Source organism: Pelmatolapia mariae, linkage group LG3_W, assembly GCF_036321145.2.
Source record: "Pelmatolapia mariae isolate MD_Pm_ZW linkage group LG3_W, Pm_UMD_F_2, whole genome shotgun sequence".
NCBI classification, from domain to species: Eukaryota; Metazoa; Chordata; class Actinopteri; order Cichliformes; family Cichlidae; genus Pelmatolapia; species Pelmatolapia mariae.
In genome coordinates, this window is record NC_086229.1 from 65579709 (window position 1) to 65651797 (window position 72089).

A 72089-nucleotide genomic window follows, 5' to 3' on the forward strand; every position below is an offset into this window, starting at 1 on the left:
TCCCTCATTTTTAATCATAAACAAATTGTATTTACCTTAAATTATTACACCTTTCAATTCTTGACAATCTTCACAATGAGTGCTATTGCCATACATATTTACTAAATTCTTCCAACCTTAAGCCTTTTACCTTTTCTATACCACTGAATAAAATGCAATGGTCAAACTTCTTTTGACCTTACATAGAATATAACAGTGAATCTTGAAAACCTTTGCATCGCTAAGCTAAATGTTGTGGCACCTGACTCCCGCCACCTTGACATTCTATACCTTTCAAATTAAAAGCATTGTCTGTGTCCAAGCTGCATCAGAATAATAACCACTCATGAACCAATTTACCAAATAATAATTATCACAGCTTGTGTTCATGATAATGAAGGATCCCCACTCAAAAATTGGGACTCAGTCATGTGTTTTGGGAGGAATAATGTGAGCGACATAACTGCGCAAAACTTTAAAACTAGCTCTGATTAGTTCCAGACATGTTTGTGTTTGTTACACAAGATAAAAAAATACACTTTTGTTGCTCTAATACACATTCTAATAAAGGACCAAATGTCTAACTTCTATCATGCATTGTGTGTAAGAAAAAAAAAAACAGCAGCTTCCTGTTATTGATTCCAGATAACTTTTGTCTTCGGTTGTGACATTTCACAACACAGTCTGAACTGGTTTGTCTAACCAGTTTGGTTTGTCTGTGTAACAACGGGTTTCATTTCTGCTGTTGCAAAACTTGGCTGAACTGAAAGAAGCTGACAGCTACTTTCTTTTTCACAGTTGTATGTGATGACTCAGAGATTAACACATGGTGAATTAAAAAAAGGAAAACTCTTGATAATGTTTCTGCTGTTTATAAAAGTTCTTATTTATCCTCTATATAGTAAAAAAGTTTGTTTTGGTTTTTTTTTTTTTTGTTTGTTTGTTTGTTTGTTTGTTTGTTTGTTTGTTTGTTTTTTTGGGGGGGGGGTTGTTTATTGTGCGGAGAGTAATGCATCTGCACTCAACTCTGCCATGAGAACACAAGAGAAACAAAACACCATGAGGCCTGAGGAACAGCTGCTCTTTTTCTTTGTACAGAGTCCATCTAACACCGGCTCATGATGGTTAGATCAGGGGTAGGCAATTCCAGGCCCCAAGGGCCGGTGTCCTGCAGGTTGTAGATCTCACCTTGGGTCAACACACCTCAATCACATGATTAGTTCATTACCAGGCATCTGGAGAACTTCAGGACATGTTGAGGAGCTAATTTAGCCATTTAAATCAGCTGTGTTGGTTCAAAGACACATCTAAAACCTGCAGGGACACCGGCCCTTGGGGCCTGGAATTGCCCACCCCTGATCTAATCATCATGATTTAAACTCAGTGCATCAAACCTCTCCTCTCTGTCAGAGAGAAAACTGTAAAGTTGTTTGAACTGTGTGTTTTCAGACTTTAAACCAGCTGCTGGTCTCAAACTGGTACTTTCTGCCTCTTCCTCTTGTTCTCACTGAATTAGGCCTGTATGACTCATGCTGTATTTTTAAGTTGAGTTTACAGTTGTTTATTCTTCCTTTTCCTGTTGAACTGGTAGCAATTCATTGGAAAACCTTACTGTTACATAAAATTTATTCATGTTTGTTGGCTTTTCTCCGACCATCTGTACTCACTGCTAAACCAGTTTGACTAGGATACTGATACACACACACACACACACACACATACACACACACACACACACACACACACATACACAATTATGATCATTAAATTCCTGATGTAACTGTCAGATAATTCTGAGGTAACGACTTCACTTCTGAGATTCTCTTGAGACTCACTTCTCCACAAACTCAAAGCTGACTTTAAAGATTCCTCCAGATTTTTTCAGAGAAAACACCATCAGATGCATCTGTTGTTGTTTTTAGAGCATGTAGGTAAAGAAGAGATCTTTCATATCCTGTTATTTGCTTTGAGTAGCCACACATCCCACACGGTCATGAGCCTTCACTTTACTGAGAAAGCACTTTGCAACCACGACTTGTTTCTCTTCCAGTAAAAATTTCCACAGACTTTGGCAAAGTTTTGTTTTTAGACGGGGACAGCTGGAGTGGGCGGTGTAAAACTGATTCATTTAACTTTTTCCTGACTTAAATGTGCGTTTTAAGGTTGTAGATATCTCCTGATATGATTGTGGATCTCTCCTGATCCTATGAAGTTATGCTGAGAAAACGTGAGAAGACCAGAACAAAGTAAGGTAATTTCAAACACTTTCAGTATATTTTTGATTTTAAGAAGAAGAAGATATATTTTAGTTTAATATTATATAATAAGTTATTCATGTCGGTAATCAAAATAACGATCGGTCATGCTACTCTTATTTAAGTCTTGCTGCGCTAGAGCCCAGACACAGAGCTCCCTTGGTGGAGTGTTTTTTGTTTGAATATATCTTTAGATGTATTAATACTCATAGGTTTTTATGTTTTGTGTGTACAATTAATTAGTGTTTTTTTTTTTATTTATTTGTGCTTAAACATGTTATACAGGGGTTTTATTTTTATTCATTAGACCAAGTTAATAGAAATTCCCAGAGTGCAGTGGGAAGTTGTCTCTACACATCTACCTGTGTCAGTGGAACAAGTTCACTTCCTGTTATGGTCACACCTTAGTTTGCATCAGTGAGATTTGTTTGTGAAATATTTGAGCTTACAGTTGGTGATAACAGGAATGTTTCTTGTTGCAGTGTCACAGATCTAGGTGTGTCTTTTTTAAAAACAGCTGTTACTAGGAAATACTGATCAGTTGAGTCAGTTTGTACAGAGGACACTTGTTACAGATCATCTTTCCAGTTTATTTGAAACTATTTGCTTCTGTAAATCCTACTTTTTTCATCATGATGATCAGAAGAGTGTTTGAGGGTTTCAGAGATCCTACAGAACAACAGTAAGTGTTTAAAATGACGTATTTCCATCTTTTAGTTAATCTGACAGGTTGGTGTGTTTTATCATTTGAAGAACCAAAAGCTCTCAGACTTTATCTGACACAATATCAAGAAAATCAACTTAATTACAATTGTGATTTTCACCTGAGGTGCTCCTGGAGGCACATGACCTGTCTGCCTGTCTTACTTCCTGGACTATTTGCTGATGATTGTCTTTTATGTTTCAAATGTGGTTGGTTATTCTATATTATCCTATATAGTATACAGTCCACAGAAATCTGTGTTCAGAAGTTTCAGATGTGTTGAAAGACTTTGTAAATAAATATACAATAGATACACATAAGAAATATACACATTAAGTATAGGCTACACATACCTATATTATTTTGGCCCTGGCTCAAACCACAGGTGGATTAAAAATTTTAAAAGAGCAGCCACTGACACTTCAACAGTTTCATTTCATTTTTATTTTATTCACTACCAGTAAAAAGACAGGAAGTTAACATTTAATGGATCCTGTTGGTCACAATCTACTCCATAATCCCTTCGCTTCTGTTGGCTTGGTCATATCACATTAGTCCTGCTGTCTTTTATTCTTTTTTTCTGTCACGTTTCTTACCTAAGAGGAGGAAAAATAAACAGCAAAAAAGAGGAAAACCTTTTGAGCTCTTCGTGTGTTTAGTTTTGAAAACAGAAAAATAAAGCTAAAAAGCTGGAATGAAAAGTTAGTTTATTGTAAATTATCATGAAAACTGTAAATGATGCACAACCTGACCAGTTGCCTTCACACATTGAGACTTTAACTGTTAGTTCTCGTGATTTAAACACACAGCTGCAGCTTTTCAGCTCCCAGCTGAACACACACCAACAACACTGACAGGCCCAGTTCACTTTTTTTTTTTTAAAACTGGTAAGGTGTGATAGCAGATGCCTCTAAGGTGTGTCCGCTTTCCCCACAGGTGCACCACAGAAACAAAGCCTAAAGACAAATCAAAGTATGTAATCTGTAAACTGTTCATATCTGTTAGACAGTCTAAGCTAACATCAGTGATGATAGCTTTACTAAAACAGTTTGACATTATTTTATGATCTGGCAGATGAAACAAAAACAGTTTTTTTTAAAAGGATGTTGAAGTTCAAGTTAACTTTATCAAACTATAAGAATCAGCAGGACATCTCACATTATTTATACTGAATCTTTCTACTGAAAAACAAACACTGCAGAACCCGTTTAACCAGGAACACACCAAACACACACACTAGTTTCAAACATAATGCTTACCCTAACTCTAAACATCAAAAATGAATGCCTAACCCCTAGCCTACATCTAACAATAACCTAACTATAACCCTGACACTAAAAGCAGAAGTGGAGCCTCAAAAATGCCTTCAAAATTCAAGAAGACAAACAGTCTGTTTGTCCCCACAAATCAATTTTCTGCCTTGACAATGACGTACACACACACACACACACACACACACACACACACACACACACACACACTTCTACTATCAAAGAGCTGCTGAGGATTCAATGGTTAATTAGGTCATTAAGTTAATAATCTCCATCTTTTTGGTCATTTTGAATTGAAGACCAATATTCACATGTTGTCATCACAGAACAAAGTATTATGATTTAAGAGTGTTTCATGTTACATTTGCAATAATATACTGTAATGAGGATGGAATTATTCAGCAATTAATTCACAATAAGAACCTTAGGTAGCACTACTCCAATAACGCACAAGGGGGAGCTCTTTTATTCAGGATTCAAAGACACACGAACATTGTCTTTCCAAAAGGGTCAATAACCCTGCACATTACTTCACTGGTGTAACAACACAGCAACATTGGCAAGTACACCTATAAGAGCTACATAACTATAACATGTATAGTAAACACATTTTCCTTAAAATCAACATGAACCACAGTTTTCTAGAGGCATGATGGACGACTAAATTTAGCCAAGTCAAAATTAGACTCGGTAGTGTGTGTGGCCTCTCAAGTGATCCGAGGCTCTCATCTCTGTAACTAATGGTAGTCAGGCTACCTATAGCGAGCACATGGAGCACTGTGCCCCCCCCCCCCCGCTTGAACCTGCTTCCATCTGTGAAGAGCACAGGCTGCCAGTGGCAAAGTTGCGAATCTTGGTGTTCTCTGGCAAATGGCAAATATCTTGCACAGTATTGGGCTGTAAGCACAACCCCCACCTGTAGACGCCGGGCCCTCATGCGATCCTCATGAAGTCTGTTTCTGACCGTTTGAGCAGGCACATGCACATTTGTGGCCTGCTGGATGTCATTTTGCAGGCTCTGGCAGTGCTCCTCATGTTCCTCCTTGCACAAAGGCAGAGGTAGCGGTCCTGCTGCTGGGTTGTTGCCCTCCTATGGCCTCCTCCACGTCTCCTGATATACTTGCCCGTCTCCTGGTAGTGCCTCCATTCTCTGGACACTATGCTGCTGACAGACACAGCAAACCTTCTTGCCACAGCTTGCATTGATGTGCCATCCTGGATGAGTTGCACTAGATGAGCCACTTGTGTGGGTTGTAGACTCCATCTCATGCTCCCACAAGAGTGAAATCACTACCAGCATTGAAAAGTGACTAAAACATCAGCCAGAAAACATAGGTACTGAGAAGTGGTCTGTGGTCACCACCTGCAGAGCTGCTCCTTTATTGAGGATGTCTTGCTAACTGCCCATAATTTCCACCTGTTGTCTATTTGCACAACAGCATGTGAAATTGATTGTCAGTCAGTGTTGCTTCCTAACTGGACAGTTTTGTTTGACAGAAGTGTGATTGACTTGGAGTTACATTGTGTTGTGTAAGCATTCCCTTTATTTTTTGAGCAGTGTAGTTTCTGTCAACCACAAGACAGAGGAGAATATCACAGGGATAAAACCTGCAGACCTGACAACACTCTGTTTTCCACCTGGAGACAGGGCTTACATTGCAATCTGCCTTTGGTGGCTTTTTGGCAGCAACTGTGACATACAGTAGTGCCCTCACTGTTTTGACACACAAAACAAACACCTACAGCTAACACCAACTACAAAAGACAACACAATACACTAACTATACACTCCAAACATGCTTAATGTCACACATCTCTCTCGTCTCAAATTCACACAAATGTCACACATTGTACAGCTGTTTGTTTCTTTACAGAGCAATCAAGTATCAAAATAAGATCCATACAAATTATTTTTCACATTCCAAAAGATTTGTTCCTGTTTACCACATAACGGAGGAGCCCATCAGAGGACAGCAGGAAGTATATCACTCCTCCAGTTTTCCAACTGGAGACATTTACATTACTGTATGTCTTTGGTGGCTTTTAGGCAAACGACACTACACATTAACTTTATACTCCAAATGTCACAAATTTCTCTCAAAACTCGCTATAAATCCTTCTCTGATCACGGTCACTCCCAAAACGTTCCCCTCTTCCTAAGCAATTACCTCTTCCTAAGGCCAAGTGTTGCCATATAATTTTTTGATTCATTCACAAGGTGCATTTTCCTATTGGAGATGTTGTGGGGGGTTTTCTTCCTTTGAAAAAAACCCCAGACTTTTGTCCTTTGTAAATTCTGTTAGTCAAGGACTAACAGCTGGTAATATGATACCAGGCCAAAGAAAAAGTGCTACTGTCCCCTTAGAGTTGCCCGTGGTGAGGATGTGGTGCTCTCAGAGGCTGCTGTCAGCAGGGGCAAGCTGGTTGCCTTTGACCATGAAGCATTCTCAGCCAGTTCTGACAATATCCCACTACTGGATAGGGGTGTGAGGCTCCATCAGGTAGGTAGAACTTCCCTTGGATGACCTGTTACTAGAGGTAGGTTTTTCTTAGGTTAATCCAATTCTGTCAGCTCTTATTCTTCTTTTAGCATAGTCACCATCTTCTTGTCCCACATCTGACTTATGCTTTCAAAAGAACCTAACAAATAAACACGACTCAAGAGGGAATCTAATCCGTGAGTTGAAGACAGAAATACAGGACACTCAAAACAGCATAACTAAGGCTACCATTGAACCCTACTACTACCAGAAACTCAAAATGGTGGGTCAAACTAACCCAGAACCATGACAATTAGTCAAAACAACAGAGCAGCATTGGCAGGGAAAAACTAAAAGTGCTACATACCCAAAACAAATACAGTAAACAGAATTTTCTTAAACTCCAGATGAAACACAATTTTCCAGAGACATGATGACAGATTACATTTAGCCATTACCAACACACTATTATATAAAATTTCGAAAATCCAATAACCATGAAAACACAAACTAAGGAAAAATCAAAGTATATCAAGTCTGTTTTGTGGATTTCACTTAAGCAAGTGCACTTGGTTACTGGGCCCAGGCTTGAGACTGGCTGAATAAAACTGAAAATGCATGTTTAATTAAAAGCTGCATTGTTAAAAAAACATATTGAAGAAGTCCAGAAAAGGTCCAAACTGAGGAAGGGAAAATAGAATCTAAAATATTACCAATCAACCAGGGAAATATGAGGACAACGGACAGACATTACAACAATCAGCACAAGCAGACTGGGTTTAAATAGGCACATGAGGTAACTGGGAAGAGAACACAACTGGGGAAAGCAATGTGCATGTGCACAGAATCAAACCAATGAGATAAGGGGAAAGTGAAAGTAAATACAATGCAAAAGGGACAAGTAGTAAAATAAAGCAGAAAGCTGCAAAGAAAAAAAAACCCAACAACCACCAAACCTTAAAAAAAATAACAGAAAATGAAAAACTTGTAGAACCATAAATTCTTGAGTTTTTCCCATTTGGCCTCACCATAGGGTCAAGCTGTGGAGCAGTCTAGGTAACCAAACAATCCGATTCTATTTTGATTTGATTCGATCATCGATTATTTCCCCATTATTTGACTTGTAGAGCCACGGTTTGTCTTTTGCAGAAGCTGCTCCTGGATGCTGTCGTTTGAGGTGCTGGTGCATAGCTGTCGTGCTATTTCCACCTTACAAAGCCGGCAAACGACTGAATCACTTCCTTTCCTGTTAAAATATCCCCATACTGTAGAACTGCGTGTTCGGGTGGAGTCATTTAAGACGACTGCGGCTGTCTCACTCATGTTGCCGCTACTCGCTGCCGCCATAGCTGTTTTGAAAGTGACGACGCATCGACGCACATTTTTTTACGTCGACGTATTTTATGTGTTGACGTAATCGATTACATCGTCTTCGTCTCAGGCCTACTCTGAGGGCTGGCCAGTTGGTCAGCAACGGAAACAGAGGTTGGCTACAGACCAGCATTGGTGGTGGTGGTGACAGATTAGTTCAGGAGGCTTAGTCGGAGGTCAGCAATGGTGACAGTGGATGGTATCAGTGGAGTTGACAGAACACCTCAGTTGGCTTGGCACTGATGTCACAGATCTAAGCCATCCATCAATTTTTCTTCTGTTTCCGTGGGGCCGGGTCATGGGAGCAGCAGCCTAAACAAAGAACCCTAGAGCTCCTCGGCCAGCTCCTCTTTTTCCACGGGAAAACCAGGGTTTCCTGGACCTGCAGAGGGATGTAATCTCTCCATCGTGTCCTCGGTCTGCCCCAGGGCTCCTCACAATGAGACATGGCTGGAACACCTCGCCCAGATGGCATCCTTGTCAGATGCCCGAACCAGTAACTCTGTATAAAACAGCTGACAAGGAAATACATACTAGTTTTTTTTTGTTTTGTTTTTTTGGTGCAGTTGTTCCATGTACAGGTCTCTTTTTCTTATTTACATGTTTTGGTTTGTTTCTGGGTTTTTGCTTTTGTTTGTTGTTGTTTTTTTCCCCCAATCTTGATGCTCAGAAGAGTATTTGAGAGCTTCAGAGATCATTCAGACGTACATTAAGTTCGTACAAAGGTATCCAGGTGTGATTTTATTCAGAAAAGCTGTGCTTTTATGGAGGCTACAGCTAAATGTTACCAACTCCACAGTACAATACAGGTCCTTCTCAAAAAATTAGTATATTGTGATAAAGTTCATTATTTCCTGTAATGTACTGATAAACATTAGACTTTCATATATTTTAGATTCATTACACACAACTGAAGTAGTTCAAACCTTTCATTGTTTTAATATTAATGATTTTGGCATACATAACTCATGAAAACCCCAAATTCCTGTCTCAAAGAATTAGCATATTTCATCCGACCAATAAAAGAAAAGTGTTTTTAATACAAAAAAAGTCAACCTTCAAATAATTATGTTCAGTTATGCACTCAATACTTGGTCGGGAATCCTTTTGCAGAAATGACTGCTTCAATGCGGCGTGGCATGGAGGCAATCAGCCTGTGGCACTGCTGAGGTGTTATGGAGGCCCAGGATGCTTCGATAGCGGCCTTAAGCTCATCCAGAGTGTTGGGTCTTGCGTCTCTCAACTTTCTCTTCACAATATCCCACAGATTCTCTGTGGGGTTCAGGTCAGGAGAGTTGGCAGGCCAGTTGAGCACAGTAATACCATGGTCAGTAAAGCATTTATCAGTGGTTTTGGCACTGTGAGCAGGTGCCAGGTCGTGCTGAAAAATGAAATCTTCATCTCCATAAAGCTTTTCAGCAGATGGAAGCATGAAGTGCTCCAAAATCTCCTGATAGCTAGCTGCATTGACCCTGCCCTTGATAAAACACAGTGGACCAACACCGGCAGCTGACATGGCACCCCAGACCATCACTGACTGTGGGTACTTGACACTGGCCTTCAGGCATTTTGGCATTTCCCTCTCCCCAGTCTTCCTCCAGACTCTGGCACCTTGATTTCCGAATGACATGCAAAAGTTGCTTTCATCCGAAAAAAGTACTTTGGACCACTGAGCAACAGTCCAGTGCTGCTTCTCTGTAGCCCAGGTCAGGCGCTTCTGCCGCTGTTTCTGGTTCAAAAGTGGCTTGACCTGGGGAATGCGGCACCTGTAGCCCATTTCCTGCACACGCCTGTACACGGTGGTTCTGGATGTTTCTACTCCAGACTCAGTCCACCTCTTCCGCAGGTCCCCCAAGGTCTGGAATCGGTTCTTCTCCACAATCTTCCTCAGGGTCTGGTCACCTCTTCTCATTGTGCAGCGTTTTCTGCCACACTTTTTCCTTCCCACAGACTTCCCACGGAGGTGCCTTGATACAGGACTCTGGGAACAGCCTATTCGTTCAGAAATTTCTTTCTGTGTCTTACCCTCTTGCTTGAGGGTGTCAATGACGCCTTCTGGACAGCAGTCAGGTCGGCAGTCTTACCCATTATTGCGGTTTTGAGTAAAGAAGCAGGCTGGGAGTTTTTAAAAGCCTCAGGAATCTTTTGCAGGTGTTTACAGTTAATTCGTTGATTCAGATGGTTAGGTTAATAGCTCGTTTAGAGAACCTTTTCATGATATGCTAATTTTTTTGAGATAGGAATTTTGGGTTTTCACGAGTTATGTATGCCGAAACCATCAATATTAAAACAATGAAAGGCTTGAATTACTTCAGTTGTGTGTAATGAATCTAAAATATATGAAAGTCTAATGTTTATCAGTACATTACAGGAAATAAGGAACTTTATCACAATATACTAATTTTTTGAGAAGGACCTGCATACATTTTATCCTTGTTAAGAAAATATTAGAAAATTGTCGGTAGAGAAGAAATGATTGAAAAAAAATAGTTTTGGTTGGGTTGGGGATAAAAGAGCCAGAACATTTAAAGAATCTTTTTTTTTATAATAGAATAGAGAATAGAGTGACTATTTGCAGATTTATAGAGACAGAACTGAAAAAAACTACTATAGCAGTAGTGATTACTGAATTAAATATCAAGATTTCAAACAGAACATCAAATTTTATATAAGCAGTGGAATTATGTGCTTTAGAATGGGTGGAAGATAGTGGAATTATAAAATTAATAATATGTAGTGATTCATTTTCAGCATTGTTAAGCACTGAAAAGGGAAGCACAAAAAAACCGAGAGGCGGCAGTATTGGATGTAAGCTGCCGTTAAAAATAAAAGAAGAAAAAGAAGGCACAGTTGCGGTTTTGAGCGGCTGAAAGACAAACATTTCAACTTTGCTTAAATCTAAAATTTGACGCTCATGTAGTTACATTTGACAGTCAAATATTGGTATTCATTGACAATGCCAATAGTTAGATATATATATAGACCAAACTAAGTATCGGACAGGCAGTAGTAATAACCCGGAAATGTCTTCGCCACTCTGTTCTTTGCTGTTTCTCGGCATCTTCACATTTGTCTTCGGAGGTGAGGCTGAAAAACTAAAGGATGTTTCCTTCTTAGATAAACAGGGAAAACAAATTGTATCACTGTGGTTTACATTGTACCAATACTTCCCAAATAATTAGTTTCATGTCAATTCCATTTGTTTGTGTCCGTGAATGCATCACGAGGCTGGGTGGAGTCTGTACTTGTTTATCGTAGAGTTAGCGTGTTTGCTGTCTGTACCACTGCGGGGACTGTCCGCATCCCTAAAGTGAGATCTGTTGTTGAAATAGTGGCAGTGCACACATCATGTGCTTTAATCGGTCTGTGGCGTCTGTTGCTCGTGTTGTTGGTGGTCTGTCTGCCAGCCGGGGAGCAGAGCGAAGTGCTAACATACCAAAAGCTCGCGAGTGTTAAAAATAAAGACAAGTGTCATTACAGGCACTATCTGTGCCTTTCGTGCTTTATTTTTTGATATTTTAAGTTTTTAGGTTCTCTTGTCCTCGGTGGGCTCCGGTATCACTTCCTGCTCTTTTTTGGCCCACTTGCCAACCAATCAACAATCAGAAATGGCTTACGTCATCAGCTTCCAGCCTTGGAGAGCTACACCTGAGTACATCTGGGCTAGGTGACCCTCCTCAACCGAAGAGTTTGCACAGATTTATTTGTTCTGTCAAAAAGACTGCAGGAGTTTGGCTGACACATTACTTCACTGCTTGAAGTGCAGAAGGAAATGTAAAGAGATCAAGGAGGAGCTGATACTTAAAGTCCTCACTTAAATGTTTTTGAGGACCGAGCAAGCTCTCCAGACTCTTTTTAATCATGAGGATGTCTCTTTCGTTCTCTGAGCTGAATGCAGTCAAGTTGCCTTTAGGAAAGCCACAGGATGGAGCAGTTGTCTCCTCCATTCTGTAATGGAGGAGACAATTAGTGAGACCTCAGGGAGGATAAGGAGTTGCAGAGAATGGTGCTGGGTAGGAGTGCTGCACATGTGATTGTACAAGATAATGAGCATCTGGATTTGACAGTGGAGTAGACTGCCAATACCTGACAAGTGTACCATACTGGTGCTCTGGTGGGGAGGCACTAGCTGTAGTGTTTCAGCAGGGAGGTTTGAGAGATGCTCTGAGTGTCACAGGAGAGGGATTTAAAGGCACAACTGCAGATAAAGGTAATGTAGTTGATGCAGAAGTGTCCACCTGCATTTGAGGAACAACGACTTGTTGTGCAAAGCATGGCAGATCCCTTGTGGCCATTCTTGTCAGCATAGCTGAAGCAAACAGTTAAGTTTTCCCCCTCTTAGATTTCACAGACTGAGCTGCAGAGCTCCAGCTCTGTGCCTCTGACATCTCCTCCTCATCCTCTCAGGGATAACAGCTGCCATTCTGTTCACTGGTGCACACAGGCAAATACTCTGTTTTGTTTTTTTGTTGTTGTTGTTCTCTTTAAATCAACTAAATCTTCAAAGTAACAAAGTCATTAGTAGTAATTATAATCTATTGAATACGTGAAATAGAAAGAAAGAAATGACAAAAGAGCTCCTGCAACAGGCTGCCACTCAACAAAGCAACATGTTAACCAAGAAGAACACGAAAAAGCCAAAACACACCACTATCTCTGTTCGCTGGTTTCCCCTTTGCTAATTCAGTGTCACAGATGACTTTATGACTCTTAAGTCCTCCACAGCTACTGTAATAGGTTCTGTAATAAAAACTGTATTTGTGAGCTCTAGCTTTTCTATTTGATTGGCTGCTGTAGAAGTGAACAGTTGATATTGGACTTTCAACTTCTCTGCTCTGTATTGTTTCAGACGAGAAAAACATCACAGCTGGATCTGGACAGAACGTCTTTCTGACATGTCGAGCTCCAAACAACAACATCAAAGGTGTGAAGTGGAGCAGAGCTGGTCTGGAGCCAGAATATGTGCTTTTTTACAGAAATGGGCAGTTTGATCCAGATGACCAGCATCCATCTTTTAAGAACCGGGTGGATCTGCAGGACAGACAGATGAAGGATGGAGACGTGTCTTTGAGTCTGAAGAATGTGACGAGTAATGACACTGGAACATACGAGTGTCGTGTCTTCTCAAAAGGGAGGAACGATAAACCCATCAGCATCATTCACCTTCATGTTGTTCCTCCAGGTGAGTGAGTAGAGTTGAGTGTGTGTGTGATCAGAGGTGAAGCTGCTTCCTGGTTGTTGATGTTTGTTTCTAAAGATGTTGTTGATGAGACTTTGTAGAAAGCAGCTGGTCTGAGTGATGTGATCAGAGTGCAGTAGATAATGTCTGACAGCAGTTTGAAGAGGAAATGGATTCTGTTCTGTTCTTCATCATCACCTACCTGACAGCTGACACCTCACACCTGTTTCTCACCTGCAGGTCAGACAGGAGGAGACACAGAGGATGGAGGGAAGAAGGGTGGATCTGTTGGACTGATCGTTGGTTTGTCAGTTTCTGCTGTGATTCTTGTTGCTGCTGTTCTTGGTTTTTTGATCTATAGAAGCAAGTGGCAAGAACAGAGTCAAGATTCATATAAGGCTCCTGTTGAACAGCAGCATGATTGAAATGTCTCAGAGAGGGAAAAGAAAACTAGAAAAGCAGGAGAAAATCTGACTGAAAAAACTAAAACAATACAACCAGAGTAGAAAAACCAGAACAGCTGCATGTTTCCAAAGAGATTTCACAGGATGAATGATGGTCTGATAAATCAGCTGTAGATGCTCACTGTGCCTCAAAGAAGAAAAAATAAACATAAAACAAAGAAGAACAGAAGTTCAATATATATTTATGAGATTTAAATACACACACACACACACACACGTATTGTTACATAACATTTATGCCTTATTATGTATTGGACATTTGTAAATAACAATATTTATTATTAGTATTATTATTCAGTTTTTATGATTGTCATGTCTTAAACATTTCTTCCACACACAGGTCTTCAACATTTGATTGTATGTTTTGTCTGAGATGCCTTTTTACATCTTGTTCGTATGTGGAACAGTTGGTCCTGTGTTCAATCAAAGAAAAGTGAGCAAATTTGAAATATAAGTAGAATGAGAAAATATTTGTTTTCATAGCACAAGGTAAACAGTTTGAGTGAACGCTCTCAATCAAGGCTTCTCTTCCACTGATGTCAACAAATAACCTTATGCTTTGTTTCCCCAAAGTATTCATGAATTGGGGACCTGTCTGTTTCAGAAACAGTTTGTTTTATTTTCAGGTTCAGCTGTTTGTGAGAATAAAGTTGTTCTGTTAAGTTTGAACCACACTGACTGATCTTCATGACTGAAAGGACAAACGTGATAAAGAACAGATGGATTATTGCAAATTATAGATCATCTATTCCAAAGTGTTCAAGAGTTACTTGATAGCTTCTATTGAACAACTGAATGTTCTAATAGCAAAATTAAACTGAACCCAGACATAACCTCTGTATAAAAGTCATGTTCCTCCCTCTGATCTGTGAAAGTTTTTTTTGTTTGTTTTCTGGTTGTTACTTTAATTTCAATGTTTCTAAGGCTGATCACATTTTGTTTTGTGTATTTAATGTGATTTTGTTGCTAATAAAATTTTAGGGTACTGTCAAAGGAACTTTGTCTTGACTATGTGTTTTATGTGAGGCCGTGTTGGTTTTAGATACAGAATGCACTATATTTAGATGAAAAAGTGGAGTGCTAATTCAACAGCTTTCAGGCCTTTTTACACCAGATGCACAAACTATTTTTCAGACTTGCCTTTTCTTAATGCAGCTATTCACACGGCCATGTAATTTTTACTTGATGAATTTGCAGCATTTACTTTTTTGAAACAAGCTTGATTTCTCTGATGTTTAATAAGAGACATTCCATATCTTATAAGTTGATCTGCATGAACCGATTTGATCAATCAGATGTATGCATGTGGCAACAAGTGCATATGTACTAAAAAGACAATGGTCTGGAATTAGACATACAGCTAAACCCTGCTCCGGCTTGCTATTTCTCTGCCCCCTCCTCAAAAAACGTGCGCATATTTAGATTAAACATCAGGTTCAGATCTGTAAAATGTAGAATTTGGTGTCATTTTTACACAAGCTCTGTTACCAAGCTGCACATTAGTTGTATGGGTGGATGATGCAGACATATTCCATCTCACTTCAAAGTTTATACAGCCTCACTTCCTCTATTCATATCCTTTTTTACACTTGATGATCCGCCTCCTTGATTATGGTTCCTTGTGCAGCTTCCTCCAACCCCCCAGTGCCTTTCAGAAACTCCCAATTAAGAGGCTGTGTCCCGTACCGCATGCTCCGGAGTGTCTTTTGAGACCTATTATGTCACAGCGATGCGACGAAGGGTGTCCCAATTCAAAGGCAGCTCCTCCAAATACGGCCGAAAATCCATCCTTCATTTCCCCGAATTTGAAGGATGGCTTAGGTGTATCCTTTGTGGCTTAATGTTAGCAGAGACGGGTCTTCCAGCAGAATCTGCATGAATAAGGAAGATACTTATTAGTTAGACGGAGGAATAATCACATGTGGGGCATTGGCTTTTACTGGAACATTCACACCAAAAGGTGTCCTTGTTTATTGAACTCTCGTGTATACTCCACAGCATAACAGAAAGCATCCTTTCAAAATAAAATCACAACAGATGACAATGAGGGCATACCTAATAACTAGCCCAACACCCCTACTTGCATTCACATTGTCAGCTTTACATGCATTCCAAAAGAAAGTTTTACTTTACTATTTGTTTACACTCCAAACATATATTTCTCAAACTTCAACAACTTCCCCTTTGTTGCTGGCTTTGTCATAACATCGGTCACCATCAGACCTGTCGAACAATATTCCAATATCAAATTTCCAGCATTAACTGTTGATCTTACAAAATGATACTTGATATCGATATGCTTACACCTCTGTCTGTTAACAGGATTCTTTGCCAATGCGATGGTCCCTTGATTGTTCTCAAAAATGTTTGGTGGTCCCTTTCGATGCTCATACATGCTTTGCAACAGTTGTGTCAAGTACAAACATTCTTGTGTTGTTGCTGCCAAAGCTATGTACTCTGCTTCACAAGTTGACAAGGCAACAGTTGGCTGCTTCTTTGTTCGCCATGACGCCAAAGTACCTTCTTCATTCAGGCTCATGCAGTAACCTGTAGTACTCCTCCTGTCAGTCACATCTGCAGCCCCGTCTGAGTCACTGTGACCTTGTACTCTCAAATCTTTGTCACTTTTCCTGTAGCACAATGTCTTGTCTTTTGATTGTTTCAAATACCTTAGAACATGTTCCACAGTTGGTTCCTTGAAGTGCTGTGACAGCTTACTTACAACAAAACTCAAATCTGGTCGTGTGCAAGAGGTCAAGTAAATAAGGCTACCTACTGCCTCTCTGTACATTCTGACATTGTTCATTGTCTCAGCATCATCATTGTAGTTCAACTTTTGTTCACAAGGAGTTGAACTTGGTTTACAGTCTTGCATTTGAAATCTTTCCAGTATGTTTTCTACATATCTCTCTTGTGACATTTTTACACAGTCTTTGGTTTGCTCAAAATCAATACCAAGAAAATGTTTGAGTTTCCCCATATCTTTCATTTTAAACCTTGCAGTTAGCATTCCCTTCACAGTTTTCAAAACACTTTCATCACTGGCTGCAATAATAAGATCATCAGCCCATATGATCATGATCACTTTGTCTTTTCTTGTTTTCCTTGTGTAAACACAATGATCTACAGGACTCTGCATGAAAGCGTTCTCTATCAAATAGTCATGTAATGTCCTGTTCCAGTTTCGGCCCGACTGTTTGAGTCCATAAAGTGACTTTTCCAGCTTATAGACCAGTTTCTCATCTGTTTTTCCTTTTACTTCATAGTCTTCTGGCTGCTCAACATAAACTTCAAAATCTATTGGTGCATGCAAGTATGCAGTTTTTACATCCATCTGATGCAAAATCAGGTTTTCTTGTATCGCACACTGCATCAATACTCTTATGCTAGTCATGTTAGCAGTCGGAGAAAATATTTAGTCATAGTCTATTCCAAAACACTGGTTGTAACCTTTAGCTACATATCATACTTTATATTTTTCTGATCCATCACCACTGTTTTTCTTCACATATACCCATCTACCCCCCACTGCTTTCTTCCCCTCAGGTAAGCTTGTTAGGGTAAAGGTGTTGTTCTGTTTTAAGGATTGCATTTCCTCATCCATAGCTGCTTTCCACTCTTTAGAGTTGGGTGACATTACAGCTTCACTGAATGTCACAGGTGAGTTACTTATCAGTCTGTAACAGTAGTCTATGTTAGTCAGCACTTGATCATCAATGTCTTCTCCTGACTCATATTCATTTAGATAATCTGGTTTCTTTCTTGTTCTAGAAGGATACCTTCTGGAGTTTTCAGTCTCATCACTAAGTGGCATCTGACTGTTCACTTCTGGTTGGTTGTCAGTACCTGGTTCCTGTGAACTGGTACTGGGGCTTTCCCTGTTCATGTTTGGTCTCTCCCTCATTTGTATGTCCTTATCCTCAGATGTTTGTGTTTGCTTTTCCTCACTGTGTTTGGTTACAAACTTAACCAGCCTAAACTTTTGCACTTTAGCGCTGTCTGGGAAATAAACCTTGTATGCTGGACTGTTTTTGTCGTAGCCAACAAAAATCCCTTTTGTACACCTAGAATCCAGCTTCCCCTTGTCTTGCTTGTAAGCATAACACTGACACCCAAACTCTCGCATTCTGGATAGTTTGGGCATCCGCCCAGTCAGCAAAAAGTAAGGTGTCTGTCCTGTCCGGTTGTTAAAGTACCTGTTTCTCACAATAGCCGCTGTTTAAATTGCATACAGTGGGGCAAAAAAGTATTTAGTCAGCCACTGATTGTGCAAGTTCCCCCACTTAAAATGATGACAGAGGTCAGTAATTCGCACCAGAGGTACACGTCAACTGTGAGAGACAGAATGTGAAAAAAAAATCCATGAATTCACATGGTAGGATTTGTAAAGAATTTATCCATAAATCAGGGTGGCAAATAAGTATTTGGTCACCTCAAACATGGACAATCCCTGGCTCCCACAGACCTGTAACGTCTTCTGTAAGACGCTTTTCTGTCCCCCACTCGTTACCTGTATGAATGGCACCTGTTTGAACCCATCATCTGTATAAAAGACACCTGTCCACAGCCTCAAACAGTCAGACTCCAAACTCCGCCATGGCCAAGACCAAAGAGCTCTCGAAGGACACCAGGAAAAGTATTGTAGACCTGCACCAGGCTGGGAAGAGTGAATCTACAATAGGCAAGCAGCTTGGTGTGAAAAAATCAACTGTGGGAGCAATCATCAGGAAATGGAAGACTTACAAGACCACTGATAATCTCCCACGATCTGGGGCTCCACGCAAGATCTCATCCCGTGGGGTCAAAATGATCATGAGAACGGTGAGCAAAGATCCCAGAACCACACGGGGAGACCTGGTGAATGACCTGCAGAGAGCTGGGAGCAAAGTAACAAAGGTCACCATCAGTAACACACTAAAACGGCAGGGAATCAGATCCCGCAGTGCCAGACGTGTTCCGCTGCTGAAGCCAGTGCATGTCCAGGCCCGTCTGAAGTTTGCCAGAGAGCACATGGATGATACAGCAGAGGATTGGGAGAATGTCATGTGGTCAGATGAAACCAAAGTAGAACTTTTTGGTATAAACTCAACTCGTCGTGTTTGGAGGACGAAGAATACTGAGTTGCATCCCAAGAACACCATACCTACTGTGAAGCATGGGGGTGGAAACATCATGCTATGGGGCTGTTTTTCTGCCAAGGGGACAGGACGACTGATCCGTGTTAAGGACAGAATGAATGGGGCCATGTATCGTGAGATTTTGAGCCAAAACCTCCTTCCATCAGTGAGAACTTTGAAGATGAAACGCGGCTGGGTCTTCCAACATGACAATGATCCAAAACACACCGCCCGGGCAACAAAGGAGTGGCTCCGTAAGAAGCATTTGAAAGTCCTGGAGTGGCCTAGCCAGTCTCCAGACCTCAACCCCATAGAAAATCTGTGGCGGGAGTTGAAAGTCCGTGTTGAGTTGTATTTTTGTTATTGACCAAATACTTATTTGCCACCCTGATTTACGAATAAATTCTTTACAAATCCTACCATGTGTATTCATGGATTTTTTTTTCACATTCTGTCTCTCACAGTTGACGTGTACCTCTGGTGCGAATTACTGGCCTCTGTCATCATTTTAGGTGGGGGCACTTTCACAATCGGTGGCTGACTAAATACTTTTTTGCCCCACTGTATATCCATAATTTCTTTGGTATGGCACTCTCAATAAGCATGCACCTTCCTATATCCAAAAGTGTTCTCCAGCCACGTTCTGCTGGACCATTCTGGTGAGGGGAATATGGGGCTGAAGTTTCATGTCTTATTCCATGTTTGTTTAACAATGCCTGGTAACTCTTTGCCATGAACTCTGTGCCGTTTTCTGACCTGATACACTTTACCTTCCCGTGTGGGGCTGTATCAGCCAAAAAGATTTCAGTTGCTTGCATTGTTTCACTTTTGTTTTTGAGAAAATATACAAATATTGCACAACAATTGATAAACAATTGCATATCTGTGTCCATCTCGTGATTCTGGATCTATCAGCCCTGCTAGATCCGTAAGTACCAGCTCGAGAGGTTTCTCGGCTCTTCTGTCAGGGTTTCTATTCCTAGTCTGGACAAATTTTCCCTGGATACACACCTCACAGTTCAAACTTTGGTTGTCTGTTTTCCCCTTGATTTTCATACCTTCAACCACATTTTGTAACTTCAGAATGTCACTGTCAGGGGAAAATTTCCCAAATAGAAAGCTGCCAAAGTAAAACAGAGACACAGTGAGACAATATAAAAAATCATATGTACATGGGTGAACGTCTCGAGAGAGAGTCACCCAGTACTCTTCTTTATTGCAGGTTATATAGGCATGTAGGTTACACAGCAGACTTAGGCAGTCTCCGCCTGTTTTCAGAATATAGATAGCTCTCAAGAAATGCTGAGCGTGTGCTGATCTTGGTTTCTGTAAAATCAGTTTATGCTGGTTTCAGTTGGGCGAGGATAAAGCAGAAGTACAATGATTATAACAGAACTGAGTGAGTGTGTGTGTAATCTATTGCTGACAGCTGGGAAAGATGGGTGCATGACACACTGCTCTCAGGTACGCACTGTTCAGATAAGGTTAAAATGGATAAACACATTCAAACACGCAAGCAAACATATATATGTATATATGTGTCATGATAGTATTAATAAAATCTCTTCACATATTCCCTCCTGTTGTTAATTTGTTTACACATTTTAACTGTTCAGCATACAGTCTCTTGACTTAGCATTTTTAACTGTTGCATCATTGTTAACAGGGGTTTTTATTTTCTTTTTATTTACAGGCTGTTCTCTTCACTTGAATCAGCTTCATCATCATCAGTGTCTGTGTCAGTGTCAGCGTGTTCCAATAACGTCATAGTTTCTCTTGGGCTGACAGGGTCCGGTGTAATGGCAGTTGCTATCAGCCTGTTGATCAGGGCTCTTACGGTCCAGTCGTTTGCCAGTATAGGTGAAGACAGTGTCCCAGCCTTGGTCCCAGTCCATGCTTGACGGGTACCAGTCATATTCGTTCCACTTGTCACCTTGATAGCCTCCAATGTGGAGTGAGTTTAGTGGGATCCATACTGCAGAGGAAAACCTGGTTTTGTTGTAGCATAGGTATAGATCTTCGGTCTTCTTCAGGGTTGCAGTTTGGTTACATGGGTTGTCATATTTCCTGGCCCCTGCCACTCCGTAGCAGTATCCTCTACAGAAACTGCGCTTTTTTCGGGACTGCTGGCAGTGGGGATCACAGGGATTATCGGTGCTGGCCATGTTCATGGATACGATGGCTGTTGTCAGGAACACTGAGAACACAAACATGAAGCACAGGGTTGTGACTGTTGTCAGCTGGCATCCTGTTGTCCAATATTGACGTCGTCTATGTCCATCTCTCCTTTCTCCCTCAGTGGAATCTTGGGTTCTTTGTCTAGCATCTCCATTCCTGTGAGTGTTCTCCTCTTCTCGACCACCGGACACACCCGTAGCCTCTAATGAGTGGACCTCAGCCAGAGGAGTGGGATCACGAGTGTTGCCACTGATCACCCTACCCCCCACCGAGCGAACACTAGAGGTTGGGGAGGACCAGAGTCTAAACTTATCACTCACTTTAAGGAGATGTTGGTGGGTCTTGGATTGGTTCAACCTTCTTTGTGTGGCTTTGATAAATCCACGAGGGTCGTTCAGCAATCTTGCATGCTGTGGGTGTTGTGAGCAGGACCTGGAAGAGACTGGGAGAGAATCACGCGGCAGTTGGTTGCTCAAAACTATTTCTTTGTTTTCCAGTAGTTTTGTCATCCACTCTGCCTCTGTTGGGGGCAGGGTGCCTTGGTTTAGCTGACCACACTTTTCAACAGTGATGTGTGACTGTGAGAGCAGGATGCCTACATAAGACAGTTGTCTTGCATGTGTTAATCCTAGGAGCAACTGTTCTATATTGAAGATTTCAGTTTCTCCCTCTTCTCGTGCTAGTCACTTATCCTGATTGTCATTTTTGTATCTGCAATCTCTGGCAAAGTGCCCTTCTTTCCCACAGTTATAGCAGCGATTGTCTCTGTCCTCTCTATCTCTCCTATCTCCTTTATAGCCTGCATTTCTCTTCCTTACTCTGTTGTTCTTCTGCCCCTGTCCACGCCTGGGTCCCTGATATCCTCCTGCAAAGGCTATGAACCCTGTTTCTGGGTCTACAGTAAACACCCCTCCCTTCTCCTTTTTCTTTAAGACTCGAGTGGCGTGTTCTGCATATTGCAGGGCATCCGCGAGGTTGCCCGTGTTCATTGTTACCCAGTGTGTTTCTACATGAGCTCTGATTGAGGGAAGAAGGCCATTTGGGAATGCGTTCTTTAACTGCTGTTGATAAGGTCTCTCTGGGCCTTCCTCGTAATCTAACCCTGAGTTTTGTCTGAAGACTGGTCGTAGTCTGTCTAGGAAGTCAGAGGCAGACTCGTTTTCTTTTTGCTTTGTTTCTCCTATTTTTCCGTAATCTGGCCTAGGCGCTAATGTTGTTCTAATTCTCTCGTAATTTGGGTTTGGCGCCTGAATTAACAGAAATTGCCCTAACGGGCCTGGAGGCCATGGCGGTGGGTCTTCGCGGGTCATTAGGTCCAGTTGTTGTCTCGCTGAGACATAAGGGTCTTGTGGTTTCACCAGAGGTGGGTCGAGTATCCAAAAATTGTACTCAAGTAAGAGTATCGTTACTTTAAAAAATTATTACTCAAGTAAAAGTAAAAAGTAGTCGTCAAAAAAGTTACTTGAGTAAGAGTAAAAAAGTACTTGGTGAAAAGGCTACTCAAGTACTGAGTAAATAGCGAGTAACTGTTTGAAATGTCCGATTTATTTTATAAATAAATGCTATCAGACAATCAAAAATAAATAAATATACAAATGTTAGTATTTTCAAAAGGAATATGTGTAAAAAGATCCACAAAATAAGGCACAACAATTCTAATTTCAAGATTTCAGTTTTTCACAACGTAAAGCTTTTTCAAGCAAAACCCACAGTAAATATATTCACATTTACTGCAGCCTCAGAGAAAACATTAGAACGAGGCAACTTCAACATAACAGACTACAGCTGATGCGCCAGAATGTCATACTAGGGGTGTTTTTTTAAAAATACAAGGAGGGATTAAGTAAATCAGAAACAAATGACACAGAGATGCAACAGGTATAATCAGGAAAAGTTTATTCCCAAGGCGGACAGCAGGAATAAAAAAACAAACAAAAAATCTGTGCTAAAATTCCACAAGAATAGACATTCTAACAAAACTTATTTTGTATACTAAAATACCCTGAAGTATAGACAGTGGATTAACACAATGTAATATATAAAAATGTAAAAACTACACTCAAAAATAAACACTGAAATCAGAGTAAAATTAATTATAAAAGACAAATACAAATTTCCACTATGTGGATGTACATATGTGTATAGCTCACTTTACCATAAATTGTTTCTTCAGTCAGTAAAATGGTGCTTCAGCAGCAGTTTGCTCTCAAGGTTCTTGCTGTGAAGCTGTGACCGTTTGGCAGTGAACAGGAGTCCTACATGACTAAAAAGTCTCTCACAGGCTGCAGATGCAGGAAGAGCTGTATTAACTTTGATCGACAGCTTCTTGATGTGAGGAAAGCCATGCAATAGCTCCACATCTCCAGTGAAGTGACATGAAAGGTACCTCTCCAGTTCCTCTGCTACTGGCTTTCCTGACCCCATGGATCCATCATCTTCATCGAATAGGCTGCTGTTTGTGCTGGCCTCACCCAGCTCGGGGTCTAGGTGATGTCTGATGAAGTGGAGACCTGTGGAAAGATGTAAGGTTTTCAAAAGAATTAGGTCTGATCATTATAGTGCTGTATACACTGCCAAGCTGCAGATGTTTGTTTGGAGCTAGCCTCCAAAAGCTGCCCATACACTGTGCGATTTTTGGCCCATTTTGAGCGGATTTTTCAGTCGCACAACCGTTTTGGGGATCGGCCGTGTTTTGCCTTAATCGTGTGTGCATCATGTAGTATACATGTTGTAACGATAAGCAGTTAACACCTCACGACCAACTCCCAATCATCAATCGTATGGTTGCATGATAATCAAACCAGTTTGAAATTCTGTCGCCTCTCACACTGCGCAGCACAAACACAGAAATGAAAGAAAAGGTGGAGCGGCACGGCAGTGCAGCGTGTGATCTGGACACAAGAGATGGAGGCACAACTTGGAGGAAGAGGCAAGCTCATCCGAGTACGTACGCGTAGAGCTGCCACCGGGGCAAAAGAAAAATAGAGCTATATCACGTTATAACGTAAACAGTTTATTGTTCTAACAATATACCTTTCACGTTTGAACAATATAATATTTATATTCTACAAACGTGATAATTATGTATATTGCAATAACGTGATATTATATTGTTCAAACATGACCAGTATATTGTTAGAACAATAAACCTTTCACGTTATAACGTGACATATTTTTCTTTTGCCCCGGTGGCAGCTCTATGCTTCCGTATCCGAGGCTTTTCAGTGTGGCCTCACAAAATTATCACGACTACAACAACCACGAAAAGAGCTGGATGGACATTGCTGCTCAATCACAGCTGCCTGGTCCATGTTTTTCATTAGTAATTTAGCAAAGTTGATGGTGTGTGTGCCTGTGTGAGTGAAAGACAGAGAGGGAGAGCGAGGGACAGATTTTGTATTATAAGCTTCATGTTATGGACGCACAGTTTGAGCACTCAGGTCGCATCAGAGCATCAGGCCATATAGTGTGAGACCTGCATCGTGACCTATGAACTTCTAACCCCTGCGATTTAATTGTACAGTTTGAGAAGAGCGGAACAACGTGACTGAAAAAACTCGCACAGTGTTTGCCCAACTTAATGCAGACTGTTTAAACTAAACAAGCTGCTGTTTCACATAATAAACCCTGTCACCCCCAGTATTGCCTTCTGTTTAACAGTTAAAGCAGTAGAGACGAGCTGTTTGCATGTTCGTGAAACTCTAGCGTCATTAACCAGGCTAGCTGTTAGCTTATAGCTCACGCTAGCTAACCAGCGAGCAGTTAAAAAGACAGCTGAAGCTGCTCAAAACACCCACAAACATATCTCACTACAACGTAGCGCCGGAAATATGACTCGCAGCTCGAGCTCTACACAGCTGCTGTAACATAAGACTGACATCCAGCTAACCACAGCTAAAAAGATATTTAGAGAAAACTTACCGTTTCCTCAGTGGTTTCACGCTGAAAAGTTGGTTTGTTTTGGCTCTCATTGAAGACACCGACACTGCAGACATAGCTGTTCTTTTGTGCTGCTTTTAAGCGAAACATTCTTTGTATGTGAGGCCAAAGGTGTTCATCCTCTTCAGCTCTAGCGTAGACTCTGCCATCATATTTCTTCTTTCCGTGTGTCCGCTAATTTGAAACGCTTGGGCCGCTCCGCCCGCCACGGTTTCAAACTGGTCATGTGACTGTATGGCAACGTCTCATTGGTAAAAAGGTTACCGGAAACTCCACTGACGGCATGTTATCTAATGTGTTAAACTAAATTTTTTTTAAAGTAACGAGTCGAATTTTGCAAATGTAGCGGAGTAAAAGTACCGTTTCTTCTTCATAAATGTACTCAAGTAAAAGTAAAAAGTATCGTGCAAAAAAGGTACTTAAAAAGTACATTTTTTTTCAAAAACTTACTCAAGTAAATGTAACGGAGTAAATGTAGCTCGTTACTACCCACCTCTGGGTTTCACAAAGGGATTTTTTGAAACAGGGGGATAAGGATTTGGGGGGTATGGTTGCTCAGTATCAGGGGGACCCGGGGCTGAGGGAGGTGGTTGACAAGGAGGAGAATTGGTGGTTTCGGTAGGTGGCTTTTCGCTTTGTTTATTTTGCTTTTTGTTTCTTTTCTCTTCACGCTTTTTACTTTCCTCCTGCCATGGTACAAAGAAACTTACGTATTCGTACATGCGCAGGACTTTTTTTTTACCACTAGTGTTGGGTCTGTTCCCACAAACCCTGCTAATTCTAGAGACTTATTCATCATGAAAGAAAACAAGGCAACAGTGTTCGATCGATTACTTGCGCAAGGGAGGCCTTTGGTCAAGAACCAGCTCTTGGAGCTCACGCTCCTAACCTGTCTCCAGCCCAAAGTCCTTCAAAGAGCAGCTTCCCTCGCAGCTATTTATTGAGAGACAGTTCACACAATAGTTTACAACACGTACCTCCCCTCTTAACCCCCCTTGGTTACAAAGACGAGGCACTGTGTGTGTTTGTGTGTGTGTGTGTGTGTGTGTATGTGTGTATGTAGGTGCCCTCCTGCTGATCAAAGGGTCATAAACCCTAAAAGCAGGGGGAACATCCTTGGTCATAAAGAGGGTAGTCTCCCCCACACCCAATGTATGGTTTACCATAGGTAACACAGTGAAACCATACAAAGGGCAGGAAGCTCTACCAAACATCAAACAGACCTCCACAAGGATGTTCCCTGTGATAAAACACTTCAGCCTCACAGTTAAACAATGTAGAAATGGATGGCAAGCATAAAAATGACAAACATTTAAGAATCCACTCTAACATTCCCTCCTGTTTTGTGATTTTTATGCTCCAAATTATTTCTATGTAATATATTCTTATCCATGCACCTCTTGCTTGACAATTTCAGTGCAGGCATCATTTATACACAGGCTTCTGTCATATCATTCATTTCAGTCAATTCATACTGTTGTAAAAGTACATAATTAACAAATGTATCAGAAATCATCTTAGTTCGCATTGATCTTATACACGGTAAAATTCATCCTATACATAAGCAAATCAATGTCAACAGTCCAAAAGCAGGAATTAATATTTTCAAAAGGAAATGCCACCAAGGACCAGACATCAACCAAGTTATCCAGCCTTGTGGTGCATCTACTCCTGTCGTGCGATTCATTATGTATTTCTGCAAGTAAACAACTGAATGTAACAGTCAAAAAGAATAATCAACATTCTCAAAAAATCATATGTCACTACAATACAACTGTATACAGACATAGACATTCAAACACATCAGTTGACTTTATCGTTTGTCCATATGGCTCTCAGCTAACTTCAAAGCTGTAGCCTGGTCAACACCCTTCTTTATGACTCCTATCAACCCCCCAAATCTTCTCACTGTAGGCATCCTGTGGGGGTTAGAGTCAACTGGTAAATTATCCGCATTTACAACTCTTCTCCTGTCCTGTTGTCACCACAGGAAAAGCTTTGTAAAGGAAATTGGATCAAGGTGTTTTGATCTTCTTGGCTCAAAACCTCAACCAGCTTAGAGAAGTGTTCATGATGTAAATGTAGACAAAAGGCTTCTCTGTTTACATCCTTCTTGCAGAGGACACAAAGAATAGGTGATGTTGTACAAATTCCATGATAAATCTCCAACTTGGACTAATCCATTGCCCTTCATACACATAGGCAATTGGCCTGTTTCCAGTTCATTTAGCTTTTCAATGTCCTGCTGCGAGTCAGACACTTTGAGTCAGACTAGCAGGTCTGTCTTACCAGAGCAGTTCACCCTCCCAGCTACTGGTGAATCAACCGTCCATTCAGGTTCAGAAGTTGAAAAGTTGGCAGTGTCCCAAGTATGTTTACTCCTGGATGTGTTGCCAAGGCAACCAAACAAACTGTCTCACTCTTAGTGATGCTATATGGCCACAGTCCAGAAGAATGTGTAGCCAGTGGCATCACAAGCATAACCATTGGTCTCGTTCTTTATGTGAGTGGTTGTGTTCACAAACTGCCACCAGTAGTTGGTTGAAACCCCATGCGGGTACTGGGTGTAGTTTGCTCTGTCCCAGTGCGCTCCTGTCATCCCACTCAGGGTCCACAGGCACAAGAAGGCGAACAGCACATTCCCAGCCATTCTAAGTTGGGTTCAGGATCCGTTGGTTTCTTCACCAGGATTGAGATGAGAGGTCCTAGAGATATACTCCCCCCTTTGTACCGCTGGCCTTTTCACCATCACCCAGAGTCGGCCAGGAAGTGTGTTACCTTCTTGCAGTGCGCTTGATGTATCCAAGTGTTCCTTTCTGCGATCTTCACTGCTGTGGTCGTCGTCAGCAGCATCCGATAGGAACCTTTCCACCATGGACTGGACCAGCACTTCCTCTCCATGGCCTTGTCAACATCCAATCTCCAGACTTCAGCCTCTGCTCCTGCGGAGAACAGAATCATCTGGCAGATCATTTGTTCTCAAGACTTCTTCATTTTTAAACATTTTAAGCATCTAATCTGCTAATATGCTCAGGTATTTAATCTTAAAGTATAAACTATTGCTGTCATCATCTCCCTCCTGTTGCGACATGGCAAAGCCCATGGCGCAAAATAGCAACAGTCTTATACAAATTCTTAGGCAGTATTGGTTCATCACACAGATAACAAACACCATCCTGCAAATTCGCTCCTTCTGTAAGTCACACTGTTTTCCTGCAGTAGGTCAGTGGCCCTGCATGGCTGCCAGTGCATCCCGCATAATAGCCAACGTCTATTGGTGTTGCATTGCTAAAACGTTAACACCATGTGCTCCTAAAGATGCCTCTCTTGCTATCCTATCTGCAAAAGCATTCCCTAATGCAACTGGATCTTTCCCTCACATGTGTGCTACACATTTGCAACCGGCAATCCTACTGGGTAATAACTCTGCCTCCAGCAGATTTTGCAAGAGTTTGGCGTGTTCTACAGGTTTCCCTGTAGAGGCTGTCACACCTCGTCTCACCCACTGTACTACAAAGAAATGTACTGTAGCAAATGCATACTGGCTATCAGTGTATATTGTCACATCTTATCTCTCTGCAGCTTTACACACTTCCATTAAAGCTACTATCTCTGCTGCTTCAGCAGACATAGAACCTGTTAGGTGTCCTGCACAGATAACTTTCTCACTGTCTACTACAGTAAAACCTGGTTTAGCCTGTCCCTCTGCTGTTGTAAAACTCAAACCATCAACAAACCAAACCTTTCCCTCACCAAGTGGCACATCTATTAAGTCATCCCTCAGCTTACACCCCTCTCTACGCGCTGTCTACACTCATGAGAAGCGCCCTCTTCCTTTGTTGGCAAAAAGGGTTGACGTAACAGTAACATTAAAGACAAGCGTCTTGTAGGTGACAGAAATGTAATTTTAGTCTGCATTAGTAGACATCTACCTCGTGTGGAACTAACAGTGTCAAAAAGGTGAAACTATATCCTGAAACATTGTACAGCTTAAGCTGCTGCACATATTGATCTCACGCATGGAGGTAAAGCACAAGCAACTAGAGCTAATCTGTTAGGATAGGAAGTTACTGGCTTCACTTGTGGAAAAAGTGGTGTTAGGTTTTTCACAGTCACCTGGCATTTGTGCTGTTCACAGAACCACAAGTCCATCGCTGGACCTCCTCTGCGCTGTCACTTTTTGGAGCCTGGCACGCTCCCTCAGGTTCAAACGATTCAACGTTGCTGAAGATTTTAAAGGCAGAGTACGTCGTACACCTTAGTTGTCTTCCTCAACGTCAACATCGAAACTCTTTTATCTCATTTAAGATTTCGCTGTGCAGAGTCTCCTCATGACGATCTCCTGGAAGCTCAGTAGCACAGTTCTCTGTGCTGAAGGTGATCTCCGATACTCCTGAAGACTCTCTCCAGGCCTCAGCTTCCATCTTATGGACGATCCTCTCAGTCACTCCTTCTCGTCATGGCACCTCACGACATCTGCAAATTAAAATGACACTCCTCTCGCCACATGGCTTCCGCCATGTGTCAACTCCCCAACGAGACATGTACAAGAATGTTGCACAGTCTCCCTAAAACAATCTCCAGGGTTTGTCCCTTGGAGCAGCTTCACTCCAACCTGTAACCCTGTGTAAAAACATTAGTCAGCAATTAAATGTTTAGCTTGTCTAACTCCCAGCTCCACCTGGAGCCTGTATCCTGGAAGACAAAGTCTTTAAATCAAACTTCACATTTTCAACCAACTATAGATCATAAGAGTAATAAAGTATTCAGCATAAAAGACAAATATCATGTGCAGGTTTTCTCCAGTCATTAAATCACTATTATTATTATCATAATTTGTCCCAAATCATGAATCATCCCAATTTATTCCACAATTTAATTGGTGACTTTCCTTAAGTTTGTCACTCCACTCATTTTTATCATTGTGAGCTCAATAGTGGCCAGCTAATGAGCCCCATATTCAACTATTCTGTAACCACTGCACATTTGTTCAATTGTCACTTGTCTGTCTGTGCTGAATCCTTTACAAGCACTCTTAAAGAAAAACAAACATTAACAACACACATAAACAATCCTGGTGGTCAGGTGCCGGCCATCCAGATTCCAGAGATGCTGTAAAAAGGTCATAAAGTTAACACTCTGCTGTAAAAAGAAGTAAATGTTAGCGCTGCGCAGGTGTATACACTCTTTCTCACAGTAATCTCTGTGAGCAACACAAGGTAGTGAATAACACACCCATGGTGAATTCACAGACACAGGAAATTTTAAGTAAAAAGTTAAATTTGCAGAGTTCACATAGTCATGTGACCCAAGTTTCCTTTTGTGGTCTCCTTTTGTTCCTGCAACAGAAGACACACACAGAGATACATCCACACCTTTGTCAGGTGGGGGTTAACTTCACACAATGGTGTTAAGTCAGTCAGTCTTGTCAGCTTTTGTCAGTCAGTTTTTTCCCTCATTTGTTATTTGCTAATAGTAGAACCCTTCTTGACGCAATAAGTTTCTACTGCCAGCAATGACGTCATTTCAAAAAAGAAGAAGAAAAACTTTAGAAGCGGATTACATCGCTGAATCCTTTTTGGCAGGGACTTGTTTTCTGATTGTCCCAAATAAGTGGCTTTCTCCCAAGCCCATTTTAATTTTTTGGAGAAACTCACTTGCAACAGTTTTGTCGACGACGAGTCGTATAGCGCTTCTGTTCTAATCGTGCATATCTGCTTAAACAGACATCATCAACCGAAACTTTCAGTGCACCATGAAAGTAACAAAATAAAAAGAAAGGAAAGAAAATAAAGGAAAGCAAAGGAAAGAAAGGCCTTGTTAAGTCATGACACGTGTTTTTCATGCCAGGGGGATAAATTGTAACAACCCATTTGGCAGGCTCAACTTAGTAACAAAAGACAAATCAACAGCCAGTTTAATCTCAAACATTCATCCAATCAGCCACACACAACATACAGCATAACCCTGTTGTCTCATCACATAATAAGTTTCTTCTCATGTATCCAAATGTGTGCCATGGTAAAACTTCTTCACACACCAGAAACTCACAATCAGCTCACTCAGCTCACTCATCTAAGACCCCTCATCAGCATTCTGTTTTCCTCTATGATGCAGTCATCTGTCCTCCTATAATATTCAGTCCACTAGTCTATGTATCACTTTCATCTTACTAGTGACTTGGACAAGATGACAAACAGAATCTCATGCTTAAGATGCTGTCTGGTCTTCATGAGTATCATTTATTGTGTATGCATGTAGGGTTAGTATAGTTGATGTATTTTCTGTATGTTTTTGTGTTCCTCTCTCATCACATTTTCATTATTCTCATCACTGCTTAAAACAACACACATCTCTCTCTCTCTCTCTTAAAAACAGAAAGTACATTACAGCTGTTTCAGGCTGAGAAACACCAAACACTCTCCGTGCTATCATTCACCACACAACTATTTTATTTCTTTGTCCACTGGGCAGGTGACCTGCAGAATCACGTCTGCTCCAGCTGGATACCTTCACACACACCGTGACGTCAGACACACTCACCATCGCTTCTGCTTTAGAGCACAATTTCACTTCATTCTTCAACGATCCACACACCACGTTCTGCCCAATAAAAACTTTGCAGTGTATTTCATCCTCTTTCAAGGCAGACTTCTTTTAAGTTTGCAACTGGCAACGCGACTTACACCAAAACCCAGGCTACGTGTACACAACAGGTCACCGAATTCCATTAACACCGCTTAGGTTTCCTTCTGTGCTGCTGCGTTCACTTACTGGCACTCACACACATATACGCTCATTCACACTCTTTTTAGGCCCATAATCCCCCTTACCGCGGCGAGCTCTTTCCTCCTTACCATTGGTGGAGAAACCATACACTCAACGCCCTTAACTGCGGAGAACCTTTTTTTATCTTTATAGAGCTCTATCCTCCTTTCGGTGGAGAAACCGTCCTTACCCTCCTTCTATTCGGTGGAGAAACCTCTTTAAACCTCCTTAAATGAATCAAAAAGATAAAACAAAAACAAAAACACTGGCGGAGAAGCCAGGTAGCTTGCGTCTACACGCACAGCTTGCGCACTCACGTACCTGCTTTAACGCACGGGCACGTAGCCGCTCTCTAAGGCCTTCTGTACTCACTGTTCGTGTTGTTTCCGTTCATGGGAAGAGTCTCTGGTTCCCGTCAATCGCCATCCATCCCGTGGGGAGTTCAGGCGCAAACTGTCCGGCCTGGAACAAAGCAAAGTACCAGGGCTTTCGTCAATCGTCCCAGACGATGGCTGCTAGCAGACTGCGGTGGCGTCCTCTCCCTCCCCTCGCGGTGGAGGCGATGTGTTGGGATCCGGCTCGGAGGACCAAATAAATGTTGGGTCTGTTCCCACAAACCCTGCTAATTCTAGAGACTTATTCATCATGAAAGAAAACAAGGCAACAGTGTTCGATCGATTACTTGCGCAAGGGAGGCCTTTGGTCAAGAACCAGCTCTTGGAGCTCACGCTCCTAACCTGTCTCCAGCCCAAAGTCCTTCAAAGAGCAGCTTCCCTCGCAGCTATTTATTGAGAGACAGTTCACACAATAGTTTACAACACGTACCTCCCCTCTTAACCCCCCTTGGTTACAAAGACGAGGCACTGTGTGTGTTTGTGTGTGTGTGTGTGTGTGTGTATGTGTGTATGTAGGTGCCCTCCTGCTGATCAAAGGGTCATAAACCCTAAAAGCAGGGGGAACATCCTTGGTCATAAAGAGGGTAGTCTCCCCCACACCCAATGTATGGTTTACCATAGGTAACACAGTGAAACCATACAAAGGGCAGGAAGCTCTACCAAACATCAAACAGACCTCCACAAGGATGTTCCCTGTGATAAAACACTTCAGCCTCACAGTTAAACAATGTAGAAATGGATGGCAAGCATAAAAATGACAAACATTTAAGAATCCACTCTAACAACTAGTCTTTTCTATCTCTGCGTGTAGGCATTTACTTAATTGCTGTATTTGGCCAGGGCTACAGTTCCCCTCCCAGGCGGTGCAGTTTGTTTTTTTGGGATTTCTCCACCTATTTGCGCTTATCTGTCCTGCACCAGGGCATTTTTTCTCTAACCATTGTTCATCTGCAGTCAATTCGGGTTTTGTTGATTTATTTCCCATATTTAATTTTGATTTATTTGATAGTTCTTTGTTTATTTTTTATTTATTTTATTTACTTCTTTATGTATTTAGCGCTTAGTAATACACACACACACCTGCGGCGCTTTCGCTGGCACGAGAACAGAGAGAGGTGGCTGACACGCCCTTCTACTTTTGAGCTATTCTCAAAAGCGGTGTCAACTTTATGTGATAAAACACGACCTTCCTCTCGAATCGCCAGTACTTCAGCAACCGACAGTAAACAAATCAGTGGAATAGTTCAGCCTCCTTATTGTGCTGTAGAAATCAACTTATTCCACCAAAAAAACAATAAAAGACAGAAAGTTTTAACGCGCATTCACGCTACCAGCTTTTTTAAAGCGAGCGTAGTGCTTCCAGCCTTTCTTAGGCGAGCTTCTAGGCTTATTCTTACCCTTTCGGGTAGCTACCAATCATTCTTAGACGAGCTCAATATTTGTTTTACTGCTTCCAACCGTCTGCGGGCGAGCTGACTACCAGTCCTCAGGACGAGCTTAATGCTTCCAGTCTGTCTTGGACGAGTCTGCTTCCAACCCTCTGCGGGCGAGCTGACTACCAGTCCTCAGGACGAGCTTAATGCTTCCAGTCTGTCTTGGACAAGTCCTAAGTTTCGTTTTCGTTTTTGCGCAAACCTTTATTATCTCAAAGTAGTCTGTCCTACCTTGGCGCTGGTTTCTTCAGATGCACCTGATCAGCCCCCGACGGTGCGGACCGCTTGTAAAACGTTGCAACGTGGGCTTCTCGTACCGACGGGACCTGGTGAGGTGCTTTCTGTGAGAGCTGCTTTAAATAGGCTGTCTCATCCGGCTCGAAGGACCAATAATTGTCAGGGGAAAATTTCCCAAATAGAAAGCTGCCAAAGTAAAACAGAGACAATATAAAAAATCATATGTACATGGGTGACCGTCTCGAGAGAGAGTCACCCAGTACTCTTCTTTATTGCAGGTTATATAGGCATGTAGGTTACACAGCAGACGGAGGCAGTCTCCGCCTGTTTTCAGAATATAGATAGCTCTCAAGAAATGCTGAGCGTGTGCTGATCTTGGTTTCTGTAAAATCAGTTTATGCTGGTTTCAGTTGGGCGAGGATAAAGCAGAAGTACAATGATTATAACAGAACTGAGTGAGTGTGTGTGTAATCTATTGCTGACAGCTGGGAAAGATGGGTGCATGACACACTGCTCTCAGGTACGCACTGTTCAGATAAGGTTAAAATGGATAAACACATTCAAACACGCAAGCAAACATATATATGTATATATGTGTCATGATAGTATTAATAAAATCTCTAAAAATCTCTAAAGTCACTATGATTGCAATGTCTCAAAATTTCGTGCCATATCTGCACATCAAAACAATTATTACATTATCATACTCACTTACAGTTTCAAGGTAATAAAGTCTGTTGTGCTCATGGATGTAGAATTTTGTACCATCTCTGTGTTGAAGGACGTTCCTTCCTTTCTTAAAGATGATAGTAGCTCCATTCACGGTGGCCGCTCTCACAGAAAAGATATTCTGTGGAAATGAGGGAATGTACAGAGCGTCTTTCAGTGTTGCTTTACACCAGGGGTAGGCAACCTTTCTGATGGCGAGTGCCGTTTAAAATTTCCTCAGAAGTCAGTGTGCCACATGATTGCATTAGCAATAAATTTAATAACGCTCTATATGAACAGTTACACACTATATAGAACCACTTTCTAGAATTATATTTGTTTGCAGATGTTGGCAGCTATCAGCGAATAGTTATCTGCTATTTTGAAACAAAAAAAAGACACTTTTTATCCCTAACAAGAACTCCATAACAGCAAATGAACTGTACAACAGAAAATGCAAATGCGATTTATGGTCTCCTCACAATAATGATAACAAAAATAAACTGGGCCAATATGGCATGTTTGTTAATACAGAGATACACATGTTAATGTGATCTCTGGTCTCCCACTCAGAGACACAGCTCTCAGAGTGTCCAGCATTCAGAGGCTACCTGAGGACACTCATGTGAGAGAAAATCTGCTCACACAGATATGTAGAGCCAAATACTGTCAATAAGGCCTCTGCAATGTTCTGAAGATAGTTAAACTTGTCAGGTAGTGATGTCCAGCAGGTGAAAATGCAAGCTCCATGAACACGCACAGCTGTGGATTCCAGCTCCTTTGATATCGCATTAACTGGCATTAACTCAGCCAGTTAATGTGAGACAAATCCAGCTGCTCATTAAAGATTTCTGATTTGATCAGAAAATAAAACATTGGTCCATACACCTGAAAGTCCCAAAAATGCATTGTGTCTCGAGTCTACGGATGTATCCGTGTATTTCCGTGGTGCTTATGCTGTGATGAGCGGAAAGCTCCTGAAGCTTTTGAAGTGTCGGAATGTGGAAAGCTAACAACGTCCCTGTCACCAGTAGGTGAGTTATTTTTAGCCAATTACAAGTTGAATCTGGTAGTTGGGGTTGTTAGCTAAGATACTGTCATTAAGAAGAGGCACAAAATGTGTCTATGCGAGCTGATTTGCGATGTGCACTGCTGGCACGGCCATTTATTTTTTGATGCACCTTCTCAGATTAATTCACTGCATGTCGTGCCAGAGGCTGGACTGGGACAAAAAAACGGCCCGGGCATTTTGACTAAAGACCGGCCCCCCAGATATTAAAGCCATAAAGCCTTTGAATGAAAACAAACGCTGTTGTGACAGTGATGTACACTGTCTTGTTGGTATATGTATGATTTCTATACATTTTACGTCAGATTAAAACTTTGGTTGTAAGCTTCAGATAATTATTTAATAACAGCGAGACATTTTAAATGAGAATAAGAAAGTATTTCTTTGTGCCCACCTTTCCCTGTTAATGCCCTACCTGGCCCCCTGGCAAAACTTTGCTAGACCCGCCCCTGCACAGTTACCAGCTGTCAGCTACATAGAAAAGGATCCTGGTGTTATTTGTCTCTCAGAAACAGTTCATAACTTCAACTCATCCATGTCACCTAAAAGGTAAACCTGTTTCTCCATCACCTGTTCAGCTCTGATGACTCAGTAAGGACATCTCCTGGTTTCATCTTCATGTTTTCCTCTCACCAGATGACCAAACCGATATCCGGACCAGCAGCTTTACAGCTGTGGCTCCAGCAGACATCAGCTGATACTAGAAATGAATATTAAATAAATTCTAACAACAGCTGATCAAGCTTAAACGCGCTGCTGTTGTTTAGTGCGACATCCGGCGGTTTCTTCTTTCTGACGCAAAGTGGGCGATAAATAAACAAGAGAGAAAAGCCGATCAGCTGATTATTGATCGGTTTCATGATTGAAGTAGAAACAGGGGAGGATGACAGGAGAAGGTGCAGCTGTGCAGCGTAACGACAGAATAAATCCAGCTTTCTTTTCATTCTAGCTAAAGTACGGGACAAACTGTGTTCCTTCTCAGCTCAACACGAAACGCGTAATAATTTCTCTGAATGCGGGACGATTCCGTTGGTACGGGACGGTTGGAAACTCCACTAACTAACCTTATGGATAAAATAAAGTTCACTATCAGTAACATCATAGCACCCACCCAGCTGTATAGAAACTCCGTCATGCTAGCTAGCACGCAGTACGAGTTACTGTAACTGACTGTAAAAAGTCAGCACAACGAAAATAAACTTCACATAAACTTGGTTTATATCTGACCCAGATAGACTGCAGGTCATAACTTCTTACCTGAAATTCAGTTCACCTGACACTCGGACCGGCGGCCGCCTCGGGTCTCTCCTCCTCCTGCCTCCCCTCTCCCTCATCTACCTGCTGGCCTCCACCACTTGTTAATTTTACTGAATCTCCGCCATAGCCACCACCAAACAACTAAGTTATTTTTACACACCGGCCATCATCTGGCCAATCCACCACCTTTTATTGTTTATACCGTTACCAAAAAAAAAAAAAAAATCATCGGGCCACCGAGCAAATGCCCGATGGCCAGTCCAGCTATGGTCGTGCGTGCCATCAGTTAACCCTTCGCGTGCCAACGGTGGCACGCGTGCCTAGGGTTGCCGACCCCTGCTTTACACTGTCACCCTCTGCTGTCAATCAAGCACACCTCTGCATCTCCTCTGCCTTCAGCCACTCCTTTACACCTGGTGCCATCAGCTAATTCCACACAGTGTGTTCCCGGCTGGAAGTCGTCATTAAATTTCTTGAACGCTGTTTTATCATTCAGGATGTGTGATGTTGCGCCAGTGTCCACCATCAGGCCTTTGGTCCTGATGTCCTGTCGCTGTTGAGGCGCCGCGTAGTCATCGCTCATCCTGAAGACATAGGTGTCGTCGCTTTCTGCATTGCCGCCCTCCTCCGACGCTGTGCGCGCTTCATCATTCCGTTGTCGTCTCCTGCAGGTGTTGTTTCTACAGTGACTGCACCACTGTTTGTAGCGACATGCTCTGGCCTTGTGTCCCCGCTGGCCACACTTAAAACAGACTATGTCTGACATGTCTCTCCTGTGGTCACTAGCAGCTGCTGCGGGTCTCGCACTAGGTTGCACTCTCGCCTTCATGATGTTATCCTCTTGTTCTACTAAGCGCATTTTCTCAGTGTCCTCATAGCTGCGGAGCTTTGTTTTAAATTCCGCAAACTTGATTTCTGATTCACTTTGCGTAATGTGAACAGAAAAAGGTTTAAATGCTTCTGGTAAACCTTTTAACACCATCGCTACAAGCAGACCATCACTAAGTGTCTCTCCAGCATTTCTCAGGGCTGTAATAAATGTCTCTACGCATAAGATGTACTCCGTGACACTCTCACTGCTTGTTTTCTTCAGAGAAGTCAGATCAGTATAAAGGCTGATAATTCTTTGTTTACCTTTTCCCGCATAATAGTGTCTTAAAATTTTCAGTGCCTTGCATCCATCATCGTCAGCTTCTCTCATCACGAGCGATAAAATCTTATCATCCAGGAACTGTATTAACTCTGCATAGGCCTGGGCATTCTTATCTTCGTCATCCTCATCTTCGTCATCACTTTTCAATATTATGTCTTTTAGACCTTGTAATATAAGATGTCCCAAAAAGTTTGTCTCCCACAGTTGATAATTCTTTTCATCTCCGTCAAAAACCAACCTTGCCCATCGGCCACTGGGTTCACCAGCACGCTTACTCATGGTGCTAACTTAGCATGCTAATCCTCACCAAACACGCTGTACTTTGCGACTTTTCTGGTGGTAAACTTTCCCCTGGCATAGGTTCAATATTTTCCTGGGCTCATAACCTGTTAGCAGAGACGGGTCTTCCAGCAGAATCTGCATGAATATTGAAGATACTTATTATCTAGACGGAGGAATAATCACACGTGGGGCATTGGCTTTTACCGGAACATTCACACCAAAAGGTGTCCTTGTTTATTGAACTCTTGTATACTCCACAGCACAACAGGAAGCATCCTTTCAAAATAAAATCATAACAGGGCATACCTAATAACTAGCTCAACACTTAATCTATCCGAGTCGCACATGTGTATAGGGATGGGTTTTGAATATTGATTTATCGATTCTGGCATGATATCGATTCATTAAAATCCTGAATTGATTTTTAAATATAAAGGACTTTGCCCAAAATGCCAGAATCTCAGGTTAAACCTCACAAAAGTTCAACAACCATCAAACAGCTAAAAAAGTAAATGAGAGCAGGAACATGGATTCTGCACTAAGACGTAAACACAAACACGGACCAGCCAATGGATCAGAGTCAGTGAGATGGGGCTTTCTCACCCGACGGCACGGACACGGTCAGGGCTGAAAGCCGACAGCTCGCTGACGTTTCGGCGGGTCCGCGCTTTGTGTTTGCTACCTACTTGCGCTGAATTCTGAAGCTGCAGGTTTTTATCTCTCTCCAAGCAATACTGACTGAGCCAGATGCAGAAAAGGAAAACAGGATAAAGACATGCTGTGGAAGAGAGAAAGATACTAATAACAGATATGATTGAGTGCAGCTAATCCATTTTCAGCGAATCCAAAATGCTGCAGCAAGAGTTCTGACAGGGACCAGAAAGAGAGAGCAAATTTCTCCTGTATTGGCTTCCCTTCATTGGCTTCCTGTTAAATCCAGAATTGAATTCAAAATACAAGGTCTTAAATAATCAGGCCCCTTAATAAATGCATGAACTAGTTTTTCAGCATCACTCTGAGACAGGACATTTCAAATTTTAGGGGCCGATGGTGATTTTTTTGTTTTTATTGGCCCACGTTTTTTTCATTTTTTTTTTTATTTAGGCGCAAACAACTAAGAACCCTATAAGATAAAATGGGGCCTAATTATTTAAGACCTCGTATGTGAGGAGCAGGATTTTGAATCCCTGGGGTATGTCAGATACAATAAACAGACACAAGAAAATATATTGTTTGCATAAGAAACACAATGTCATTGAAAATTATAATGTCTTATTATCATTATATTTATAATCTTCCCCACTCGCCCCTGTGGGCGGTTTATCCTTCAAGCTCGGATCCTCTACCAGAGGCCTGGGAGCTTGAGGGTCCTGCACAGTATCTTAGCTGTTCCCAGAACTGCGCTCTTCTGGAAAGAGATCTCCAATGTTGTTCCCGGGATCTGATGGAGCCACTCGCCTAGCTTGGGTGTCACTGCACCTAGTGCTCCGATTACCACGGGGACCACCGTTACCTTCACCCTCCACATCCTCTCGAGCTCTTCTCTGAGCCCTTGGTATTTCTCCAGCTTCTTGTGTTCCTTCTTCCTGATATTGCTGTCATTGGGAACCGCTACATCGATCACTACAGCCGTCTTCTTCTGTTTGTCTACTAGGGCTGGGTATCGTCACTGATTTCTAGAATCGATTCAATTCCGATTCACAAGGTCCCGAATCGATTCGATCCACGATTCGATTTAATTCGATTCGATTCAATTTGATTTGAATCTGGGAACTTTTGACAGTCATAAATATTATAATTCAGATCAGTACATTTACATATTGTTGTATCAATAAAAAGGAAGCTGACACACGCAAGACTTTATGAAAGGTGTGAGCGTCACAGCAAAGTGTCAAAGTAGCTGAAGATAAAACACAGAAAAACATGAAGGTGATTTTCCTGGCTTGGGATTTTATAAAAAATATTCTGCAGTACATCAAAAACGAAAGAAACTCATTAATCAACATATGGACATTACCTCTGACATCACAGCGGTTTAATTACAAGACAATTAAAGACAGGGCTGAGCGTTTTGCATTTTGCATAATTTTAAAAAGTTTAAATTTGTTCAGTATTGAACGGCAGAAATGAGGTTTTCTTTTCGGAAGAATGTAAAAGGAAAAAAAAACAGCAGCCGTCAGCGCTGTAAACAACGGTAGACTTGTGCGTAACAAGCAAGCGAATAATGCAGAAAAGGATTTTTAGATGGGAAACTGAGAGAGAGAGAGAGAGAGAGAGGTGGAAGCAAAACAGTAAAAGTCAGAGTGACGATGTTTATGTGAAGCGTAGTTTGGATCTTCTTTTGCTGCTGGTTCGGTCAATATTGTTTGGACAGAGATCAAACTAACAGCTTTAGAATCAGCGCAAAAACGGCGTGAACACAAAGCGCGGAGCCGCCGACAGATCAGACTCAGCGATGGAACAGATGTGGGTGTGTCCTCATCTACCAGAGGAGTCCAAATCGTCATCAAACAGCCCTACAGACACAAAAACATGTGAAAATGTAAACAACCAGACTATCAGCAGTGATTTAAGTACTTTAAGACCTCTGTGAACATCATTTACAGTATATATCACAGAATTTAAGGCCTTTATAATCACAGAGCACACAGAGACAAGTACTAAACTGAATCAATTTCAGCTTTTGTTTTTCATGATGTATATTGTATTAATAATTAAATTTCATTATCTTTATCTTTACCACACAGGTGTAGATACTGTAGGTTCAGTGAATGCTTACATTGCACTGATTAGAATATACTGGACATTCAAAGCTAAGATTTAGCGCACCGTGTTAGAGGCTGGGAATTGATGAATTCATCATATATACAACCTTTGATCATCATTTATGTCCAGTTGAGAATGAATCTGTGCACTCACATATTAAATGAACTGAAATCAGTAGTGTGATCTCCAGTCTTGATATAAGGAATGAGAGAACTGACAGCTGTTATTTTAACCAGCCTGTCTCAGTTGTTTTTAACTCTAAGTACCACAGAGTAATGTGGTAACATCTGGACTGACGAGTTTACTGTCAGCATTTTAATCGCTAGTTTAAAGGCTGTAGGTTGCAGCCATTGCTCTAACACTGTATAAATTTAACGGGCCTCAGTGCTGGTTCTAACAGTCTGAGCTGCTTCCAGCTTTATTTGTGAAGAGCACAGCAGCTTACAAAACACATAGCTAGCTCGTACAGCTGCAACGTAAAATTTTCATTAGCTAAGATGATCTTAAAATAACGGGGCTACGTGCGGTGATGCTAGCGTTAGCCACGTTAGCACCTTACCTTCAACAGGTGGTCAGACTGAGTAAGCGGGCACTCAGTCAGAGGTTGGCTCTCCGTTTCGCTGCAGGGTCCCTTCATTCTTCACATATCCGTGTCGAGCCTAGGGCTCGGCGATATGGCCTAAAATTCATATCGCGATATAATTTGAAGCATGTGCGATAACGATATATATCACGATATAATCTTTTCTTCTGTATAACGTATTTTCCACACTATAAAGCACACTTAAAATCCTTTAATTTTCTCAAAAATCGAGAGTGTGCCTTATGTATGAATTATGGTTGTGCTCACTGACCTTGAACTGATTTTGGCGTGTAGAAATCTGTTAAAAAATGTTTTAGTACAACTTTGGTAAGCCTGCTGATGGACTGCTTGACAGATTGTCAGAGCATTACGGCTGCCGTATTGAGGAGTAATCTGGGTCCAAAACTCTGTCCCCTTCAGGTCCCAAAGTCAAACGAAGACTGAGAGTTAAAAACAGTCTAAATTCTTTCATCTTTAATTAAATCATCAGCGTTGCTGCTTTATCGGGTGTAACAATTAAGTTTAACATCCATGCATCCATGAAAACAGAATTTATTAAATTTAACGGAGTTAGAAGTTAACAGGAAGTTAGCTCGCTAGTTTACACCTAAACATTTCATACCATGTTCTGACAGAGATTTTTGAAACTAATTAAAACGTACAGCTCTGCTACCACTTCCAACATTAGTGAAGACAGAAACACTAAACAGCAGTGGCGTTTGCAGGGTTACCGAAGTTGGACTACCTGGTATATAATGTTGTGCTACGTGATTGCTAGCGACACAGCTATATTAGCATAACATTAGCACAGTGAAGCTGGAGGATGAACGGCAACTTTTATTGAGCGGAAAAAAAGTTAACGTGAGAGATTCTGGTGGTCAGGGACAAATGCAATCGCATAGCATGCTATACACGGGCCAAACTTCAGTCAGGAGAACATAATTTACTAATGATAATGGTTGTAGCCGCTGTGATACTTTCTACCAAAACAGGCGCGGCTTGATGACATCATCAACATGCGCTATTGCGATATCGCGATATAGTCAAAATCTCTATCGTTGGCCAAATCTATATCGTTTCTATCGTATATCGTTTATATCGCCCACCCCTAGTCGAGCCGAGTGTAAATCCCGACTCTGAGCGGCCTTTGTACAAGCACACACGCTTCGTAGCAGGGCGAAGCTATGAGCTAGAAAAATCCAGGCTGGCAGACAGCCTGTGTCTGACCAACCAATCAGAGAGCTCCTTACATCCCACGGTGTGGCTAATTTGAATAGCCTCCAGCAAGTTGTTAATCGAAGAGCTAATCCAGCAGCTAATCCCGGAGCGAACAGGAAAGGGAAATGGATTTTGAACTGCAGTTTATTAAATTGCAGGTGGAAAAAGGATTTTGAACTGCAGTTTATTAAATTGCAGGTGGAAAAAGGATTTTGAACTGCAGTTTATTAAATTGCAAGTGGAAAAAGGATTTTGAACTGCAGTTTATTAAAGTGCAACTGAAAAAAGGATTTTAAAATGCAGTTTATTAAAGTGCAACTGAAAAAAGGATTTTAAAATGCAGTTTATTAAAGTGCAATTGGAAAAAGGATTTTGAAATGCAATTGGAAAAAGGATTTTGAAATGCAGTTTATTAAATTGGAATTCAAAAATGAATTTACAATTGCAGAATTTAATCTACAATTCATTATTAAAGCACAGAGATTTTTATTTCGATGCGCGTGGCTCTTGTGGTCCTCCATATTTCCAAGCCAGAATCGATTTTAATCGATAAATCGATTATAAAAACCCACCCCTATTGTCTACCACCACTATGTCCGGTTGGTTAGCCACCACCATTTTGTCCGTCTGCATCTGGAAGTCCCACAGGATCTTAGCCTGGTCATTCTCAATCACCCTTGGGGGCATCTCCCATTTTGACCTCGGAACATCCAGGTTATACTCGGCACAGATGTTTCTGTACACTATGCCGGCCACTTGGTTAGGACGGTGGTACTTACCGTGCAGGGGCCTGTCCTTCCATGATGGTTCCTTGTCTCCTCGGTAGTTTAACCACTATGCTACATCTTTACTGTGATACATTTATACAAAGTCCATTCTGAAAACCACTTGCTTTGGAGAATGCTTATTTTATTTGAGCAAACATGGGTGGCAATAAACATTACATTACAATCAACCAGTAATGCCAGAGACCAGAAAAGGACAGTCACAAAAAAAAGTTCTGAGCCCTACTCAGTCGCTCCATTCTCTGTTACCATTGGAGTAACCAGAAAAAGTAACGTAAAATCATGCCCACTGTAGAAATGACCAGAAACTGGCATCACCACAGTGACAAATGTGAATCAGAACAATAATTTAAAAAAAAAAAAAAAAAATGTTTTGGCTTCTACAGTTCTAGTTCATGCAAATGCTCAGTGTGATGTTCAAGCATCACTGATGATCTTCTTGTATCCATGTTAATGTTTAAAGTCCAACATCTCCCTCTAGTGGTCATATATAAACCATGTGTGAGGATGGTGTTAATGTAAAATGTGAATCATAGTGTTCCAGTCAGTCATCAGTGTGTCTCTGCACAGCTGTAATTAAAATGTGTTCAGAGGTCCTCAGTGTCTGAATGGTTCCAGTTCAGCTCCATAACAGCTGCGTCCCTGGTTTGATTCCTGTGTTTCAGCTCATATCTGCCTCTCTCACTGAGGGGGACGTAACTACATGGACATGGATTTGTTCATCCACCAAACTACAGATCACTGAGAGAAAAGGATGTTTGATTTTTTTTGTTTTGTTTTAACTTTTTTTTTCATTTACCATTACATAACCATTGTATGTTTTATTTTAAGCTGTTTGAGGAAAAACGTTGTAACATTTTTTTTTTTGTTAAATGCTTAGATGACTTGTATCTTTAGACATTAGAAAAGGTGTGTCCTCCACCTCTGTGTTTGAACCAATAGAAAGCTGGTGCTGAGAGGAAGAGGGCGGGCTTTACTTGGTGTCAGTGACAGAAATGAAAAAAGCTCAAATGAGTGAGAAGGATGATGAAGGAAACATCTGTGCTGTGTCTGCTCTGTAAGTAGAATCTCTGTGTTTGTTTGAATTCTTGTACTTTGACTGTCTGCTCTCCTGATAACTGATGATGGAGGAGAAGACATGAAAAACAAATCAGGCTGAATTCAAGTTCAAAACACCACGAGGACCAACTGCAGGTCTGAACTGACTCTTTATCTTTGCTCAGGAGTCGAGGAAACACAGCAGGCAGTGAAAAGATCAAATCATTCACTCATTATATCAACACAGCTGCGCAGTGGACACACGACTTTACTGGGTTATTTAAATGTAGTGGTTATGTTTTATTTAGTCACAACATAATCAGAGCACATCAAAACTATCTTGATATATTTATGTCAGTAACAAACATAAAATAAAAGTCTTAAAGGAAAGTTTGGATGCTATAAATGTAGAGTACACACATCACAGACATGAGGTGGTCAGTGTCTTTAAGTTTCCTCCACAGCCTAAAGACATTTTGGTTAACTGGTGATCCTAAACTGACTGTAGTTGTGAATGTTTTGTCTGTGATGGACTGATGATCTGTACTCAAGACAAAGCTAGATATTTTTTTGTTTTGTTTTGTTTTGTGTTTTGTTGTTCAGTCTTTATTGAAACATGTTGATGGCATCAAAAACAAAATGAGTAGACATGAGCAGATATATCAGAGAGAGATGAGTTTGTGTGTTTGTCAGCTGTTTGTGTGGAGTTGTTCTTTCTGTTCACCTCAAATCAACCTGAGTGTCATTTCTCTTTAGTTCTGATCTCACTGCTGAGCTGCACAACAAACCAAGGTCAGTAACCTTCTTCTGTCACAGTTTAAACCTGAGAAACTCTGACAGGTTTTAAACATTTGGATTAAAACTTTCAGTAAAAATCTCAAAGACGTGATCATCAGTTTTTGAATTTAACCCTCACAGCTCGTCTGACTGTGAGTCCCAGCAGCTCTCAGTTCTTTGAATATGACTCTGTGACTCTGAGCTGTGAGGAGGACGACAGCTCTGCTGGATGGACTGTAAGGAGAAACACAAGCAAACAACAGATGACTCAGTGCAAAGATGGATGGGGAGAACCATCTGGTTCTTCCTGTAACATCAGTATAACAGCACCTCATGACAGTGGAGTTTACTGGTGTGAGTCCAGAGAGGGTCCCATCAGTAACATGGTTAACCTGACAGTCCTCACTGGTAAGCTGAGTGTGTGGAGTTAGTGTTGATGAAGCTGTGTGTAAATGGATGAAATGCTGTAGTTTGTCTCTGTGTTGAGGTGGATCAGTGATCCTGCAGAGTCCTGTCCTCCCTGTGATGGAGGGAGATGACGTCACTCTGCTCTGTAAAACAAAGACCACTCCCTCCAACCTCCCAGCTGCTTTCTATAAAGATGGCTCCCTCATCAGCAATAGGTCTTCAGTTAACATGACCATCCAGCATGTTTCCAGGTCTGATGAAGGCCTCTACAAGTGTGACATCAGCGGTCATGGAGAGTCTCCATCCAGCTGGATCACTGTCACAGGTGACACACTCACCTCTCTGTGTTTCTGCAGCTTTCAACATTCACAATGTGACGACAACTTAATGACTGTGTTTGCTTTATTTTAGGGGAACACACCACCACACCTCCACCTACATCCACACCTCCTCCTACATCCACCTCCATCACTCTTCCTCCATCACTCTCTCCTGCTGTTCTGTCTGTGTTGTCATGTGTTGGATCAGTCTGTGTTGTGGTTCTACTGGTGTTACTGGTTCTGCTGGTGAGAAGAATTGTTTACAGGAAACCTGAAGGTGAGACTCAGATGTCTAGGTCCCACATAAATGCACATAATACATAATATCAATTCATCCATGTATTTACAATTAATTCTCATGTAAATAATGCATGTTGTTACACAATATAAATCTTTTTGTTTTCATTTGTATAAAATTTAAATTTAAATTCAATTTAGACTCTTTATTGTAGGATTTGTTGTTATTAAATTTGAATCTTTTTACTTTTTACAAGGTGAACATTCAGAAGACGATATCATGTACAGTGACATCAAAATATCACCTCATCACCATAAGCCAACCAAAACAATCAAAGGTAAATTTGGGTGTATTTTTGACAAGGTAACTCTACTTTTATAGAATTTTAGATAAGTATGAACTTTCGATTCTACACAGGATGTGGATTTTATTTCCTTGGGAAAATACAATTATTTGAGTACATCATGTATATTATGAGAGATGATCAGAAGTGTAAAATGATAATAATGTATTGCATTTATATAGCGCTTTTCAGGGCCCTCAAAGCGCTTTGAATTTCCACTATTCATTCAAACACTGGTGAAGGCAGTACAAGCTACAGTTGTAGCCACAGCTGCCCTGGGGCAGACTGCCATATTGCGCCATCGGCCCCTCTGGTCATCACCAGTAGGCGGTAGGCGAAGTGTCATGTCCAAGGACACAACGACCGCAACTGTCCAAGCCGGGGCTCAAACTGGCAACCTTCCGGTTACAAGACAAACTGCCAACTCTTTGAGCCACGATCACCCCTGTGTGTTGTTGTGACAGAAAAAAACTAATATTTTATGAATTCAATGCTAGAGGTTAACCCTAATGGCACATTTTTAAAATGTAATTTGTTTTCTTTGTCACCGTTCATGTTTTTGAAGTCTGAAAGTCTCACACTTTGCTTACTGAGCGTTGTTCTTTGCATTCTGGTCTCTGTGTTTGTTGTCTGTGGTTAACAGAAGCTAACACCTCTGCAGTCGTACAGTTTCCTGTTCATAATTAAAAAAAATCATCTACAGGTGTTTCTCAAAGAAATGTCAGAAATAAATAATTAATATTTACATTAAGTCAACTTAAAATGTAGTTTTCTTGATAGATTGCTTTTAGCATTTTTGTTTAGTCTTACTGAAAATTGAACTGACTTTACTTCATATTTATTCAACACCAACATTGTGTGTGTGTTATTGTTCAGAGAGTGATCCAGCAGCAGTCTACTCTGCAGTAAGAACAGAAGATGTCAGTTACGGTCGAATCATCATCAAAGAGAAGAAAACCAGATCAAAGACAAGAGGTACAGCTGCTCTTCTTTGTCTCCGTCTGTGGTGTTTTGATTCTGTGTGACCCAGTTAACTGGTAACAGCAGCATTTTGAAAAACCTGACAATCCAGATTATCCAGGACAGATTTACTTAACGTGCATTTTAAAATAGGAATTACAGAAGTGGCTACAGGAGCGACCATCTCCTGGTGAGAAAATTCAGAATTCAATTTACTAACATTTTTCATGTAGACATAATAAAACAAAACAAACAAAATAAATCTAAAACAAATGAGATTTAGAGATATTATTAAAATTGGTCTTGTGGGTTGATTCAAGGTACATTAGAAAAATATTCCTTTTACCTATGCAGATTGTTTGTTAAATATAAAAATTGTAGGCTACAAGAAATTCCACAAGTAAGACCTAACACGCACGAGACCTCATTTGTTAAGACTGACCATTATCAAAACTAATAAGTGTGGCCAAGCTTGTCCTTAACTAAAAATATAGACTCAGCCAAAGGTACACCTTACATCCGTAACATTGTCAAGTGTGTTGCAACTTTTTGGTCGTCCCAAATTCAGCTCTGATTAAGCTAAAGTGTGTCTTTTGTCTTATCTTCCTCCACTCACCTCCAACTAGAGTTTTTCCTTCTCACTGTCACTAAGTGGGGGGTCATTTGATTGTTGGAATTTTCTATTGATTCCTGTAGGATCTTTACCTCTTTCAATATAAATTGACTTGAGAGGACTGCCCTAATTTGGATTCATTTGTATAAAATTGAATAGAATAGAATAGAATTGCTATCTGGGTTTCATACAGACAAGTTATTAGCAATGTGAATATCAATAAATATGAGTAAGAAGTGTATAAATAGACAAACGTATTACAATCAATATTTTTAACAGCTCAAAAAGTTCTGTGAGTAAAACCGCAGCAGCTACATCCTGTAATCAGAAGCTGATGGTACTTCCTACCACACTGTTCTGGTTTGGCCAATTGCAGTGTTGTTGTGAGAACATATTTCCTTTGTTCTCTGTGGTGAAGTTTCAATTTGCAGTAAAAGAGGTGGCAGCTCTGTGGTTGGGCACCTTCCCTGTTCACATAAGCACCTACCAGTTACATGTAGTCACTTTTTGTTCTCAGCAGAGGTGTTAAGAAATGGAAAAAAAGGCTGTGAAAAGCTGCAGCTACTTACAAAAGTCAAACCTAAAAATGTATTTTTAACTGTCTAATTGTAGCGTCCCTATGCTCTATAATGTGTCCAAAACTTGGTACCCAAGTTTGGACCAAAGTATTTGGGGTGTTGGGTTTGATGTAAAGTAATAACAATTTTTTATTGTTTGGAATAATCTGATAGCAACTTTAATTATAAGCACACTTTCTTAAAAAATAAGCTATTACCACTTGGGTTCACTTACACTCTTACACTTGCTCAAAATGTTGCAATGCTCTTTGTTGCCCCTTGCAACATGCCGCGAAATGCCTTTTCATCTATCAAGTAGTGACAGAGAAAGTTAAACTTGATTTAGACTTCTTTGGGAAATCTACATCATGACTTTGCATAAAAAGTTCCCCTCTCGCCCTTTGGGCAGTCTTTATCCTTCAAACTCGGGTCCTCTACCAGAGGGCTGGGAACTTGAGGGTCCTGTGCAGTATGTTTGCTCGAGTATTGTTCCTGAGATCTGCTAGAGCCACTCTCCCAGCTTGTAGGTCACTGCACCTAGTGCTTCATTACCACTGGGACCACTGGGGCATTAACACTCCACATATTCTCGAGTTCCTCCCTCAGCCCTTGGTACTTTTCCAGCTTCTCATGTTTCTTCTTCCTGATGTTGCTCTCATTCGGTACAGCAATATCTATCACTATGGTCATCTTCCTCTCCTTGTCCATTACTATTATGTTTATTAGTTAGCCATCACCAGTTTCTCTGTGTGTATCTTAAAATCCTACAGGATCTTAACTCGACCATTCTCAACTACCCTAGGGGGTGAGTCCCATTTTGACCTCAGGATTTCCAAGCAATACTCCAGACAGATTTCCCATATAGTATGCCAGGCGATTGGTTATAGAGTTGCATCCTTGGCCTTCCTGCTAGCATCTAGCATCCTGCTGTTATGTCCTGGATTGCCTCAAGGGCATCTTTACACAGCCTGGACCTGGGGTCTTGCCTAGTGTGGTACATTCAGTTAAAGGACTAGATGCTACAATCCCTGATAATGCATTGCTTTAAGTGGAGAAAATCTTGAGGGGTGGCTGTTATGAGGAAAGGCAGCCCAGAAACTTTACCAGTGGGTCCCATCATTGTGTGCCTTCACAGAGTGTTTCGGTCTTTTATCCAAGCTAATCTACCATTTTTTCCCTTCCTTGGTTAGATTCAGGGATTAGAGATCTGATCTAGATTATCATTTTAAATTTGGGACACATCTTCAGTAATAGACCTTGGATTCATCTGGGGTTTTTTTGCCATCATTACTAGACACCCTCATCCAAGGAGGCCCAGCCAGGGTTAATCAGGCCCCCAAGTGTGTCACTGGTTTATGTTAAGTACTTTCTCTTCTACTTTCATCTGTTTAGTTTTGTGCAATTTATTTTCTTCTATCTGTTCGCTGCAACTGAGAAGTAATACTTACCTCTTTAACAGCCTAACTTCTTCAAATGGACAGATAAGGTGATAGAGAGAAGTAAGTGAAAGGGACAAGATAGGAGAGAGCAGAGAGGAGAGCCAGAAGGGGGGCATCTGATCTGGCATCCCGCACCTCCCCACCAGATTGCGCTGTACGCTCTACCTCCCCACTGCCTCCCAGAAAAGGGAAGAAGAGCAGAGGGGAGAAGAAGGGAAGATTTTTCATTTTCTTTTTTCTTTCATTTCTCCTTTAGGTTTTTTTTTACCATGAGGTTAACTGCACAGCCCCCAGGAAGCCCTGAGACAGCTGTATCAGTCAACCAGCAATATTTCTAATGTTAGGTTTTCTACCCTTTTGACGTCCTCTACTAAGGCAGGCCCAACATGGGTTAATCAATCCTGGGCGTGTGTCTCACGGTTAGCTGACTGCCTTCGCAGCCCAAGTGATGTCAACCCTCTTTAGCCACAGCCAGCGACTGGTCCTCTCGACAGTGTTAGCTAATTCTCTTATAGCCTGTCGTTGCGCCTGTCCTCTGATCCCACTCTCTCTAAGCAGTTTTGCTGTTGTACTGGCAACAAAGCCCCTGCACCCCACTTCCACGGAGCACACCTTGATCTTCCAGCCTCTGTCCTCTGCCTCAGCTGCCAAGTCGGCACAGATTCTTAATGCTTGCTTCCTCAGTTGCATCCTCCCATGGTACCATCAGCTCAATGATGTACACAAGTTTTGGGGAGTTAGACCAAAAAAGTAATCCTGTTACTTTACTGATTACTTATTTTCAAAAGTAATTAGTTACTTACTTAGTTACTTTTAAAAAACATGATACACAACCTGAATGTGGCGCTGTCACGTGGTGTTCGCTCGCTTTGTGGTATAGTATCACTTCCTGTTCCTGCTCAAACACAGTGGTGTTTCTGAGTAGCTTTTCTGCTTAGCAATTTAATTAAAAACTTTTAGATACATTCCTTCTTCATAGTATAATCTTCACGTGCTTCATCTGAAGCACCCTTTCTGTGTACTCACTGCCTAATTTATAGCCAAAGTATTCACTCACTGTCTCTGTACTGTTTCGCTAGCTTAGCTTAGCTCGTAGCCGACTCGTTAGCACCATGGCTTCTTCACCTGTCCCTCCTGCACTTTCCTGCTCATTGTGTCAGATGTTTAGCTACTCCTCGGCCTCCTTTAGCAGTAATGATACCTGTAACAAATGTAGCATATTTGAAGCTCTGGAGGCCAGGATTACTGAATTGGAGACTCGGCTTCGCACCCTTCATTCACCCGTAGCTAGCCAGGCCCCTGTAGCTGGTGCAGCCGAAGATAGCGTAGGCCCCGCTAGCTGTTCCCCGGCAGACCCCAAGCAGCTGGGGAAAGAGGGCTGTTGGGTGACGGTGAGGAGGAAGCATAGTCTTAAACAGAAGCCCCAGGTACACCACCAACTTGTTCATGTGTCTAACCGTTTTTCCCCACTCGGCGACACACCCGCCGGGGGTCAAACTCTGACTATCCAGAGTTGGGACCAGGAAGCAGAGTTGCAGTCTTACACGCCTCTCTGCAGCTTCTCTCCTCCTGCTACCCCCCCAAAAACCCATCTCCATAGAGACTGTGTCAGCTCCCAAACAGACAAAAAACAAACTAAAAACCAGCAATAAACAATTTAAACATAAAAAATCAAAAAGAAAGAACAATACAGTATCCACATCTGAACCAAAGAGTAAAACAATGAAATGTGGATTATTAAATATTAGGTCTCTGTCCTCCAAGTCTCTGTTAGTACATGACTTAATAATTGATCAACAAATCGATTTACTCTGCCTTACAGAAACCTGGTTGCAGCAGGATGATTATGTTAGTTTAAATGAATCAACACCCCCGAGTCATTCTAACTACCAGAAACCTCGAAGCACAGGCCGAGGGGGCGGTGTGGCAGCAATTTTTCACACCAGCCTATTAATTAACAAAAGACCAAGACAGATGTTTAATTCATTTGAAAGCCTGATGCTTAGCCTTGTCCACCCCAGCTGTAAAACTCAGAAACCAGTCTTACTTGTTATCATCTATCGTCCACCTGGGCCTTACACAGAGTTTCTCTCTGATTTCTCAGACTTTTTATCTGATTTAGTGCTCAGCTCAGATAAAATAATTATTGTGGGTGATTTTAACATTCATGTAGATGCTAAAAATGACAGCCTCAACATCGCATTTAATCTGTTATTAGACTCAATTGGCTTCAAAATGTAAAAGAACCCACCCACCACTTTAATCACACTCTAGATCTTGTTTTAACATGGCATAGAAACTGAACATTTAACAGTGTTTCCTGAAAACCCTTTGCTGTCTGATCATTTCCTGGTAACATTTACATTTACAATAATTGATTACACAGCAGTGGAGAGTAGACTTTATCAAAGTAGATGTCTTTCTGAAAGTGCTGTAACTAAGTTTAAGAATATAATCCACCCACTGTTATCATCTTCAATGCCCTGTACCAACATAGAGCAGAGCAGCTACCTGAACGCTACTCCAACAGAGGTCGATTATCTTGTTAATAATTTTACCTCCTCACTACGTACGACTCTGGATACTGTAGCTCCTGTGAAAACTAAGGTCTCAAATCAGAAGTACCTGACTCCATGGTATAATTCTCAAACACGTAGCCTAAAGCAGATAAGTCGTAAACTGGAGAGGAAATGGCGTGTCACAAATTTACAGGATCATCATTTAGCCTGGAGAAATAGTTTGCTGCTTTATAAGAAAGCCCTCCGCAAAGCCAGAACATCTTACTATTCGTCACTGATTGAAGAAAATAAGAACAACCCCAGGTTTCTCTTCAGCACTGTAGCCAGGCTGACAAAAAGTCAGAGCACTGTTGAGCCAACCATCCCTTTAACGTTAACTAGTAATGACTTCATGAACTTCTTCACAAATAAAATTTTTATCATTAGAGAAAAAATTACCAATAATCATCCCACAGATGTAATATTATCTACAGCTACTCTTAATACCATCAATGTTAAGTTAGACTCTTTTTCTCCAATTGATCGTTCTGAGTTAACTTCAATAATTAATTCCTCCAAACCATCAACGTGTCTTTTAGACCCCATTCCTACAAAACTGCTCAAAGAAGTCCTGCCATTAATTAATGCTTCAATCTTAAATATGATCAACCTATCTCTAATAATCGGCTATGTACCACAGGCCTTCAAGCTGGCTGTAGTTAAACCTTTACTTAAAAAGCCATCTCTAGACCCAGCTGTCTTAGCTAATTATAGGCCAATCTCCAACCTTCCTTTTATATCAAAAATCCTTGAAAGAGTAGTTGTCAAACAGCTAACAGATCATCTGCAGAGGAATTGCTTATTTGAAGAGTTTCAGTCAGGTTTCAGAGCTCATCACAGCACAGAAACAGCTTTAGTGAAGGTTACAAATGATCTTCTTATGGCCTCTGACAGTGGACTCATCTCTGTGCTTGTCCTGCTAGACCTTAGTGCAGCGTTTGATACTGTTGACCATAATATCCTATTAGAGCGATTAGAACATGCTGTAGGTATTACAGGTACTGTACTGCAGTGGTTTGTATCATATCTATCTAATAGACTCCAATTTGTACATGTAAATGAAGAGTCCTCTTCACCCACTAAGGTCAATTATGGTGTTCCACAGGGTTCAGTGCTAGGACCAATTCTATTTACATTATACATGCTTCCCCTAGGTAGCATCATTAGAAGACATAGCATAAATTTTCACTGCTATGCAGATGACACGCAGCTCTATCTGTCCATGAAGCCAGGTAACACACACCAATTAGTTAAACTACAGGAATGTCTTAAAGACATAAAGACCTGGATGGCCGCTAACTTTCTGCTTCTTAATTCAGATAAAACTGAGGTTATTGTACTCGGCCCTGAAAATCTTAGAAATATGGTATCTAACCAGATTCTTACTCTGGATGGCATTACCTTGGCCTCCAGGAATGCTGTGAGGAACCTTGGAGTCATTTTTGACCAGGACATGTCCTTCAACGCACATATTAAACAAATATGTAAGACTGCTTTCTTCCATTTGCGCAACATCTCTAAAATTAGAAATATCCTGTCTCAGAGTGATGCTGAAAAACTAGTTCATGCATTTATTACTTCCAGGCTGGACTACTGTAATTCATTATTATCAGGATGTCCTAAAAACTCACTGAAAAGTCTTCAGCTAATCCAAAATGCTGCAGCAAGAGTACTGACAGGGACTAGAAAGAGAGAACATATTTCTCCTGTTTTGGCTTCCCTTCATTGGCTTCCTGTTAAATCCAGAATTGAATTCAAAATCCTGCTCCTCACATACAAGGTCTTAAATAATCAGGCCCCATCTTATCTTAATGACCTTGTAGTGCCATATCACCCTATTAGAGCACTTCGCTCTCGCTCTGCAGGCCTACTTGCTGTTCCTAGAGTATTTAAAAGTAGAATGGGAGGCAGAGCCTTCAGTTTTCAGGCCCCTCTTCTGTGGAACCAGCTTCCAGTTTGGATTCGGGAGACAGACAATATCTCTACTTTCAAGATTAGGCTTAAAACTTTCCTTTTTGCTAAAGCATATAGTTAGGGCTGGACCAGGTGACCCTGAATCCTCCCTTAGTTATGCTGCAATAGACGTAGGCTGCCGGGGATTCCCATGATGCATTGAGTTTTCCTTTCCAGTCACCTTTCTCACTCACTATGTGTTAATAGACCTCTCTGCATCGAATCATATCTGTTATTAATCTCTGTCTCTCTTCCACAGCATGTCTTTATCCTGTTTTCCTTCTTTCACCCCAACTGGTCGCAGCAGATGGCCGCCCCTCCCTGAGCCTGGTTCTGCCGGAGGTTTCTTCCTGTTAAAAGGGAGTTTTTCCTTCCCACTGTCGCCAAAGTGCTTGCTCAAAGGGGGTCGTATGATTGTTGGGTTTTTCTCTGTATTTATTATTGTGCGATCTACTGTACAATATAAAGTGCCTTGAGGCGACTTTTGTTGTGATTTGGCGCTATATAAATAAAATTGAATTGAATTGAATTGAATTGAATAGGTAATAAAGCAACAGACCTTTAGCCCAGTTCTATTTTTATGCATAATCCATCATATAAAACGTAACAAATGAAAAATTCTCTAATTAAAATTTGTTTTATTAGTATTAATCTTTTAACTTTATACACATCGCATCAAGCAAAAATTAAATTATACACAACAGTCTTTGACTTGAAGAACATGTAAATCTATTTTCTGCATATTCCAGCATATAAAATAAAATAGTTTTTTGTCTTTACTGTAAAAAGAAGTTTTCTTCCCATGCAGTGCACAGCGGACGCTAATGTTTTGTCACTTATTACGGAAGCAAACTGAAAGTAAGGTCAGTACTTCCTCGCTTTTAATGCTTCACAGTCGTACTCTCTCCCGCACTCAATTATCCAGTGTCGATCTGCACATGTCTGTTACCACGAACGTGGCACGCGCTTATGTCATTGTCATGAGACACTCTCTCAAACAAAAGCATGCTTTAGTAACGCAGTAACGTATTGTGCTTACAGGAAAGTAACAGTAATCTAATTACCTTTTTTGCAATAGTAATCCCTTACTTTACTGGTTACTTGAAAAAGTAATCTGCTTAAAGTAACGCATCACTTGTAGTAATGCGTTACTTGTAGTAACGCGTTACTGCCCATCAATGCTTAAAATCAACCAAGATGTGCTTGAGTGTTGCTGGGACTGTACACAGGGGGCATGATGGGTTCTTTGCAATCCACAACTGCAGATTTATTGGGGAAAGCAGCATATCATATGTCACTCGGATGATGAAACTTAGTCTATTCCCCAGATTTCACTCCATGTGAGTTTCCTCTTTTCAACACTCTCTCAATTCATCCATGGGTTATGTTCTGATTATTTTGCAGTGCTGTGTTGATTATTATTATTCTGTGTTTTTGGTTTCTGTTTGTATTTTGAGTCCCTCCTGTTCTGTGCCAACCCTGGTTCCATGTCTCTCTGTTCCCCCTGCTGTCATGTCTGGGATGTCATAGTGTCTGCTAGTGAGTCTGTGTCTGTAAAGTTCAGTAAGAGTACTGACTGTGTTTTTGTTCAACACTCTCCCAATTCATCCAGCGATCCTGGTTGGCCAGCATTACGGTTCTGCCATGTCTTATTGTTTCCTCCTGTTGATGCACCTCAAACACAATTTTTCGATGTTCGGTTAAAGATACATGCCTATTGCCACAGAGGTGTTACTGCTCCAAGACCAAATCCTTCTCTGCCCTGTTGGACGTGACCCACCACATCACGATAGTGAACAGCAGATTTGGCCTGTAGCACAGATGTGGCTGAGGTTCGCTTCCTCCCCGTTGTTAGGGTGGAAGCAGTGCCTCTCACTAAGGGGTCCCGGGAGACAATGGTGAGAGCCTCACTTTTGCACATTTAAACTCCTCTAGCAGGCTAGGGATAGACAATGACATCGCTATAGAGTCCAACGCTGCTTAGGCATTTGGGAAGTTCGATCCACTTCTTAATGTCGGAGTTCACTAGCCTTTCTAGTCGAGTGGCATGATTGAGCGAGATCTCGTACATTGTCAGCGGCCACAGTAGTCTGGGTAACAACCCAAACTGGAAGCACCAGAGCTTCAGTTTCCCTGGGAGTGCAGTGTTGTTAATCTGCCTGTGGTCATTAGCCAAGTTCTGCCTTAGTTGTTCAAGTTGCCAGGTATCATTGAGGTCTGCATTATACCACCTTCCCAGGCTCTTGATGGACTTCTCCAAGACTGTTGGAATTGGTTCTCCACTAATATAGAATTGTTCAGCTGTCAGTGTTCCTTTTATGATGGAGATGCTGCGAGAATTACTTGGCTCAAACTCCATTCTTGCCCATTTGATGTTTTCCTGGAGCTCCTGTAGCAATCGCCTAGTACATGATTTTGTTGTTGTAATGATGGTCATGTCATCCATGTAGGCGCTAATGGGAGGAAGACGAAGGCCACTCTTGAGTCTCTCACCTCCCACTACCCACCGAGATACCTGCATGACCAACTCCATTGGCATGATAAAGGCCAGAGGGGACATCGTGCAGCCTGCAATAACTCCAATTCCCAGGTGCTGCCAGGCTGTGGTGGTGTTCTCAGCTGTCACACAAAACTATATATCCTGAAAGTAGGCCTTGACCATTCCAGTGATGTGGTTAAGTACACTGAAATGGTTAAAGGCCATCCACAAGATCTCATGCGGAACTGACCCAAAGGCATTGGCAAGGTCTCAAAAGACCACATGAAGGTTTTTTCGTTCTTTCTTGGCAGTTTGAATCTGGTGCCAGAAGACCCTGGCATGCTCCAGACATCCCGAGAAGCCCCAGATGCCGGCCTTCTGCACCGATGTCAAAACATAGTTGTTTCTTTGCAGGAAAGTAAATAGTTTTGGGCCCAGACACTGAAGAAGATCTTTCCCTCTACATTCAGAAGGCTGATCTAGCGAAACTGGCTGATGGTTGAGGAGTTCTTCTCCTTAGGGATCAGAATACCTCCTGCTCTTCGCTAAGCCTTTGGAATCATTCCTTTCTGCCATGCCACCTTCATCAGCTTCCACAGGTATTTGAGGACTCATGAGGTGTTTTTACAGAGCCTATATGAAATGCCATTGGGTCCTGGGGCCGATGCTGATCTTGCCTGCTTCACTACCTTCTCCACTTCACTGCATGTGGGTGGTCTATTTGGTGTTCAGGTGCCTGGATAGGCGGCATGTCACTCGGAATGGTAACTAGCTCATGCCTCCGATCCTCAGAATAAGTTTTCCTCAGATGATCTTCCAGGTCTTTTATGAGCATTTTAAGGGTCTTCTCTACGACAAAAAGGCCCTAAGCAAAGTTGTATGGGTTGCTGTAGAAAAGGGTCCTTGTCCATTCTTTCTTCTTATGTTGTCGTCTGAGGTGCTCTGCTCTTCGTAGCTTAGTAAGCTGTTGCTTTATTTACTCCTGCAGAGCAGTAAGGTCCTCCCTTTCTGTCTCAAAGGCCCTCCTCCACTGTTTCCTTAGTTGTCTTCTCTCTTTCACTAATCTTCCAATTTCCTGCTGTCTCCTGGACTTTAAACAGTTTAAAGGGCCTTTGTGATGCCTCTGAGTCTTGATCTTTACCCCAAACTGCTCAGCACCATAGCTGTAGATGATGGTTCCCAGGTTCTCCAACTTACTTTCAACGGGACCCTTTTGTTGATCTAGTATAAGAGCCAGTTCCAAGTCAATGGTTTCCCACTCTCTTTTCTCACTGCATCTGGGCCACAGAATCTCATCTTTCCTACCTTCCATCTTCCTTTCTCTTGCTGGTAGTGGTTGGCTAGACTCAGCGTTCTAAGATTCTGTCGGCTGTTTCTGGATGAGCTCTGGCCTGGAACATGGTGTTGATTGTGGCTGGCTTACATCTATACACAAATGTGTTGCTAGCTGTTGGTGGCTAAACTCCAAGCTAGGAGCTGATATTAAATGGACCATAGAGGGGCCTGTCTTTCCATCACGGCTCTTCTCCTTGCTCCTCGTCTTTTTCAGCTTTTTGCTGACTTAGGTATTCATTAAGCACATCCCCATTGAGTTCCTGATGAAGCCTCTTAGATTCCTGTTAATGTTGTACAATTCTAGGCATTCCAGGATCCAGGTGTGAGGCATCAAGTTAGAGGCCTTCTTGTAATCAAACGCAGTGCACAGTTTAGTAGTTTGCTCTTAGATGCACTAGCAACTGGGGGTCCTCACTCTCACATACAGCTCCACACGCTCACTGCCAGTCAGCTCACTCCACATGGAAATCCTTCCTTCTCGCACACACCATACCCGCAACTGCCACACTCATGAACAGGTCTATCTATTTGAGGATTGTGTTGCATTAGCCAAGGGTAACCCAAAACAAGAAGCGTGAGAGGCGCGAGAGGCGCTTTGAAGACAAAGAAACTGATCCTTTCTGTGTGATTTCCCGAGAGAGTGAGCAACAATGGTTCAGTGACATGAGCAATATCTGGCAGGTGCTGGCTAAACAGAGTGGAAACACGGAGCTGGTTGTGCAAGGCTTCGGTTATGATGTTTAGTTTGACGGCAAGGGAGGTATCAATAAAGTTCTGTTCTGCACCTGAGTCAATTAGCATAGACAGAGAATGAACAACAGTTTGGATAGTTTTGTGTTTTGTGGGCAACATGAGACAAGGGAGAGAATTTTTGCCTGACAGGTTGTCCACCAGTATTCTCTCAATTATGGTGGGCACCCCCTTTTACTTGTACAGGGCAGGTGGAAACGAAGTGGCCCTTGCAACCACAATATAGACACAGGGCAGTGGATAAGTGACATTGGCACTCCGCTGGTGAGACTCTTGAGTGCCCAACAGGGCCGTGCAGAGATGTTTAACCCCTTAAAGCCGATCGGAGTGGGCACGCTCCGTTTTGCATAACTATTTTTAAATCCCTGTAGAACCGGAACCACGTAAGCTAGTGCAATAATTTTTTTTGTATATGAAACCGGAGGAGTTGTACTTACATCTTATGCCATCAGCTTGTCCTAAGTCACGGTTTCCTTCTACACATAGCTTTGCAAATGCTGCATAAAAAGCGCTTGCAGGAACAAAAACATAATATTCCAGAAACATACTTTGCCAATCCGATCAGCTGTTCATAACACTTCCCACATTTAAATAGACATCAGCGCAAACGATCGCATGTCCGCCATTACCCGCCCGAAACCGGAAGTGACGTCATTTTCGCGGAAAATGTAGTTATATTTGACTCTATGCATTTTTGAATAGTTTCTGTGATGCTTAGAACTCAAATTGCACTCCTTAAAATAGTTTATTTTGATGCACATGCTGTTTTCTTTGCAAATTTGCATCATAAGATTGTTTTTAGTTTTTTCTGCAGTATATAAAAATTGGTGTATCTCAAAAATAAAACTATGAAGACACTCATTATAAATTTCCTGTTGTTGTAAACTATTTTTTGCAACTTTTTTGTATTTAAAGTTTTAAGGGATAAAGCTCTTAAATTTCTCCAAGTAGAAATGTATGTAAAAAAAACAAAAATGATTTTCAATTTTTTTGTAGTTTTTTTGCAATTTATGTAGTTACTATGGACTTAATGCATACCTATTATTAAAATGTGGGCTATAACAGTTGTATTGATGTATAGCAACTTAAAATGCTCCCAGAAATGGCACTACAGCATGTAAAAATATAAAGTAAGCTGTGGCGGCCTTGGTTCTATGGTAAGTCTTAAAGGGTTAAAGGGGCGGGTCCTCAAAGTTAAAAAGAGGCACATTGAACCAGGCTGAATAACAACAACACACATTCATCAAGAATCTAATATGGGATCGCATCATACTATATCACTGTTGTGAGGCAAAGCAAACGTAGCCTATGTTTTACCTGATGGGTACAATGTTGCTGTTGAGGGGTTGCTGCTGCTCCTGCTGCTGATAGTGCTGGAGGGCAGGGCTGTGTTGATCTGAGACTGTAGACATTAAAAAGTCCATAGGAGAGATGGTAGCTGATTAAACAAGTGTCATGAGATAATAACAAAATGCAAAGATTGGTGACAGCGCTTGGAACCATAAGGCAACAAAAAACTGTGAGAAACAAACTCGGCTCTGCCCGTGAATCACTCTTTGCTTCTCTTCCTCCTTCATCTCCTCATGTCATCTATCACTCTCCACTTGCTGTCCATCTGAGAACAAGACACAACTTGCTATTGCAATAAGTTATTGTTTAATTATCCACACTTAACAACTCTTGCACTTAATCTATAATAAAATGATGACAGAAAAATGCTAGACAAGCAAAACATTCCAGTTGTGCTTATTATTATTTTTATACTGGAATACGTCTCCAACAACTGGTACATGTGTTAATGTTACCTGTGCTCTTTGTAATCCAGCTGATGAGGGATTCACTGCCTTTAGTAGCCTCACACAGCTCCTACTGTTTCCTCCTCATGTCCTTATCAAGCTTGTCCGCACAATGTTATATCATGAATAATAATTTTAAAAATCCATATACATAAAACACACACATGCATGCACACACAGTGACATTTTAGACCTTCTTCAGAATACTGTATATACTGAGGGCACAAGCTTGCATCATGGTACTGATCCAGAATCCTTCCCTTATTATTTATTACTAGAGCTACAATAATAAAGCAATGAGGGGGAAAAAGTAATAAATATGAAATAATGTATTTAAAAGGAAAAGAAAGGAGCCAGCTGAGGTGGGCTCACAGACACTGCCTTAAGATGTGGATGGTAAACAGGATGACAAACCTCATAGATATCTCTGTATATCTAAATAATATGGATATACAATATTTAATCTTGATTATTTCCTATTTATTATAGATAGATGCAATTCAACTGGGGCAGATTGTACACACACTTTGCTTCACTACTGCACCACTGCTAACCGTTGCTCTTTGAAGCTTCACTGCCCGTCCACCCAGTGAACACAGAAAAGAGAGAGGGAGAGACGCAGACAGCCAGACAAACTTATTATCAACATAATAGTTCCACATTTTGAAATGTGGCTAAGTCTTTCAGCAAGGCCACCAAGTAAGGAAAATGTAGGTTAAATAAATCACCAAATATTTAACAATTTAATGACATTTAATTCAGATGGTGAGGTAATTGTTTCAGATCTGTGGTTTTAGGGGTTTTGAGTTTGTTAATTTCATTATAAATTAAAGTATGAGCAGTTCAGAAGGTCTGCAATTTGTATCTGAACTGGGACTGTGTGTGATGCAGAGAGGTGGAGATAGGAGGTACAAAGCTTGTAATCATGTTTCCTGTTGTTTGAACTGTGTGTGTTTGTGTTCAGACTTTAAACCAGAGCCAGACGTCATCTACTCTTTACTGAAGTAGTCCACCAGTCCAACCACTGATGTCCAGCTGCTGGTCTCTAACTGGTCCCCCCAGCACCTCAGACCAGAGGACATCCACATGTTGTTGTTTTGTATTTTCTTTTTTTTTTTCTTATCTAGACAACTATGATATTTCTATATATTTTACCTGGATTTTCAAATTCAATTTTCCTGTAAAATCATCAACAATAATAAGCATATGTCAATGTGTTTTTCGCCTACAGTAAGTTCCCCTGTTATTTTTAATTTAAAATATATCTCAGACACCTTGTTCTTATTCCCACCAGCAGCTATGAAGTTTATCTACATTAAAAAGCTTTTATTCTGTGCTATTCATGTGGTTCTGTGGGTTTCCCCAAGATGCCAGGTGGAAAATGTGACTTCTTCCGGTTTGGTTGTGGCTAACAGATACACTCATCTTTTTTTGTAGAAAAGAAAGAACAAGCACCTAAAGCACTGCAGCAAAAAAAAAAATAAAAATAAAAAAATACAGTGGCTGAAAAATGAAAGAGAACATTTACCTTCATGTTGTAAATTACACAGAAACCAACCAGCAGCAGATGACGTGGCAAAAGTATTATTTTGAATATTTAACTCTATTTTGAGAAAAAATAACCCAATTCTTTAGCAGCAGGTTCTTAAATATTTTTTTATGTTTATTATTATTATTAATTACAAACACTACATTTTTAACTCTTGTTCATTTTTTGAACAAAAAATTATTATTGTTCCTCCAGCTGAGATACATTCACAGTGTAACACTCAGAGCTTTAACATGAACCCAGAGAGCTGAAGTGTTTAGAGATGAACTACAAACTGATGAACATGTGACTCAGACTGAACTGACTCATCTCCTGAACCAGTTCAGAGACCTTCCTGTTACGCCTCAGTGAAGCGTGAACAGAAAATGATTCACATATGAAGTCTGCTGCCCTCCTCTGGTGTAACAGGGTGTTACAACAGAGCTGGAGCTCAAACGTATTGACGCCAATCCTAATACTGTTAAATAAATACAAGTGTAATAGGAGTGATGCTGTGATTATATCCTCCAAGTTCAGCATGTAGCCCATCTGTTAAAGAAATATAATTTTTTAATTAAAAACCCTCCAAAATATGTATGTATGTTATTTATATCCTTTCAAATAACTGAACTTAAACCAAAGCACTTTAGAGTCGGGACCTTTTGTAGTCTAGGTCTCTAAAAAAGTTTAAAAATACCTGAAAATCTAAAATATGTGTCAACTAATTATTGCGGTTAAATTCACAGTGATTTAGTGGTCAATACATGTTTTTTAAATTTACAAATACACGATGATTTATCTCATAAATCACGACAGACTGATCTCACCAACATAAGTTGCCTTTACAGGTCAACATCATCAGTACTGGTATCAGGAATATTGAGCCTGGATTTTTTTTGCTATCAGACTGATACCAAATACAACCTGCTTTATACATGGCAATACCTTAATATTAGAACCTGGACCATATTTTGAATCAGTGTGTCTGGATCGTGTTTTATACGTGTGACCTATGTCTTTATGAGAGGACCTGGGGAGCTGTTTTGGGCTGGTGTTGACCTGGCAGCTACGGATTGGTTTCCCAATAACAACTGGCTGTTTTAAAAACCTTTGTGCCAGCAGTTGTTCTCATGGCAACAACTCCCAGCTGCAGACCTGTACTTGGCCTCCAAACCCTCAGTAATCAATTCTGTGTGTCTTTTGAGAATAATTAGGTTTTGTATGTAGTGTTGAAAATACTCTTTAGTTTGGTTTTATTTCACACAGAGTTAGATTTCACTTCCTTGGAATAGCTTGTTCATTTATTATTTTGATCTTTTTCACCTCAGAGTTAATGGTTTCAGTTTTGGTTTTATTGGTAATAAACCTCACCTTACGTCATATTGGCTTTTGGGTCTGGCTTTAGGTTTAGGGACACCTTTTTTTAACCCTAATGTTGTCCTCCTGCACCCCTAGACTGGGACTTAACATTTAACCTTCAGAGATCTATCAGTTGGCCATTGAAGTAATTTGGGTTTAAGTGCCTTTCATCAAAACAATGATTTTTGTAGTAGCTGGGTTAGTGTAGCAAAGCAGTGAAGGTGGAAAGGGGCCATCCTTCAAATTCTGTTCTGTCTTCTGTTGCACTTTTTGGCGTCTATGACACCAGCACTTCTCACCACAGGTCTAGTCCCGGACTTCCCAAAAGCCGCCAGCTGTGGTGAGAGACAGAAACTTTTTTCATGGTCTTTCGGAGCCAGGGAAAGTATGGACAGGCACTCCTAACCCCAGCTCAGAAGGTTCATGCTGCTGCCTGCCACGGAATCTATGCCTCTGCACGCTTTGGGGACCAAGTCAATGGGTCCCTTTCCGCCTGAGGCTGGAGGATGCCCATCTGAAAAATGGAAAGGAAAACGTTGACAATGTTCTATCACTCTTTGGTAAGGAGTGTTGTGTTCTTTGCAGCTGTGTGCTGGGGCAGTGGGGTGGGGACAGCCGATGCCAACGGGATGAACAAACTGATTAAAAAGGCTGGTTCTGTCCTGGGTGTCAGACTGGAGAACCTGGAGGAGGTGTCTGAGAGGAGAATGCTAAAAAAGCTTTGTATCATGGATAACCCCTCCCACCCCATGCACGCTTCCATAAGATAAGAGATAAGATAAGATAAAACTTTATTAATCCCTCAGGTGGGTTCCTCTGGGAAATTCGGTTTCCAAAAGCACAGCACCGACAGAAGTTACAGAGCGTGAGCAGAATATTATATATATACACACACATATATAAATACAGAGACATATATAAATAAAATATACGAAGGGGATAAATAGAATAAATAGGAATAAAAAATAAAAATACAAGTGAAAATACAAGTGAATTGCACATTTCAAGTATTGAACTCTATTGCACAGTTGACTATTAACAAAAAGTATTGCACAAAAGGTATTGCACAGTGAAGTGAAGAGGCATTACAGCTCAGTTGTTCCCCCCTCTGTCCTCCTGTCTCCCCTCCCTCTCTCCTCCAGAGAGGAGCTAAAGAGTTTGATGGCGTGTGGGACAAAGGAGTTTTTAAGTCTGTTGGTTCTTGTCTTTGGGAGAAGCAACCTGTCACTGAACAGACTCTTCTGGTTGTTTATGGACGTGTACAGAGGATGCCCAGCATTGTCCATAATGTCCAGCAGATTTTTAGTGTCCTTTTCTCTGCCACTGACACCAGAGTGTCCAGCTTCATGCCGACCACAGAGCTAGCCTTCCTGATCAGTTTTTCCAGCCTGGATGAGTCCTTCTTTGCTGTGCTGCTCCCCCAGCACACTACAGCATAGAAAAGTCCTCCTCAGGAGCTTCCTGCAGATGTTAAAAGACCTCAGCCTCCTGAGGAAGTACAGTCGGCTTTGGGCTTTTTTATACAGGTGCTGCGTGTTGCATGACCAGTCCAGTTTGTTGTCCACCCACAGCCCGAGGTACTTGTACTTGTTGACCACCTCCACCTCCTCCCCCTCTATCTGAACCGGCAGTGGACCTTCTCTGGACCTCCCGAAGTCCACAACCAGTTCCTTGATCTTTGAGGTGTTGAGTTGCAGGTGGTTTGTGTGACTCCATGCGACAAAGTTCTTCACCACACTTCTGTACTCCTCTTCCTCATCATCCCAGATACACCCCATGATGGCCGTGTCATCTGCAAACTTCAGGGTGTACAGTGTGAATAGAAGAGGGGACAGCACAGTTCCCTGTGGTGCTCCTGTGCTGCTGACCACAGTGTCAGACGTGATGTCCTTTGGCCTGACGTGGTCTGTCAGTGACCATGATGGACCATCGGAGCACACGCAGCAAAAGACTCATCGCCCCAAAATGCAGAACTTACCGCCACAGGAAATCCTTTGTGCCGGTGGCAATAAAACTGTACAACTCTTCCTCACTCTGTAGGTGATTTTCCTGAGGATTAATAACAAAGCTATTCTGTTCCCATTCAGGCCGTGCAATATCACCCATTTGAGTTGGTCTGCTCTTTTGCATCAATTTTTTAAAAACATGGCATCATTAACCACAGCTCCTCATACACTGCTAAACAAGTACAGTCTCTGTTACAACTTACAAAAACACAAACTACTGACCCATTTGTGCTACATTGTTCAGGGCTTGAACTCAACAAATTCCTGTTGCTCTACTCTCTGCTCTCCTTCCTCTTTTAAGGAACACTTTTTTTGCTTTGCTTGCTAAGATAATTTAAAATGTGCTGATTAACTGCTCTATAATATTAACAAAAAATGATCTGTTGCATAACTGATGTAAACAAGTTCGCTGGTGTGTGGCACTAATGACAATCAGCAAGGTCAGGAAGTTAAAGTAAATATATTTCCCAGCATGCCTTTCATGTCTTTTCAGAAAAGGTGCTTATTTTTCAATCAGTAGAGTCGCAAAATACTCAGTAAATATTATCATTGGGAATCTGCTCAAATCTACTAGGAAGGTCTTTAATGTGTCCTGAGTTGCACCACCTCCTTCCCTTCCTCTTACCTCTCTCACCTGTCCTATCTGCCCATTGGATCTGGAAGCCAGAGTGACGAGTGAGTCTGTAAAGTTCATTCAGTCATGTCTCTGTGAAGCACATGTACACTGATGGTAGTCTCCACTAGTGATGGGTAGATGAGGCCTCGTGAAGCGTTTCAGCACATTCCCCAAACTGTATCGATACTGTGTCGACACAGCGTTGCTGTTTTGCTCCATACTGACACCTGCTGGACCTTAAATATCATTGCAGGCAACTTACTTAAGACTCACAACAGACACTGATTCAATGACCTAGTCATACTTGTATACACTGTAAGGTATTGCACTTTCCATGGAATCATTTTATATCTTTTACGTTTGAAATATTGTAGACATCTTTAAAATATATTGTGAATGACATTAAGTGAAAATTAAAATGAAAGTATTGTGAATATAATATTACCCATTTAAATGTAATTGACTCAGAGTTTATTATAAATTTCTATGCAGAAAAATAAGTTTATCCATTTCCCCAGCTTTGGAAAACTCAAGCACAGATGAAGCTGAGGTACACAAAAAGTGTAAAGCCAGGTGGAAAAGGTTCGGATAAGATGTCTTCCTATTCCCCCAGTACGTTAAAGGATAATCTGATCTTGGACTGTTTCTCTCCGCCACTCTCCACAATACTAAGTCCTTTATAATAAAATTCAGGACTGCCTGGTCCAGAGCAGTCTTCCTAGATGCTTGATTTCAAAATAATAAAACACATATTAATACAAAAAATATGATAAAGCTGTTCAGTGTCAGTATAGGCCGACCTGTGTTCGTTCTCGGTGTGTTTGTCTCCTCATTTTCATGTTTGGCTCTGTAATGCCTAAACACTGAGGAGGTGTTCTGATAGATTACACCGAAACAAAGACAGACAAACTATTACGTTATTTCCAGTTAAAAGATCAAAATGATCCCACACAGCAGAAACATTTCTTTTTCTTTCAAGCTCCATTTTGTTATGGAGAGATATGTATTTTTTCTTTTTCTTTCTTTTTTCTTTACTCTTTGCGAGAGTAATTTTGTGTTTTTTTTGGTGGCATCCGCATCTGCCAACGGTACCTTTTAAACACAGTTTGGCACGTTGGCAATGAGCGATACAGCAGCTGTATCGATCACGTGACTTTTTCTTAAAGCGACGCATGCACCGATACAGGTTTCGATCTGTGAGCTTGATACAAGCGTTGCTGCGTCAGTGTTGCTGGACCCATCACTAGTCTCCACACAGCAGACAGCACCATCAGTTGTACCGTCTTGTTTGAGACTGATTTAACATTTCCCACAATAACAGACGGTATCCATTACCAGTCTCTCTGTGTAGAGAAGTCCTGAGTGACGATGTGGTCACTTTACTTATATATTTAACTTGTTATATTTAATTAAGCAAATCCATAAAGTGGGTTTCATCAGTCAGTGATCACTGAATAAGGAAACATTTCTCCTACAGATTATTTTATTTTTTATTTTTCCAGATGAACAGAAGTTTCTGTGATATCCTTATTAATGTAAAGATATTATTAAAGTGGCAAGATCACTATATATATTTCACTGTATTTGATGTTATAAGGGAGGAAAAAGTCTTTCCAGCAGTGATTCCCAAACTGTGGGTCGGGATCACCCAGCAGGTTACGAAGGTACTTCAGGTGGGCCACAGTAATAACAGATATTCAGGTTGAAATTACTCACAGATGTGTTAAGTTACACATTTATATGAATGTATTTACATAAAAGTAATTTAAAACTGGTAATTAAAGGTGGTTAGTTTGTGACATCACTCACTACTCTGACCTATGTTTACTATTCTGTTATTGATGTTTGTGTCTCAGTGGCAGGTGGGTCACACATTGGCTTTAACACTTTGTGTATGTCTGGGTAGCTTTAACAATTTATAGCCAACAGCTGTGAATTTTGTTTTTCTATAAGATTTTCAAGGACATGCATCACTTTCTCACATATTTTGATTAAATTAAAGATTTAGGTGTGGGTGTCCCCGTGGGATTTTCTGGGTTTTGAGTTGGGGGCACAACACTCTTGATTTTTGGGAATTACTGACTTAAAGTATTCTCGGTTTTAGTACTTGGACTTTAGCTGCACCTACATGATAATCTCTGTCTCTAAGTGATGCTGCCAGGGTTTGCTGTATTATTCTTCACTTCATTTGAGTTGTCTGCTAAGCTTTGCACTTTTTGATGGAAATCTGAAGTTTTCTTTTGCCGTTTACAACAAATCTCACACGTAAGAAATCTAAGTTTTACAAAAATATTTTTAGAATATAAAAAGTCTCCAGATTATTTATGATCGTGTATTTGTTCATTTTTAACTTCCCTTTGAGTTCAAGCACCACACATTAGCAGCCTCAGTGTTCCCCATACCCACAGCAGTAACTACAGATGTGTTGAATTCCCCTCAAACACTGTTACTTTTTTATTTCCAGTCACTAATTCCAAAGTATTTACTGCCGATCTGATGACCATAAACTGCTTCCTTTTTCTGTTTACCCACTTCAACACAGACAAAGGAAGTGAATATTCACACACACACTAACAAGAATCTTTGAAACCACTTCACAAACAGAGAGATGATAACAAAACAACAGAAACATTTTAAAAAATAGCTCCATGTTTAGGTAAAGCTTGTTTTTAGAGATGATAAATGTACATAAACTGTACACACTAGCAGGAAATCAACTCACACAGAGTCCATCTGTACCAATAATACTCACTGAACCAGTTTGACCAGGATGCTGATGAACACACACACACACACACGTGTTTGCACTTGTATCCTTGAATAATTGTGATCAGTAAATTATTGATCTAACTGTCAGGTCATTCTGAGGTGACGAGTTCATGAAGAATTTTCACGTCTTTCTGAGACTCACTTCTCCACAAACTCAAAGCTGACATTAAAGATTTCTCCAGATGTTTTCAGAGTAAACACCATCAGACCCATCTGTTGTTGTTTTTTTTCAAGAAATGTAGGCAAGAATAGATCTTTGCTGTAACTTGTTTTGAGCAGCCACATATCCCACATAGTCATATGAGCCTTCAGTTTACTGAGTAAGCACTTTGCAATCACTACTTGTTTCTGTTCTTGTATTCACAGACATCCACAGACAGACAGACAGTGACAGCAGGAGCGGGTGGTGTAAAACTGATTAATTAAACTTTTTTTCTGAACTTAAATGTGTTTTTCAAGCTTGAAGATGTCTCCTGATATGATTGTGGATATCTCCTGAGCCTATGAAGTTATGCTGAGAATAACTACCAGATGCAGACAAGACCAGAATCAAGTAGGTGGCTTTGATCACAGTCAGTGTGTTAAGATTTTTGGAAAAACAATGTTTTTTTTTTGGTTTTTTTAACAATTATAAATCAATTTCATCTATTGCTGTTGTTACATTCGCCAAGGAGGTTATGTGTTTAGTAGCAGTAGCATGTCTGTCATTCTGTCTGTCAAAGTCTTAATAAAACTCAGTTTGTTTGTATGGACATGTATCAGCTTGTAGGGAATAATATCTGGGATTATATATATATACATATATATATCATGTTACTTTGGATCTCTGACTTGTTCTTTAAGGTCTAATGAGGTCAAAGTTTACTTAAAATGAATTAAGACAGACAACTTAATTCTCATATGAGGTTTTTGAGTTGAGTGCATAGGATTAAATACAAATAGTGATTCTTCTATTTGTGCCTAAACATGTTATGCAGGTTATATTTTTAGTTATTAGATCAGGTTAGTGTAAATTCACAGATGGTGCAATGAGAAAGTTGTCTACACATGTACCTGTGTCAGTGAAGCAAGTTCACTTCTTGTTATGGTCACACCTTAGTTTGCATTTTTGAAATTTGTTAATAAAATATCTGAGCGTACAGTGGTTTCTCTGTGGCAAGGTCACAGATCTGGGTGTGTCTGTTTAAAACAGCAGTTTACTGGTCAGTTCAGTCAGTTTGGTACAGAGGACACTTGTTACAGATCATCTTTACAGTTTTAGTTGGAAATATTTACTTTTGTAAACTGTATCTCTCCCTTAGAGATGGGGTGAGGAGTTCAGCCATCCAGGAGAGGCTCAGAATAGAGATGCTGCTCCTCCACATCAAAAAGAGCCAGATGAGGTCCGGGCATCTGACTAGGATGCCTCCTGGATGAGGTGTTCTTTGGATATCTCATGAGGCACACCCAGGGCGCGATGGACAGATTAGGTCTTTTGCCTGGCCAGAAAACAACAGTAAGTGTTTAAAATGACGTCTTTCAGTCTTTTAGATAATCTGACAGGTTGACTGAAGTCTGTGAGCTTCAGTGGATTAACAGATTGTTTATGTTAATCCATTTGAACCAGGATTAAAGCTTCACTTTAATGGTTACTGGTTAAATATGAATGTCACGTTGAGTTAGTGTAAAGCATCAGATTTACTGTTGTCCGGTTTCATCTCTGAAAAAAAACATCATATGAAATGAATTCAATGTGTTTTATCATGTAAAGAACCAAAAGCTGTCAGACTTCATCTGACACAATATAAAGAAGAATGTCATGATTACAGTCATGATTTACAAGAAGTGCTGCAAGAGTCACATGATCTGTCTGCCTGTCTTAATTCCTGGACTATTTGCTGCTAATCATGTTTTACATGCATTGTCCTGCTTGTGTTTCCTCAAAAAATATCCTCTATGAAATAATATATATATTATACTAGGATATAGAAAAAAAAATCTAGTTTTGCTAGATTAACCCACTGTAGTGTTTCAGTCTGACCTCATGGTAGCAGTGTGATCTCAATATAATACATTTTTAGAAGTTTTGGGTGTGTTTCTAACAGTTGAAAAAAAATATAAAATACACATTAGAAATATATACATAAAGTACAGGCTTCCACATTTACCTGTAGTATGTAGGGAGTGTCTCAAAGTACAGGTGGATTAAAAATGATGAAACAGCAGCCACTGACACTTAAACAGTTTCATTTCTAGTGTTAACTCACTTTCAGCAAGAACACAGGAAGTTAACATTTAGTGGTTCCGCTTGGTCACACTTCACTTCTCTTCTGCTGAGTTTCGTCATATTTGTCCTTTCATTTTTTTTCTGTCACCTCACAAGAGGAGAAAACATAAACAGCAAAAAACAAAACATTTAAATTAAATGAAACTGGAGGTAAATAATCAGGGTTTTTTTCTTCTGAAAAAAATCCCACATGATTGTCGAAGTAGTTGATGCTTTTCTGTCTATTCTTTAATTGTTTATCCCTTTGGGAGAAAAAATCTGAAATGTTTCTAAATTTAAAAAAATAAATAAAGCTTCTAAAATAAAGTCACTTTCTTCTAAACTAACATGACAACAAATCATGAAAAACAAATCTAACTACATTAAATCTGAACTTTGTCTGTTTGGATCT

At 41.0% G+C, this 72089-nt stretch overlaps 1 protein-coding gene across 1 annotated transcript; it reads left to right on the plus strand.

The window, feature by feature from the left end:
* The first annotated feature begins 10901 nt into the window (after positions 1-10901).
* Positions 10902-14677, plus strand: LOC134624734 (selection and upkeep of intraepithelial T-cells protein 8-like). The gene is made up of 3 exons (XM_063469754.1): positions 10902-11140; positions 12909-13241; positions 13479-14677. Exons 1-3 carry the CDS (start codon positions 11083-11085, stop codon positions 13661-13663), a joined length of 576 nt encoding a protein of 191 aa, XP_063325824.1. The 5' UTR covers positions 10902-11082; the 3' UTR covers positions 13664-14677.
* Positions 14678-72089: the final 57412 nt, after the last annotated feature.

Excerpts from the sequence above, each read along its gene's own strand:
- LOC134624734 (XM_063469754.1), top strand. The coding sequence starts at position 11,083 with ATGTCTTCGCCACTCTGTTCTTTGCTGTTTCTCGGCATCTTCACATTT. Across the intron at positions 11,141-12,908 it reads CTTCACATTTGTCTTCGGAG|ACGAGAAAAACATCACAGCT; the intron begins GTGAGGCTGAAA and ends GTATTGTTTCAG. Across the intron at positions 13,242-13,478 it reads CCTTCATGTTGTTCCTCCAG|GTCAGACAGGAGGAGACACA; the intron begins GTGAGTGAGTAG and ends TCTCACCTGCAG.